The following is a 72,089-nucleotide window of genomic DNA, read 5'->3' on the forward strand; positions in this document are numbered from 1 at the left end:
TAATAAATAATACCTGTATGATTCAACAATAACTGAATACTGTTTATCATCAGGAATAGTTTACGCATTTAGAAACAAACTAGAATTATTAAACATACATGTAATAGTTTAAAAAAAACATTTGCATGTTGTTTTTCAGCTTTGAAGACGATGGACTATAATTTGATATATTTTTCAACCGGCGAAGCATTAACTCTTTCGTGCAATTACAAAGTTTCGTTCTGGAATGGACCTGTATTGACACATATGGGAAATGGGATATCGCCAGTTACGATAACTGACATGTCTGGCAACCTTAAAGTATTGAATGTATCAATTTACATGCAAGGGGGTAGACTAGCAAATACGCTGCCCGAGAAACTTTTCAGCAGACTAAAAATAGTTGGTGACAACTTTGATCTTCGCATAAAAAACTTGTCTACCTCTGACGAAGGTCTATACATATGTGAACCTAAGGAAAAGAGGGGCATGCAACCTAGTCGATTCCTTCTTCAAAATATATGTGAGTAGATTTTCTCTATCATGTATACAACATGTACAAATGAATCAAGTATTTAGTGAGTGTCCATGAGTTTGTCTTATCTAAATTGCGATAAAAATATGGTCTTCAACTGTACATGAATACATAAAATCCGAGTCACATACCGGATATAACATAATTCAAAATTCGTAAAATAAACGCATCCAACGACCTATTACTTGTATAATACAGTAGAGTATGCATCTATTTAGAAAACACTCAATAAGTAATTACTAATTATTCTATTTTGGGGTTGCTTATACATAGATTTGAAACATATAACGGAATAAGGCTATTCGGTAAACTGTCAATTAAAAGTACGTTAAAATGGCTTGAAAAACCTTCTTCGTGATATTATATTTCAAATTTCAGTGCTTCCGTCAAAATTGGACATTGTAAACGTAACTCACGTTGATACTGTTAACGGAAAAGAACATTGTCCAATGAATCTTGTCTGTTCAGTGGAAAGTGGAAAACCCCCTGCAGTACTCAGATGGAAAAAGAATGGAAACATTATTGCCCAAGGAGAACTCGGTATACTTGCCTATTCATTTGTTCCCGTAAAAACTGATCATAAATCTGTTTATACATGCGAAGCACAGAATCAACATATGGACATACCGCTTACCAAGTCAATTCATCTGAATATTAAATGTGAGAATATTACTTTTATATCAAATGTTACTAAAATTGCTCCAATCAAAATTAAATATATGTAAACATTATCACCAGAAATGCTGTAAATTTTATGAACAATTGATCATAATAATTCCATTTACTCAATCGTTACTTACTAGTAGTTTGTACTTCAAAATACTTACACTTAACTTAAACTTCTTTAAAAAAATGTCCTCAATTGCTAGTATCGAAAGATCATAGACCGTGAACACATATCGCTAGCGATTTGAGACACCGACACATCGTATCTGTTAACCAGTTCATTATGGTGTTCGTTAAACTTATGCAGCCTGGACTTCTGTCGTTCTTCATTGTTACTCTTTTGAAACAGTTTTGTATAAGGATGTACAAAATGTCTGTATAGTGTGAACATACACGAGAGTTACTTATTAACTGAGATATGTAAACGCCATACGATGAAGCAAAGGTTATGTCAATGCTGAGAAATGGGGAGTTGACAATTGAAAAGGTGAAATCATCATATATTCTAGTTTGAAATCATTCATCAGTTTTGATATCGAGGAAACCGGATATTTAAGCAAAGCGTAAAAGTTCGGAGTGATCAGCTTTCATTACAGTGTACTACCAATTATTGAATGTATGATTTTTATTTGGTAAATGCAAAAAAACAAATATCTGACATCTGCATTTGGGCTCAAATTCAACGAAGCAAAACGTATATGTCAATATGTACCTCTTTTATCGGAGGCTACTATACGACAAAAGGCGGATCTTTATATTATATGATATAGTTGCATTTGTCATTTTTCATTTGAGATATGAACTTGCACATAAACTTAATTGAACATATTGAAACCGACCAAGCGTATTTATAAGACACGTGGTCCATCTGAAAAAGATGCATCTGCACATTAAATTATATTATGCACTCTATCAAAGAGCTGTTGGCAAGAGCATGTACAAAGACGCTGACACTGGAGGTACTCCTTTAGCCTCCCTTACACTAAAAGCGAATTAATAACTGGATCGGAAGAGTCACAGTTAAATGTAGTTATGTAGTAATATTTGTATGTCCTTCCAATCATGGTAACACACATATATATATATATCCAAAATTACTTTTCAGACAAGCCGTCCGTTCAAATAAATGTAAGCAGCTCTTTAACAGTGGTAGAAGGTGAATTCTCACACATCTGTTGCATATCAATGAGTAATCCGAAACCGACATCAATATCCTGGCATAAAGCGGATAAAGAATTAGTTTCAGCATTTATCAAATATTCACTGTGCTATACGATGAGTAATGTGAGTCGGTATGAAACTGGCAACTACACATGCAGTTCCAAGAACGAGATTGGTAATGAATCTAGTGACCTATCGCTCATTGTTTTATGTAAGAATTTCATTTAACAATTATCTCATTGTTTTATGTAAGAATTTCATTTAACAATTATCTCATTGTTTTATGTAAGAATTTCATTTAAGAAATTCTTATACTTCTTTAAAATCTTTGGAAATCAATGATAGCTGACGAGAGAGTTTCAAAACAAGATTTCATTGAGATTTTTTTTCTTTTCCAAATTTAGTGTTTTTGCTGAGTAACAATTCTTCTATCGACATATTTTACGCATTGATAATTACAAGTTTCATATTAAATCCAAGAGAACATTTGAATTATTTGTTATTTTATTCATAGATCCTCCAGTTATTAAGATACTGTACAGAAATTTGACTGAATTTAGCAGCAATAGAGAAATTCGATGTCTTGCCCAAGGGGAACCAAACACTTATAATTACTTTATGTGGGAACACCAATCCTTGTTTAACGAACATATAAGATATTAAGACGAGACAGATGATGGGATTCTTCGACTGCCAGAAATCAACGCATCAAACATTTACCAAGATACAGGGTTTTACATATGCAATGTTTCAAACGGGATTCCTGATTATAGTGGAAATATGTTTCAACTAGGTAGAGCGTACTACGTTGTATCGATAGGTATGATTCGAAACATTTAATTTTTGTACTTAAAACCGATTTCTTTTTTTATAAATATAGTGTCTTTCGAATATTAGTAATTGGATAATTCATCTTCGTCAATGAATATACGTGAGACAGAGATATTAAAAAATAAGTATCATCAAAAAAACGAGTAATGTGAGTATTCAGACCTCCATATTAATTAAACTGTATCTAAGTGAGAGGAAAAACAAATGTCACAAACAATCAGTAATCATGAATAAACAGTCATACGATGTATGCGTAAATGAGGGTCATTTCAACAGTAGACGAGTGCAAAAAAACACATCATAGATACAAGAATTAAAACTTTATACGCCAGCCGCGCATTTCCTTTTACAAAAGATTCAACAGTGACGCTCGATTCAAAAAATTAAAAATGCAAAATAAAGTTCGAAGATTAATTGGTATTATACTTGAATAATAAGGTTATCTTACGAAATATAATTCGTGTCGTTGTATGAAACTGGTTTTGATCAACGTCGTCCGATACCAAATTGCACACACATTCCAAGAACTAACAATCATAAGTAAACCTTTATTGATTTACATAATACAATTACTGTCCTTATGTTTGCAGATATAAAATGTAAGTTGCATCACCTTATATCGCTTTTGTTTAATTTTCAAAATTATACCTTGTTTTTACCATAGCTGTCTACCGGTATCGACTCCAGTAGGGTTTTCTGAGTTTCAGGAATGAACATCATCTTTAATTATGTCAGCCATAATGTTGAAATAGCGATGCAAAAATATTGATTTTTTTTATATTATATATACATATATATTAGTACATGTAGTAATGGTTCATATAAATGCATTTTTGCTATTGTTTATTCATTTTTTGAATTGTGATGTTTTGATTTCACCTTTTATAATGTTTGCAGGATACAATGTATGACTAAGCTCTGGAGAGAATAAAAAACAATCAAGATTTTTTAAATCGTATTACATAAAACTTCTAGTGATTTAGAAATTACAATTGTATATATCAGCATACAAAGTAGTAGGATTCATATCCAATAGTGTATGAAAATAAATAGTTTCCTTTTATTGGATATTAAATACTATAAAAATACTCTAGCTAACGGAGGCTGTTTTGCATGAACATGATTGCTATTTATACAACCACGACAAAACATAAGGAAAGTAAAATTTAACACAAAGCTACAAGGGCCACGTTGTTCAAAAACTTTAAACATGCTGTTTAACCTAGTGTAATTCTATTAAAACTACTACAGAAGTAGTTATTCAAACGAGAGGGTGTTTCTCGGCTACAATCTCATCGAAGAACGACAGCCGACAGCCCTGAGATGAGATGTATCCGAGAAACATCCTAGAGTTTGAAAGACCATTGCAAATCTCATTGCTATTTTGTCTATGGCGTCGTTGATGTTTATATTGACAGTGGCACGTGCACCCGTAGTTTCTGACAATAATTGGCTGTCTCAAGCCGGAAGAATGACATGCAAAATTATCACAATAAATGATTAAAGGAAAAATACATAAACTACATAAAAAAGTGATAATTAAGTAAAGTATATATTTTGTCCCGAGTAGGGACGGGATTTTCCGGTAGATATCTGTCTAGCTGTTCATATTATTTGTTCCATTTGTTTCCTTAATTGTCTTTTTCATGATAGGCCCACCTATAATTGCTGCCGACAACAAACAAATTCAAGATAGTTACATAGAATCATCAATTAAAATTAAAGTAAAGGTGTATAGCCCGTTGGAGATAATATGCCACAATATAACAGAAGTCGGTGGTATGTCAGTTCGACAGCAATATATTGAAGTTAGAATGGAGCATATTCTAATCAAGGAAAGTTTTCATGATGCAATTGTGACAGTTAATGGTAAAGAAATAATTTTTGTTTTAAATGGAATGAATCCTAGTGAATCTCATGAATTCAATGTCACTGTGTGCAACATATATGGACAAAGCAGCTTTATAGTAAATTCAGAACCATTTGGTAAGTTGTTAAGACAAAATTTTCATGAAATAAAAAAAAAATGGAGCAACCTGTAGTGTATCACCACTGTCCCAGGTTAGGGAATGATACCTTGTTCATACGCATCTTTCACCCCGCAACATTATGTGTGTGTCTCTCCAAATTCACAATACAAGCAAAGAAAATATGTGTGGATCTTTTAATGCAAAACTTTGTTTAAGAAAATGATGGTAAAAGGTGTACACATGATATGCATAAAAAATGTCGGGTTTACGCTAATGAGAAGCAAAAAGTAAAATAAGAAAAATACCGAACTCCAAGGAAAATTAAAAACGGAAAGTCCCTTATCAAATAGCAAAATCAAAAGTTCAAACACATCTAACGAATGGAAAACAACTGTCATATTTCTGACTTGGTACAGGCATTTCCTTATGTAGAAAATGGTGGATTAAACCTGGTTTTATAGCTAGCAGCAAACAAACGACAAGAATAATGAAAAGGCAAATATAAGGCAAAACAGATTTTACCAAAAGACATGTGTCTGTACAAAAAGTAAATCTCAAAATTACCGGTAGTCTTAAAAATGTGTAGGAACATATATGAAAGAATAAGGCTAAAAACTGAAACTTATACACTTAATGAACTAAAAACAACATTATCAAACTAACTGACTTATTGGTCTCGAAAAGTGTGAAGAAGTTATGTTTATGTTACTGCCACAATGATTCATAAGTAAAATAATTATCTAAATAATATCATGTATACTATATTTTACGGGGATGTTGTTACCCGTGCCCGGAAATTTAGATACTTAAATGTGATCCGTGTAAACTTATCGATCCTTCAAATAAACTTATTCGAAAAGTTTACCAATTGAATGCTGTAATTAGATATTTGAATATTGTTTTATAGATATAAGTATTGATTTTGGTATCAGTAAATTAAAATCAAACTAAATATTATTTTTATATACATATGCACATTCATGTCTCTACAATCTGTCGATACCTGTATCTTGTCATTGCACAAGGTCATGTTTTTCTCTGACTGTTGATGAAGTCTTTACACTTAATCCATTGGATGTGTACTGATTGATATTTTAGTCTTAGATGCATGATTTTATCATTAGTTGTTATTGGCTATGAACTAGCTGTCAGTAACTTCGAGTACTCTCAGATCTGTACTTAGTGTCATTTTTGTTGTGGGGATGTATAAATACCCTTCCATGTCCGGTCTGTGTTTTTTGTTAGATGCTTTTCTGCTTTCTATTTATCTGATGAGTTAAGGTCTTTTAACTGATTTGTATAGTTTGTTCTTATGTTGTACTGTTTTACCATTGTCCAAGGTTGGTGGGAAGAGTTTGGCACCAACAAACTAAGTAAACCCTCCACATTCTGTATTTGCCTGTCCCAAGACAGCAGCCTGTAATTCAGGAATTTGTGTTTGTTGATGTATATCATATTTATTTTTTGTTCATTATTTTGTTCATAAATCAGACCGTTAATAGTTTTCTCGTTTGAATTGATTCACATTTGTCATTTTGGGGCTATTTATAGCTGACTATGCGGTATGGGTTTTGCTCATTGTTGAATGCCGTACGGTGACCTAAAGTTGTAAACTTCTATGTCATTTCTTCTCTGGTGGAGAGTTGTCTCATTGGCAATCATACCACATCTTCTTATTTTCATATATGGCTGGTACTATTATCTTTATTAACTAAATACAGTCACAAAGTGATATCTGTTAAAAACGTGACACTCACTCTGCTTCACAACCATATGCTTCTCATTTCGGGACAAAATAAGTTTTAAAGTGTTAACCACTACGGTATTATAAGAAACATAAAATTGAGAATGGAAATGGGGAATGTGTCAAGGAGACAACAACCCGACCAAAGAGCAGAAAACAGCCGAAGGCCACCATTGGGTCTAGTTTGCTACTGACCCCGACGGATCCATAGAAGGTTAGTAGCGAACCGTATAAAGAATGTATCGAACACGGGACTATTTCTGACAAGTTTTGTATGAAAATAAACAATGAAATACAATAATAATAGTAGTACACGTGATGTGTTGATAAGTTGCAATAATGTCTAATTTTGTAGACTTTTGTAGATTTGCTGAATAAAACAGTATTTAGTTCTAGATCATTGGCTGTATATATCAACTCTTTTTTATTCTGTGTGAAACTTGTAGATTTGGGTAAACCTTGCCATTCCCCATTGTATAGCCTTATACATATAAATCGATACTTTACATACATTAACCAAATCGCATAGTAAATGAAGAAACATAATAAATGGAGGCCTACGAATATTATATAATGCATATAATTTTTTCAGTAATTTTTGTACATTGTGATTCTATTCATGTTTAACGCCGCCATAGTCTTTATGTGTCTATCCCAAGTCAGGAGCCTGTAGTTCATTGGTTTTCGTTGGTTCATATCTGTCGTATATGTTTTTCGTAAATTGTTTTGTTATAAACAAGGCCGTTAGTTTTCTCGAATGAATTGTTTCATATTTTTCGTGTCGGGGTCTTTTATAGACGGTATGTACTTGTCTCATTGCTGAACCCGTACGGTTGCCTATGATTTCTTACATGCTCTTAATACGAACTTTGGTGGATAGTTGTCTCATTAGCAATCATATCACATATCCAATTTTTTTTTTTTTTTTCATAATGTACCTCGAAAGACAGTTCGAATGCAGTATTCGATCTTCCATATATATTATAAGTTTAGAACATGTTGTTTTTTAGAACATGTATTTTTCAAATTATAGTTTAGAACATGTTTGATATATATATTAAGTTTAGAACATGTTGTTTTTTAGAACATGTATTTTTCTAATTATAGTCGATTGTATCTAAGTAAACTTGCAGAGCCTTGTAACTATCTTTTTGTTGGATTTATAGGATACTTAATTTGGTTTCAAATAAAAAAAATATTGGGTTTCGATTACAGATTTCAAAATTGGTTCTTTTGAGGTTTTCATATGATTTTAAGTTTTGTGTGCACAAAACGTAAACATATACATACGCCCTTTATTATGTATTCTGTTAATATATGCGACATTAGTATATGGATATGTTTTACAAAATTCGAGTAATTTAAATAGACATCATTTAAAATACTAAAAAGAAAAATAAAAGTTTGGTTTTTTCCAGGGTCAAGAGAGAATTCAAAACGAACAGCTCCACAGACAGCAATCATTGTATTGTCAGTAACTTTGACATTGCTACTCGTACCACTTTTTATTAAATGTGTTTGTAAGTATAAACAAAACTATATATCTAGTACATGTAGCTCTATTGTTGAAGCGAGTTGTTTCCTTGAGATTTTTGGATTTTGCAATTTTGACATGAAATCAAAGCGACAGAGCATACATCATTTGTATATCAAAGAAAGAAACAAAATGCATGTTAGCTATTAATCACCTCTCCTTTCTATATAACATAATGCATATGTGTATTTTCTTATATGTTCTATACATTTATCAGAATTAATTATATAACAGAATATGTCTTTTGTAGTTTTCATGAAAGACAGAAACAATGACGTGTAAGTAGTAATATATGTTAATTTATAAAAAATATGTTTGTACATTCGGTCGTATATACTGCTTGGATCAGTGCTCGCCTCTATTCAAATCTGTCATGAAATGTAAGGAGAACTGTTTTGGAACAATCTCTAGAACAGTTCTCATAACACCTTTAGAACAGTTTCTGACAGATGATGTTTTACCCTGTGTTTATCTTATTATTATTCCGCATTCAAAAAACTATAAGATTTCTTATATAACAGTACTATCTAAGCTTATAATACGGAATATAATGACAATGACAGTTTTAACAACGCCTGAAAATACGTTTGCATATAATCGATTATATCTGATAACCAAGTTTTTAAGATTAATGCTTTATTTTAAAACATATCCGAACTTAAACATTTTATATATACGACTTGCAGAATATGATATGTATTGAAATATATATTAAATGCACATTACCAGTGTAACAAATATCGTTTTCTATTTATAAAAAGGTCTTAATGATAATATCATGGGAATTGGTAATATATCAAGAACAAATTATGTTAACATTTTGGATATAGTTTCTAAAACTGTTCGTAAAAACCGTTCTCATGGGCGTAGACAAAATCGCAATCAAAGAAAATTTCGGACCAACCATACAAATATCTCGGACCTAATTTCTATTTCAAAAAACAACGGCAGACATTATCTATTAACCAGGCTCTGTTCTTTACCTATAAATAAATTAAATAAAATTTTAGAGGATTGCAACACAATTTCATATTGCAGTCCTAAGTATGAATTCGTTAAAATTATAATGGAATATTGTTATTCTAAACTGTTTCCCAAAATTGATCGCCTTGAAGATCATAAAAAACATTTTATTAAAATAAAGTAATGTCAATAAAGGTTTTGATTTTGTAAATACTGCCGGTATTTTTAACGACCATTCTGTTAAAGAACAAATTCCTGGATATTTTGATAATACTGAACTCCCTCTTATTTGTTAAATTTACAAGAAATCTACCCGGAAATTTGTGTTTAATTATAGCCAAGCCTGTAAAGATGTAAATATCAGTGAAAATACACCTACGTCATGTAATTGTAGTAATTCCGAATACACTTATTGCCCCATTTCCCATGTTATAACAGGAGACCTTAACATCGTTCGCGACCGAGAGTTAAAATCATTCCTCAGTAAAGGACCTAAATATCGTCCCCCGTCAATTATTAATTGGAATGAGTGTCGTAATATCATCCCCGACTCACTTCGTGCTCACTGTTTGAAATGGATAAAACGGGAAAAAGCTGACAAAAAAGACTCTTTTTTTATTTCAGTAATGAAGATAGTTGATATACGTATACAACATTTTAAAGAACATTTTACTCTTAACAAAAACCATAAAAATCCTATTTCTCGTATCAAACATAAACTAAAAGAACTGGCCAAGGAATTTGTTTTTGTCCCGGCTGATAAAGCTGCTAATATTATCATTATAGTTTGACGTATATTTTACATTGAGGTTCTGCAAAAGGAAATCACGAATTCACCAACATTCCAACTGACTTCATTTTCAGAAAAGGATATCTGTAACAAACATAAACTATTAGCTACTTCTTTACAAGCAGAACCAAATACAATGACAGTCCCAACATATATACTGGATTCCGAAGCTACACAAATCACTTTACAAATATAGATTTATTTCGTCTTCAAGTCATTGTTCCACTACTAAATTGTCTATTCTACTTACTAGTACACTTGGTACAATCAAAAACCTGATAATAAATTGTTCAAATAAGGCCTTTGAAAATAGTGGAATTAATTACTTTTGAGTGTCAAAAACTCGTTGGAAGTACTTGATAAATTGCATGCATATATTGGTGATTTTGAATCTGTTCAAAGTTTTGATTTTTCTACCCTATATACCACTTTGTCTCATATTCTTATTAAGAAAAAATTCACATACCTAACTAAATGGGCATTTAAAAAGTCGGAATGCGAATACATATGTTCAAACTCTTTTAGGTCATTTTTTAGTAGCAACAAACAAAAGAACTATGTCAATTGGACATGCTTTGATACTATATCTGCTCTTGAATCTTTACTTGATAACATTTTTGTTCGCTTTGGAGATTCCGTATATCGTCAAGTTATCGGAATTTCAATGGGGACTAACTGTGCACCACTTATTGCGGACCTGTTTTTGTATTGTTATGAGTTACAATTTATGACTAAAATCAGCAAAGATCCATCAAAACAACATCTGATACAAAAATTAAACAATACTTTTAGATATTTGGATGATATAGTGGCTCTCAATAATGACGACTTCAGTATGTATACTAAAGAAATTTATCCTGTTGAACTTACTTTAAATAAAGCTAATACTAACAATGCCCACTGTACTTTCCTCGATCTTGATATCTATATCATTAACGGGAAGCTTAATACAAAAATTGATGATAACAGAGATGATTTTTCATTTCCTATCGTTAATTATCCATTTTTAGATGGTGACTTTCCCTTGTCACAAAGCACAAAAATGTCAGTATTTACCTCAAAAGCTAACAAAACCTTTAAACAGACTTATTAAAAAGGGATATAGTTACGATACTGTTGTCAGGTCATTAAAGATTGCATATTTTGGCTTTAATATTGATTCACTTATAGGGTCTTTACATCGGAATTAAACACATCTATTCTAAAACCAGTTGTTGGCATGACACGGGTTATGTTCTTCTCATATATTTTAAGACGGTATAATAATAAACCCCTAACAGGAGTGATTGTGACTGATATTCATATGATGAAGACATAATCTTTCAATCAGTTTAATTGAGGTTTGGAGCTGGCATGTCAGTAACTGCTAGTAGTCTGTTCTTATTTGTGTATTATTGTCATTTTGTTTATTTTCTTTTGTTTCCTATTCTGACATCGGACTCGGACTTCTCTTATACTGAGTTTACTGTGCGTACTGTTGTGCGTTTGTTTTTTCTACACTGGCTAGAGGTATTGGGGAGGGTAGAGATCTCAAAAAACATGTTTAACCCCGCCGCATTTTTGCGCCTGTCCCAAGTCAGGAGCCTCTGGCCTTTGTCAGTCTGGTATCATTTTTAATTTTAGTTTCCTGTGTATAATTTGGAGTTTAGTATGACGTCCATTATCACTGAACTAGTATACATATTTCTTTAGGGGCCAGCTGAAGGGCCAGCCGGGTGCGGGAGTTTCTCGCTGCATTGAAGACCTATTGGTGGTTTCAGCTGTTGTCTGCTCTATGGTCGTGTTGTTGTCTCTTTGACACATTCCCCATTTCCATACTCAATTTTATAGATCACGTCGAAATTTGTATTACAAGCCAAGTTTTATGCGTACTTAATTACAAAAGTATGTCATCTGTATTGTTTATATCAAGAAAGAAAGACATTTAAAAATATTTTATAAATCGATGTAGAGCGGTCCTGGTTACAAGTTAACTTAGTGTTGAGCAGACCAACCAAAATTAAATGGAGTTCAGGTATGGTTCGATCGGAGTTGTCAACATCAAAGTTAACTTATTACAGGACTGGTTTCGAAGTTAACTTTTAATAGTAGCGGACATGTATAAAGTTTTTGGCAATTATTAAAACAGTCTTACGACCAAGTCCGCTTTTCAAGGTTAGGACTTCACCCATCTGTATATGCAAACTGAAACTCATCAAATGAAGGGATTAATTACATTCTTATTAAGAAAACAGATTAGCAGTTGTTAGACGATAGAATTTTTAATAAAAGTACATATTGTTTTTTGTAACTTTGTTATAATACACGAAGATAAACAGATGTTCAAATGTTAAGGCAAATTTAACTTTTTCGATTTGATCGGCTGAATAAAACGAATCTTACGCTCGAATTCTTCCAAATAAAATTGACCAAATTTACACAACATATTTTGTCGTTTAATTTTAAAGCTTCATATGTAACTCATGAAAAAAAAATAACTATACACGTTAAATGTATGTGACGTTGAGGAACATACAATCAATCTTTAAACGTATGCGTTATTGTATTTTAGAACTGTTGAAGAGGAGAGCGAAGTTGTAGAAGGTGTGTTATTATAGAGAAGTAATTTCAAAATAATACAAAATTCAATGAATAGACAGAAAAAGAAAAAAGCAATTTCAACCAAATCAAAAATCCGTAAAAAAACACAATAAAATCAAATCAAACACAAACAGCAAAAATATTAAAAAATAAACGAGAGTAACAAATCCTTTATTTATCACGATCTTTAGTAACGGAGCTTTTAAAAATGTAACTTATAGTTGCAAGTCGGAAAACTATTTTAACAGGTAAAAAAGGTAATCAATATGTCTTTGATTTATATTGTTTAATCTTTTCATGGTGTTTATATTTGAATGTTTTGCCATCGTATTATCGCTTGCCATCCGAACAAGTTTACTTCCGATATATTTAAAATCTGAATAGTTCAAAGCCATGCGTACAGTTCGTTGATTCGTCATGTTTTACCGCTGATATTTTCCGGGGTAAATTTTAATGGTATGTGATACATATGCCCGTGTTAAATCAACACGACAGTGTTTGTTTCTTTTACAAGTGGATATCATTTATTGTACTTTTGATGTAATTTATTACTTTTAAAATAATGTGAGAATAAATCTCAAGATCGACTTGTAAAGTAATCAACATTTTTATCCTACTTTGAAACATTTAAGGGCAGTCAGAATCAGTTGAAAATGTTTTATACCAATCAAGATATGTTCAGAATAATGAATCCAGCGTTTCACAGACACCACAACAGCAATTGATGGATGACATCACATTAACAGGTACAAACAATGTGGCTATGACAACACAATGACACAATCTGTGTTATTATAATTTAGTAGATGAGTTACAGTTATCAGTGAAATAAAATGTTATTTTTGTGTTTAGAAGTTTTGAATTGCAATTTCTGAAATTTGAAAAAATAGCCATTCATTTGCAGAAATGTAACTGTCTATCACAATTTGTTCCCTTATTTTAAGTTTATTATATTAGGGTTGTTTTCATAGAATATATTTTACGTTTTCTATGAACCTTAAAACTCTTTTTGACACAGTGGGTATACATATTTTCTACATATATAATTGTTATAATGAACCATGTTCTGCATTCTTACATAAAGGATGGTAGACCTAAATTAAGAGACGTAACTAATACAAATTAGTAGTACGTTTTATCTAACTTGTTCACAAACATTGCTTTAGCTTTTTAATGACAAATATTATCACTTCTGGTTCACATGTGTGTTAAAAAGCTGTTCACCGACTACGTGTTGCGAATTTAAAGACTTTTCTCCCTATAAACCAAGTATGTCCCAGTGAGCTATTGTGATGTTGATGTGTGGTTTATTGGAATCGAGATTTTTTATCATGTTAAGTCAACACAATTAATGCAAAGAACAAACCATAGTCGTGAAATAATAAGATAATGTTATTATTACAAGTGCGACATTTTTTTTTTATTTAATTAACAAAAATTTTCTACATTATCACCATTATTTATGAAACACAGCTAACAAACCGCAATAACTATGATCGGTTGTCAGTATTTGTGGGTAATAATATCAACACTACAACGGCGAATTCGTGTCTTTAAAAATGTAGATTTCTTTAAATCGTTTGAACAAATATTCAAATCGATTTGTTAAGTTTAAACAAATGTGTAAACGATCTTTAAAATCGTTTGTATATCTTTTAAAATCGTTTATACATATATTTTTATATCATTTCAACAACTTGATAAACTGTTCGTACGAACAGTTTAATCTTTTGAATATTTTAAATAAAAATTGCATGATCACCCATCGCTCATCTCGCTCAAGTGGCTTACATCGTAACTGTGATGTTTAGTTTAAGAAAAACGGCAAGTTAAGAAGTCAAACATTTACAAATTGCAATTTGTGGCTACGAATAAGTTAATCAATATTGCTGTTTGAAATCAAAAAAGAAAAGAATCGTATCTCGAAATAATTGCCTTCCCAATTTTCTGTTGCCAAAATCTAGCAAATGGTAAAAGTTCCATAACACCTTTTAAAATGTTCAAATCAAAATGGTGGTACATTGTGGTTAACTACACATAATGGCAAACAATAGTACCAAGTATTAGAGCTTTCTGTCATCTGGTCTTTAAAGAGTTTCGTTCACAATGTGTTGTTGTCAACGTACTTGAGAAAAATAGGCTAAGTCCCATAACTCTCATAAAAAATGATGGATCAAACTGCCAGTATAATTTGATCATTACAAATGGTGGTAAACAATAGTACCAAATATGAGAGTTTTCTGTAAATTGGTCTCAGAGGAGCTGCCTTCACAAGGTTCTGTTACCAAACTCAAGCAAATGGTTCAAGTCCCATAACACTATTTGAAATGTTCAAATCAAAATGACGGTACATTGTGGTAAACTACACATAATGGCAAATAATAGTACCAAGTATTAGAGATTTCTGTCATCTGGTCTCAGAAGAGTTGCGTTCACAATGTGTTGTTTTCATCGTACTTGAAAAAAAAGGCTTAATCCCATAACTCTCATAAACAAGAGGCTCTCAAGAGCCTGAATCGCTCACCTGCATTTCAGAGGAGAAGATTTCTATATGTTAGCAAACTTGATGAACAAATTGTGTAAAATTGTCTTTAAAGGGCAATAACTCCTTAAGGGGTCAATTGACAATTTTGGTCATTTAACTTTTTTGTGGATCTTAATTTGCTGAACATTATTGCTACTTACAGTTAATATATATCTATAATAATATTCAAAATAATAACAAAAAACTGCAAAATTTTGTTAAAACTACCAATTTGGTGGCAGCACACCAACAATGGGTTGTTCGATTTGTCTGAAAATTTCAGAGCTGATAGATCTTGACCAACTGAACAATTTTACTCATGTCAGATTTGCTCTAAAAGCTTTAGTTTTTGAGATATAAGCCAAAAACTGCATTTGACCCTTATGTTCTATTTTTAGCCATGGCGGCAATGTTTGTCGATGGATACAAACTTCGGATACACTTTATAAACAAGATACCCTAAGGAACATTTAGTTAAAGTTTGAAGGTAATTGGCCTAGTAGTTTCAGAGGAGAAGATTTTTAAATGTTAGCAAACTTGATGAACAAATTGTGTAAAATTGTCTTTAAAGGGCAATAACTCCTTAAGGGGTCAATTGACAATTATGGTCATATCAACTTTTTTGTAGATCTTACTTTGCTGAACATTATTGCTGCTTACAGTTTATATATATCTATAATAATATTCAAAATAATAACAAAATAATAACAAAAAACTGCAAAATTTTGTTAAAACCACCAATTCAGTGGCAGCAACCCAAAAATGGGTTGTTTGATTCGTCTGAAAATTTTAGAGCTGATAGATCTTGACCAACTGAACAATTTTACCTCATGTCAGATTTGCTCTAAAAGCTTTAGTTTTTGAGATATAAGCCAAAAACTGCATTTGACCCCTATGTTCTATGTTTAGCCATGGCGACCATGTTTGTCAATGGATCAAAACTTCGGATACAATTTATAAACTAGATACCCTAAGGAACATTTACTTAAAGTTTGAAGGTATTTGGCCCAGTTGTTTCAGAGAAGAAGATTTTTGAAATAGTTTACGACGACAGACGACGGTAGACGACGACGACAGACGACGACAGACGACAGACGACGACGACAGACGACGGACGACGACGGACGCAAAGTGATGGCATAAGCTCAAATGGGGCCCTTCGGGCCCCGGTGAGCTATAAATGATGGATCAAACTGCCAGTATAATATGATCAATTACACATTGTGGCACATAATAGTACCAAATATTAGAGCTTTCTGTTAATCTGACTCAGAGAAGTTGCGTTCACAAGGTGTCGAGGTTACAATACTAAACTAAAAGTAAATGGTCAAAGTCCCTTACAACCGTAAAAAATGTTGGAGGGAAGGACAGACGGACGGAATTGAATGGAATCATTACCTTATCCACCGCGATCCGACGCGCGGAGGCCAATAATATCAGATTTTATCAGAAATGATTTTCAAACGTTCCTTCGATAAATCACATTTTGATTATGACGCGCGGAATACAAAATATGCTTCGTTTAACGCATTTATCATTTTTACATCCAAATAAAATTTCAAAAAGACCTTTTTTAATTTTTAATACTAATTGTTACATTTAACATTTTATCGACTTAATGGGAGAATTTATCCGTCAAATTGACAAAATCCTCATTTCTGTTGGCTTTTAATGATAAATTATATTCGAGACTTAAATGTATCTGAATGACAAGAAAACAGCCACGATATTAATCTTAGTTATTTTTACAGGGCCTGACACAAGAATGTACAACCAACAACAAAACCAAGAGTTAACGGTAATATTTACTTCATAATTGTAGAATTTATATCTATGTAATGTTCATGGTCAACGGTAACATTTCTTTCATTGTTTTTAAAATTTTATCTACATTATTTTTCTTATTTATGTTGTGTGCTATTTTATGAGAAAGTGCAGTATACAAATGTGTTAGGAACCCTCCTAAGTGCCGAATATGTTATAGCAATATAATCAATATGTATTTTATGTATATTCAGGACGAGATCAAATTAAAAATAATAAGTAAAGAAACGACACAGTAGATCGATTGGACGAAAGGAGGGAATTCTGCATAAAAATATGTCAAACAAAATGCCACTTACGAACCCATAAAAATTGTTTTACAAGGGTTTTAAAATGAAACTTTCTTAACAAGAAATATCGAATTCAACGTCCTCAATCCAAACATATGTGTCTGCATGTTTATCATTCAGCATTCATACCTGTCTGCATGCATAATGCATAATGCAGCAATACACAAGTGCAATTTTAAACTTTTGTTCAATAACCCTGACATTCAGGAGCACCGGATTATTGTATTGGTGATATGTTTTGAAGTAATTTCACAGATGTATTTGCTCATTCTCTGGAATTAAGTACATATTAAATAGTATGGAGGGATATAATATCGAATTATTTTGATATTTCTATAATACAACGGCAGTCATTTAAAAAAAAATTATTATTTATGTTTGTGTTCATTTTTGTTTATGAAAAATGAAGCTAATAAAACAGCGAATGCGTACAGTATACCCACACAGTTGACTTGGGTTTAAACATATGGTCGTCTGGATTTTTTTCGTCTGCCGGTACCAAAACATGCTAAAAAGGGGCGTCCATTTGGCGGTTTGATCTGTATAGATACGTAGTCACGTCTGATCTGATTTTGGACGTTGAAACGGATTTCTCACATATGGCGACAGTCATGCTCTCTTTGTATGAAAGAGAAGGAACCCTTTCTGATACTTTTTATGGGTCCGTAGGTGGTCTGTTTCAAGGCAACATTATTTAATCCCTATACAGCATAAAAGCATACTTTACTACATGTATCTGAATATTTGTGGTTTGAGAATAAGAAAAAAATATTTTTCATTGCAGGATGGCCAGCTTAACTATGCAGATGTAGTGTTTCAACCTTCCTCATCTACAAATGAAGTGCGCATACTCGGTTTAGAAGACAGAATACACTACGCAGATGTGGACGTTTCAGCACTTACTGCATTCCTTCCTAATATCAGCAGCCTAAGAAATAGTACCGATAATGGCAGCGAAAGAAGCAGCAGTGAAGACGACTTTGTATATGTTGACCAAATTCAAAACTACATGCCAAATCGAACTACAAATATCTAGGAATTTCGCTTATAACTGGTTGTGAATTGGATGATTTAAACTGATTTCTTCTTCAGTCGTCTTGTCTCTGTGATGTTCTCTCCAATTTGATAAAGCTGGAAATCAATGGAAATTGATATGACAAAAACCTTTTAAAATTACATTTGTACAATGTGTGAAGTGATGAAAATATAAACAACTTATGTCTAACATGTATGTTTAATATGCTTCTATTCTGTTTTAACATTTAAATAATAAGTGAAATCATGAAATGTGTACAGTGATGCACAAATATATTTCAGTCATGTACAGTTTATGAATACTGAAAAAGTAAATTACTTTTCTACTTAACATTTGGTTTTTTTTTGTCAATTCTACGTTCTACATACGAATTTTAAGTTTATTTTTTAACATGTTTAATAAACACAAACCGCACGGGCTATTCAAATAATTATTTAGAAACCAATAAATTCTTTAAAGAATGCATGCTGATAATCAGATAACATTGCAAATGCGTCATCCAAATTTACTTTTAATAGATTCTATACAATATGAAAATATTTTTCTTTATGGAATAGACCGTAAACTTGTTGGGTAGACATATCTGTTTTAAAACATAACGAACAGTAGTATTACCAACTATCCGATGGTCAATTAGTGAAACCACTACTCGTCCATTATCATTTCTACTCAAATATTACGGAAATAGGGAACATCATTTTTAGATCAATTATTAAAGGCAACAGAAGTAAACCGCTGTTCAATAGTCATAAATCGATCAAGCGAAAACAAATCCGGGTTATAAACTAAAACCGAGGGAAACACATCAACTATCAGAGGAAAATAACGGAACAACAGAAACACTGAACTGCAACAAAAACAAACGCCAACATACATAGAAACGGAATACTTAATTAACGACATACCTTTTCGCACACATACGATGCCTGTGGTTAATATGAGTATAACAGCAACAATAGTAATCACTATAATGAATAGCAGAAATGACTCTTTACCTGAAATTGAAAAAAAAATAGTGAATGTCAATCTAAGTAGTTTGTGAAATTAACGTTGGTTCTTCGGGGTTTCAAATCGATCACAGATTTTCATTTCAAATACAGGGCCTCGGTGGCCAATTGATCTTAGTAGTTTAACTACTGTATCACTAGCCTGTCAACACCGAGGGTGTGAGTTCAAGTCCCGAACGGGGCAGTTGCGCTCGACTCTAAACTTAAATGACAATGATTGTCAGTTTTCCTGCCGAAGGTCGGTGGTTTTCTTCGGGCACTCCAGCTTCCCCAACCAATACAACCTGACCGACACATGATATTCAACAGTAATGAAAAACACCAAATAAATAATCAATCAATAAATTTCGAACACATAGGAAAATATGCTAAGTACTGGACACTAACAAAGAACCCAGATTAAAGGCAAATTAGACTTCAACAAGTCATAAATTGGATGCTTTATAGTTTTAAAAATACAAATTGAAAAAAAAAGAATACAACAAATACTACAGTAACATTGAGTTATATTGTGCAGATATAAAACACTGGTTACCAAGCTAGTAAGCACTTTCAGCATAGAAGTGCTCGATGTTTTGTGTAACTGTTGATTTTTGAGATAAAATAAAATATGGACATGATAGAGTACGCTTTTGAGACCAACAGTACAATTCAAACAAACAAAAAAGACTTATAGGGTTGAATATGAGGTCTGAATTTAAATACGGTAAATATAGAAATAATTGCTTGCATTTAGTATAATTGTGATTTTTTAAGAATGGACTAAAATGCAAGATTTATTATTTCGACATAAAAAAAAGCTTCATACATATATATGCGTTAGATATTATAATGCGAGTTCTTAGAGGACATTTGCGGAAACTATCATACACCTACGATTACACTTACAGGTAGCATTTAAATCTTTGGTCATTTCAAAGTGTAAAGTTAAACCGTCGTTCCAAAACAAATATAAATAAGAAGATGTGGTATGAGTGTCAATGAGACAACTATCCATCCATGTCACAATGTGTAAAAAAGTAAACAAGTATAGGTTAAAGTACGGCCTTCAACACGCAGTCTTGATTCACACCGAAAAGCAAGCTATAAAGAGCCCCAAAATGACTAGTGTAAAACAATTCAAACAGGAAAACCAACGGTCTAATCTATATAAAAAAAAACGAGAAACGAGAAACACTTATGAATCACACCAACAAAAGACAACCACTGAACAACAGGCTCCTGACTTAGGACAGGTGCATAAAACTACAGCAGGTTTAAACGTTTTAACAGGCGCCAACGTTCACCCTAACCTGAAATAGTGGTGTAACATTACAACATAAAACGACACACAATGAAATATCAATTGAAATGGCTTAAGTCGATCAAAAAGACAAACACAAAAAGAAGTAAATATACACCGAACGAATAAGTTTGATCTATGACACAATATAAATAAAAAAGATGTATCAATGTAAAAAAAAAACCTTTAACCTAGGACAAAACGGCGCAAACATCGAACGAATGGAAAACAACTGTCATATTCTGACTTGGTAAAGGCATTATCTTATGTAGAAAATGGTGGATTAAACCTGGTTTTAAAGCTAGCTAAACCCATCACGTGTATGACAGTCGCATACAATTCTATTATATTGACAACAATGTGTGAACAAAACAAACAGACATAATAGGTAAAATGTCAAAAATAAGGGTACAGTAGTCAACATTGTGTTATACTAGTCTAGTAATCTCAAACACTATATAAACAAACAAATATTTCAACAAAGAAAAAAAATGGCATTTAGACAAAGCACATACGCAAAAATGAAACACAAGAATACTAAAAATGACCACAGCACAATAACACAACGGCGGGATGTACAAGTACCGAGCCACGCATAAAGGACATTACCAAAAATGGACCAAACAGTATACGTTTATAATTTACAAAGACACATAAAATAACACTATAACACGTAATTAAGATGATAAACAACGTCAACACCTAGAATCTTTTCATCAAAACCATCATGTATTATTTGTGAAGTTGATACGGAATATTTTTTTTAAAAAGGTCTTGGTATCTTCCGATGAACGTTTTTAGAAAAAGGACGAGACGTTCTTTGACATAACCCTGGTTCATCAACTTTCTGCTCAGACACTGGTGACGTTTTACGAAGTCTGAGAAGAAACTGCAAGCTCCTGAATACCGAATGAGTTAGAAAATGTATATCCAATATTCAGGTGAAGTTGGTATATTGCTACTAAATAATTATCAAAGGTGGTAAAATAGTAAGACGAGATATAACACAAAATAAGTAATTATTGAATAACAGAAATGCATTTCAAATTGTGTCAACAGGTCAAATTTATACGAGTCCAATTCCTATGATATTTTTTTCTTGTTGATCAACGGGTTTTTTAAGAATATATATGTATACACTAACTTGTGTACATGGTGTTATCCAGGTGAAACATTCTGTAAATGTACGATGTATGATACAACATTTAATGAATTGTATATGAGACATGCAAAAACAATTCGCAAATGTTGTTGCAGTGGCTAAGGTGGGACACAGTAATTATTTTCAGCCAGTCTTAGTGTTAAGAAAGCGATGATCATTTAAGGAGCATGTTGACAATATTCAATATGTATGCTTAGTAAAAAAAATGACAATGGGTTCAAAGTTGTTTGTTTTTGTGCAATTTTCATAGAGATCTCGGGATTTAATTCAGAATGGACGTTTTCTTCCACGGTGTCGATAATTTTCTTCCATGAACATGGGTGGGTCTGGTATGCTGATCTATCACAAATAGTTCCTATCAAACTGACTCAGCAGAACACTTAACAATTGGTGGCGCATCCTGCGCCGTTGCCGCCAGAAAAGCAACACTATATCTCGCTTTCTGCGACTTTCGTCGCCGTTGAGACAAATATCACACACTATTTAAGTCGGTTCGGGAACAGTTGCGATACAAAACAATTATCGGGTAAAAGAGGGACGACACCCGACATTGATAGTTCAAAAGCAATACGCTGCGGCTGGTTTAATAATTACATTGTGTAACTTGCTTATCGCATTTTCTCGTCATTACCAATTGTTCCGTTTGTAGAGTATTCATTGAACGAGATTTCCTGATTTTGCTACTTAAATAAGGTAAATAAGGTAAATAAAGGCAACAGTAGCATACCTGTTTTTAAAAGTCATAAATCGATTGAGAGAAAAACAAATGCGGGTTACAAACCAAAACCGAGGGAAACACATCAACTATAAAAGGAAAACAAAGGAACATCAGGAACACCGAAGTGCAACAAACACAAACGCCAACACACATAGAAACGAACTATTTGATAACAACTGCCATATTCCTGACCTGGTACAGGATATTTTAAGAAAAAATGGAAGGTTGAACCTGGTTTCATGGCATGCCAAACAATGTTAAAAAAATATCGCTAAAAACACTACGTGACAGAAATACAATATATATCGTTAATGATGGGTGTACAAAACACCGAGACACGCCGCACAGCAATGCAAATTCACATTCAGTATGACAGTCATATTCGGGAATATGACAATGATGGTATTAAAAGGCAATTTTATAATTACAACAAACGATACGACATAACACATTATTCAACCGAAACCATAACAAAAACATGAAAAATAAATACATGAATGTTGGATGTACAAAATACCGAAGAACGTCGTATAGCAAAGTAAATTCAATCTCGTATAAGTCATAATCAGGAAACGTTTGGTACTTAGCAGACAGACGACATAGATGTTAAACCACAATCTAAGACATGCTAAAAATGTTATTAGTTAGTTTACATCTTATAGATCAACCAATTCGTGATGGTGTCCATAAAATTTACGGAGTGTCATTTTTAATCTTTCCTCCTCATAACTCTGTTGGAGCAGTTTCTGCGTAAGAAGCACACTCCTGTATATGAAGTCAGTATAGTGTGAACATGCACGAGCATAACGTATCAATTGAGATATGTACGCATCATACCACAGAGCAGAGGGTATGTTACTGCAGAGAAATGGGAAATTGATAATTGGGAAGTTGAAATCATCCCGTTTGTCATAGATTTTAGTGTGAAATCGTCCATCTGTGTCATTATTGAGGAAACGATTAAGGTATGAAGCAGTCCTTCTTGTATGAGTAATATCCTTAATTTCATGTTCACTGGGATATAAGAGAAGCAAGTACTGACTGAAATATGGGTTATTCAGTGATAGACATCATCAATATATCTGAAAGTAAAATTAAAGACCTTTGCAAGGTGCTTTTTCTTTTTGTCTTTTAGAAGGTTTTTAATGAATTCTGATTCATACGAGTACAAAAAGGGGTGCACAATTAGTACTCATTGGAATACCGACTGTCTGTTGAGATATAAATCCTCCAAACTCAACAAATATATTGTCGATTAAAAAGTCCAGCATTTTGATAATATCATCTTCACTGTATTTTCTGATAGAATATGTGTGGTTCTTCATAAAATAAGAATTATTATAACCCAAAACAAGAAATTCATATCTACGATTCCCATTTTTATAGAAAAAGCTCTGTTTAATGAGATGTTGAAGTAGATTTTTCAATTGAGCATGGGGAATAGTAGTGTAAAGCGTAGAAAAATCAAAGGTCTTAATGTTGCTGCAATATTGCAGTGATTGTGATCTGCGATTTAGCAGTAGATCTTTAGAATTTTTTAGAATCCACATCTATTTGACACTTCTGGTTGAATATATTTCATCACAATATTTTTGAAGGCCATCTTTTACTGTAGAAAGAATAGTAGTCAACACTTTAGAAAGATGTTTAGTTGAACATCTTGATGATTCAGCTATGTATCGTTCTTTATACGGAGTTTTATGAAGTTTTGGTATCCAGTATAATAACGGTAGATTTTCTTCGTTTTTTTTTTATGTTAATACCAAATGAAAGAAGGACAAATTTGTGATTTTGTAAAATTTCATCCTTTGTAAATGATGTTAAAGAATATGTAGGATTACCAGTTGTGCTGTTTATTCAAAGCTCTTCTGTGAGGCATTGCAAATAATGGTTTTTACATACGAAGACAATATTATTGGAGGCTTTATCTGCTGGAACAACGACATATTTGTCATGCAAAGAGGATAAAGCATCCACAACCTCCGGGTTCTTGAATAGATTAGAAACCCTTGTGCACATAGTACATCGTAGTTTCTGAAAGCGCTTCTAAATGCATGGTCGAATAGCTTTGATCCACTCAGACAAAGTGTCCAGTTCTGGTTCGTCTGGTTCGCGCTTTACCCATTTTCTAGCATAGTCCTCAACTGCATCTAGTTCTTTTTCCAGTTGATTGGCAGGGGAATTTCTGTATTTTGGTCCCTTGGCTAACAACCTTCTTAGTTGTTCATTGGTAACGATGCCAAGGTCGCCAGTAATAATATGACCAGCTGGACTATAATTGTATTTTGACGATGCACATGAGCAATCTGGAGGTTTGGATTTTACATCTTTGAGGTTAAAGGCCTCTAAAACCCTCTTATGCATGATATTATGGTTGAAAATCTTGGATGCAATTGTATTGGTGTAAGTATTTTTGTACAGATTTCTGGGGGGAAATATTGCTAATATTGATAGCATCTTAACTTTTATTGGCGAATTCTACTTTAAAAAAATTACGTTTTTCCTCATTTTTGGAAGTAGTTGTTACGGGTTCGAATAGTCTATGGTTAGCAATGTCCATGATTATTGAAACTAATTTATACAAAACGGAATTAGAATCAATGACGGAAGTATTTTGGGCCTCTTGAAATAGTAAATAAAGTTTAGATAATGGAATGGAGTATAATTTAGTTCTGATATGGTGAATGCCTAAAGGTTTTTAAACAGACGATAACAGGCTATCAATTGTCACGGTGTGAACAGCAGTTGGTGTATAATTTTTGTGACCATGACTTCTATTTCGTCGAGCGGAAGTGTTAAATAATTGTAATTTATTGACAGTACTACACCTTGGACTAGACAAAATACCTCCAACATCAATTTTGTTATTGCATCCATAGGGAATGGCTGTTCCCAACTCTCTTATCTAAAAGTCTTCTCTTTGTAGACGATATGGTGTACTCAATATGGGGTAATTTGTTGAATGATATATTTTCTCTATAATCCGGACTCTCATTGAAACAATAGAATGGTCAGGCTGATTAAAATGTTTATAGAGAAATTTGTTGTTATTAGGATCATTAACATTAGACCGATTGTCATTCGTTCTAAAATTGAGTCTTTGTCGAGTTTCCCCGACGTAGATCAGTCCACAAAGAGCACATTCAAAGCCATACACAATATTGGAAGCAGTACAATTTAAATCATCATGACTATGCGTATTGTAACTTTTGGTAGTCAAGTTACTTTGAAAGTGGGTATCAGATATAAGTATATCACAGGTTTTACAATTTTTACGGTTACATTTTGAAATAGAGCAATGTTGTAAGCTATCATTGAAATCTAAAATATCTGAAGGTTGAACAGTACATGGCCGAATATAAACAAACTTGTCTGAATTTTTATAGTACAATCAGGAATCAGGAGACAAACATTAGGAACCATAACATAAAAAGAAGTACCCTGTTTATCGGAGAAGCATATGAATCGCTGCTTTTTTTGGTGAGCGACAACCTATATCCGAACAGACAGTATTGACACCTTATACAAAACAACATATTGTTCAAAATTCCCAGAATATTTATCTATGAAGTTTAAAAAAACCCAAAAAGAATTATTAAACACTACACAGAAGGGGTTAAGAGGTTGAATGCGCCATCGGAGAATTAAAGTTGATACAAGGTTATGGGGACTTTGTGGCAACATTAAGGACAGCCATTCAAAACTGATGTGACCATATGCACTCTATCAGTGTGTCTCCGAAAAGACTTATTTACATCATAAATATATATATATATGTTTCACTTTGTATCTCTAATGTACTTTTTCTATTTTGAGATGACCCTTTATTTTTCGCCAACCATAATCGTAAGTCTAAGTGTAATCCTAGGTATAGACCTAGTTTCCGCAAATGTCTATTATTGCAATACTCACCGAGTCGCATTATTCGCATTAATAAAGACCGCGCAATATTTTCTGTATTTACAGTACGAGAAATTATGGGCTCATCGGATATGAAATATGCTATGCAGCTTTAAAGCTCAGAGTAATTTGTTGCGTTTCGTTTACAATCAATTGCGATTGTAATACTTTCACTGTGTACATACATATTTTGAAAATCTTATTGATACACGCATAACTGCGGAAAAACAATTTTAATTTGTGTTTTATATTGACGATGAGGGTGAGGTAAAGAACGGGGACGATCTGGTTTTGCCATTTTTGTAAGAACATTGTTTTTAGTCAAATGGAATTGTTAACTCACCCTTTTTTCTTTCTTTTTTTCTTTGAAAACCTCAGACATGTCAGACGTTTCTATTTCAAATGTGGTTGGATTTAATCGTTACATAGACAATATTCTTTGTTTATATCTTATATATTCAAACTAACTTTGAATAATAGGAACAAATCCCCCTGCTTATTTTCCCAAGATAACTGATAATACGATCTTTCCTCATTTAATTTGAATAAAAAGGTACATTGTAAAAGTTAAACAAGCTTTCTACTAGGGATTTTCAATTTTTGGTTCAAGAGCAGCACTTACAAAAGACATCTGATTGAAATGCACATACGGTGTGATGTATTAGATCATTTTGCTCAGGTTTCGTATTAAGTAAATGTCAGATTAACATTTATTAAACATCGAAACATATAGTAAGTGTGTTATTTCCTTAAGAGCATGCAATTGAAAAACCCTTAGACTAAATGAAACGTAAAAAGATGTGGCTGTGATGGTTTTGCTTCTTTAGCTTTAATGTTTGAGGCTATTCTTTATTTACCCCGACTTGAACTTAAGAACGATTTTTATCGATTGAACATATGTTTATTTACATTTACCTTCAGCAGAAGAACACATTTTGTGATCAACAACTGTCAGAACTGTTTTTCCTACTGTGCATAAGACTTTAAGTGAATCTGTACATGCCTTCTCTGATCTTGAGTAGATAAATGCTAAGGATGACTGATAAAACAAATCATTTTTTCCCACAGTAACAGACAAAAATGATGATAAGTTTTGTATCTGAAAGGAGAACACATCTCAAATATAATGTATGTTGCATTTTTGGACATTTGTTTCACTTAAAACTTGTTTTGAAAATGATGCTTACATTAACGTTATTCAAGACTCTGTAAGGTAGTTGTCACATAATAACATCTCACCTATATTGATATTCATTAAAACAGTTTATCGATCTATGTATATACTACGCAGGTCCGTTGGGACCTTTACAAATACACTAAATATATAGTGTGCACAAATCCCAAATAATGCAATGTAGTTTGCCAAATTATTAACCGCCTTTTGATTTTAGTACTTTTTGTACATCAGGATTGGTTGTTTTTCATAAAATATGATGAATTTCAGGGAAAAGATACTAAAATATTGTTCGCATTGCTTAAAAATGCAAATATTTCTTCTTTTATATGAGAAATAATGCAACGTCAGTTGCAATCAGTCATTATCAATGGCTTTAGATAAGTAATTTTGTATAAAATGTGAATAATATAAGGACAAAGATACTTAAACGTTTGTTTTAGTTGAATAAGAATGTATTTATTTCTTTATTTTAATGGAAATCATGAACCGCCATTGGAATTTAGAACTTTTTGTACATCAGGATGGGTCGGGTTTTTTTTCAAATAGTGATATATATCAGAGAAAAGATAATAAAATTGTATTTGTATTGTTTAAATATGCCAATATTTCTTTAGACCACTTAAGTTTTTTCAACTTGGCAATGATAGTAACGATACAAGTGAAATAAAGCCGAATGTAACGTTTAAAAACTACAGCTTAAAAACTACAGCTTATAGGATGTGTGTAGTAAATAGATGGAAACCTCGTGTTTTAGTTATCATATATGTAACAAAAACCAAAAAATATTAATTGAAGTGATACACTGAATATAAAAACATATGAATTTTTTTGTAATTTTAATGTTATCGATATTATTGAACCAATGCATGTATCTATACTACAGTACTTGCAACATTAGGCGTTACTGTTTAACGGGAACTTGACTGATCAGTGAATGATCGGTGATGGATGTTTGACTAATCGATGAATAATCGATGATCGATGACCCAAAGAATCCGTCAGATACGTTAAATAACCTATGTGAGAGTAACCGTGACAACGGTCAGCGATCGATCAGTGAATTAAATATATGCACGGGGGACGATGCATGCATTATATGTATTACTCAATTATTGGTTTCTTATTTTGTTTGCCAAATAAATTACATAAGTGCAGAACATTGTCATGTTACGAATGTTTCTGTATAGCTAAAAAGAGATAATATGTTATCATTTGAAATAAGTACCCTATTTAGCAATTGTGCATTTTAATGTTACGAGATGATGAAAATGAAAATTATATTACAGTAAAGATATGTAAAGCTTTGTTTGGGTTGATTGAGAGTGCAATTATTTCTTTATTTTAATGGAAATCATGATCCGCTATTCGAATTTATAAATTTTGTACATCAGGATAGGTTGGGTTTTTTTTACAAATAATGATAGCTTTTTATCCCAAATAATGCAATGCAATTTACCAAATTATTAACCGCCTTTTGATTTGAGTACTTTTTGTACATCACGATTGGTTGTTTTTCATAAAATATGCTGAATTTCAGGGAAAAGATACTAAAATATTGTTCGCATTGCTTAAAAATGCAAATATTTCTTCTTTTATATCAGAAATAATGCAACGTCAGTTGCAATCAGTCATTATCAATGTCTTTAGATAAGTAATTTTGTATAAAATGTGAATAATATAAGGACAAAGATACTTAAACTTTTGTTTGAGTTGAATAAGAATGTATTTATTTCTTTATTTTAATGGAAATCAAGAACCGCCATTGGAATTTAGAACTTTGTGTACATCAGGATGGGTCGGTTTTTTTTCAAATAGTGATATATATCAGAGAAAAGATAATAAAATTGTATTTGCATTGTTTAAATATGCCAATATTTCTTTAGACCACTTAAGTATTCTCAACTTGGCAATGATTGTAACGATACAAGTGAAATAAAGCCGGATGTAACGTTTACAAACTACAGCTTATAGGATGTGTGTAGTAAATAGATGGAAACCTCGTGTTTTAGTTATCATATATGTAACAAAAACCAAAAAATATTAATTGAAGTGATACACTGAATATAAAAACATGTATGTTTTTGTAGTTTCAATGTTATCGATATTATTGAACCAATGCATGTATCTATACTACAGTACTTGCAACATTAGGCGTTACTGTTTAACGGGAACTTGACTGATCGGTGAATGATCGGTAATGGATGTTTGACTAATCGATGAATAATCGATGATCGATGACCCAAAGAATCCGTCAGATACGTTAAATAACCTATGTGAGAGTAACCGTGACAACGGTCAGCGATCGATCAGTGAATTAATTATATGCACGGATCGGTCGGATGCATGCATTATATGTATTACTTAATCATTGGTTTCTTATTTTGTCTGCCAAATAAATTACATAAGTGCAGAACAATGTCATGTTCCGAATGTTTCTGTATAGCTAAAAAGAGATAATATGTTATCATTTGAAATAAGTACCCTATTTAGCAATTATGCATTTTAATGTCACGAGATGACGAAAATATAAATAATATAACAGTAAAGATATGTAAAGCATTGTTTGGGTTGATTAATAGTGCAATTATTTCTTTATTTTAATGGAAATCATGAACCGCTATTGGAATTTATAAATTTTTGTACATCAGGATAGGTTGTTTCTTTTTTACAAGTAATGATAGCTTTTTATCCCAAATAATGCAATGTAATTTGCCAAATTATTAACCGCCTTTTGATTTTAGTACTTTTTGTACATCAGGATTGGTTGTTTTTCATAAAATATGCTGAATTTCAGGGGAAAGATACTAAAATATTGTTTGCATTGCTTAAAAACGCAAATATTTCTTCTTTTATATGAGAAATAATGCAACGTCAGTTGCAATCAGTCATTATCAATGTCTTTAGATAAGTAATTTTGTATAAAATGTGAATGATATAAGGACAACGTTACTTAAACTTTTGTTTGAGTTGAATAAGAATGTATTTATTTCTTTATTTTAATGGAAATCAAGAACCGCCATTGGAATTAAGAACTTTTTGTGCATCAGGATGGGTTGGGTTTTTTTTTTTTTCAAATAGTGATATATATCAGAGAAAAGATAATAAAATTGTATTTGTATTGTTTAAATATGCCAATATTTCTTCTTTTTATCAAAAATAATACACTGTTGTTGGCAATCAGTTATTTTGAATGCCATTGAATAAATACTTTTTATAAAATGTTAATAGTTTAAGGATAAATATGCATACACTTTTGTTTTTGTTGAATAAGAATGCAATTATGTCTTTATTTTAATGAAAATTATTGACCGCCATTTGATTTTTGATAATATTGTACATCAGGATGGGTTGTTTTTGATAAAATTCAATGAATATTAGAGGAAAGATACTAAACTGTTGTTCGCATTGTTTTTTATTACCAATATTTCTTCTGTCTATAAAAAATAATGCAATGTTATTTGTAATAAATTATTTAGAAGGCCTCAAAATAAGTTATTTTTAATCCCGTATGCTCATTTTTATATTTATTACGAGTCTATATCGTATTATCGATGTATAATGTGTCATTCAGCGATTGTTGATCGCAAGCAAATTATCCTTCGACTTTGTTTTCGAAGTTTACCGGATCGTGACATTGATAAACAATCAACACAGAGCACGTGACAAATAAGTAAATTGATAGATCGTTGATTTTTTTTTATATGTTTTCCATGCGTGCCAATTTGTTAATTAATTTTTTCCTTAACAGTTGTTCAATGATGGATTGTATAAAGTTTGTTCTATAAAAATCAGTTATTACTATTTATCTTACAGTGCACTTTTGTTTACATTCTTTCATCACGGTTTTCTTCTCGCACTTGCGCTGAGCGGTTACCGAGTTTTAACTAGAGTTCTCGTAGTTAAGGTCACTAAATACGGGAAAATATCGGTGAATTAGTGTAAGGGAGGACAAAAATTCAATGTCAGTACATTTATGAAGATTTTGATAAAACAAAAGATTTTCTTTACAAGTAAGTTCACGTACACTTGTTTTATAGTAAAACGTAAATATTTAACATGTTCAAGTATATTAAACATATTCAATTTTTTCGGGAAATTTAAAGTTTCATATGACTTTAATAATATAAAGTTGGTTGATTGTTTCCCATTTTTATCGTATTTGAAACCTTGTTAGCAGATTTAAATCAAATTCGTCAGAAACGGTGCTGATCCTTTCAATATGTAGGTGATTTTGATATGTGAAAGGGTTGAACAGCTGAGCAGAATCTCTATTACTGAAACCTTACGTATATGTATTATTACTTGTTTATAGTAGTGAAGATATGACGTGTTTATCTTTGACTGAGCATATCAGTTTTCAAAGCAAAAAAAAAAACGATTTTGTTCTGCATTTGACCAAATCATTTGCAAGAAAACCCATTTTAAAACCATATGTTATACTGACACACAAAAGATATAATTTTAAACCTGGTACCTTTTGTTAGCTATTATTCGTATGTTTCTCTGTCCTATATGTTCTCCCATTTATTTGTATTGTAGTCCTGTCATGTAATGTTGTCATTTTAATGTTATATTTAACATTGCCATAAAAGCGGGAGGTTTGGCTAGCCACAAAACCAGGTTCAACCCACCATTTTTTTCTTACAATGTCCTGTACCAATTCAGGCAAATGGCCATTGTTATATTATAGTTCGCTTCTGTGTGTGTTACATTTTAATGTTGTGTTTCTGTTGTGTCGTAGTTCTCCTCTTATATTTTAATGTGTTTCCCTCAATTTTAGTTTGTAACCCGGATTTGTTTTTTCTCAATCGATTTATGAATTTCGAACAGCGGTATACTACTGTTGCCTTTATTTAAACTGCAAGTTTCATAAAAGATTTTATTGAAAATTTTCTTTTTTATTATGATACAGACAACATTTTCAAGTTACATCTTAGATTGATAAAAGAATTAAACACATGTGAGCCATTGTCACACATTTGAAATTATTGTACCACTGAAAAAATGCCGTTTCAGAATGATAAAAGGAGGACTTATTGTATTTTCAGTTATGTTTAAAAGATATAATGCATAACGATCTAAATTCGTGCATGTACTCTTGCAGACATTCTTTCATTGTTCAATTTAGGATTACCTTGGATTGCCTTTGCTTTTCTTTCGTTCTTAACATTAGTCACTATAACATTATATAAACAACCATCTGAGGCTATTGCTTTTGGGCTTCTAAGTCTCACATTTTCAGCAAAATTCGTTCAACAAGAACAACATCAAAACCTTATTGGTAACCTCTGATGACAACACGGATATACCAAAGATTCAATCTATGGTTTGGGCATTTCAGAGAAAAAATGCGATAAAGTGACCGGGTATTTTTATGTAATTTTATGTTTCCAAGGGCCACAACGTAGACAAAAATTACTCAGCTAGAATGAAACATTTGTTTTATAGAACTCTTCAGGCACTTAAACAAAATGTTGAAAAAAAAACTGTTTTATTCGAGCATTTTCTTATAATTCCAAATGCTACAGCTTTAACATGTTTTAGACCGGTCACAGTCTCGTCTATGTTTTGTCATTAAAAACATGTTTCTATTTCAAAAGTTTCACAGATGGTAAAGATTCTGGGTTAGAACATTTACTTGGCCGATTTTTTTTATTTATTAATGTCTTAGGGTTAGATAAGAGTCAATATGAATCCGCTATTGTGTGATGCCTAATCACTTGATATAACTAATCAAAGTATTTATTAGGATTAACACGACGGGTGTCGCATGTGGAGCAGGATCTGCTTACCTTCCAGAGAACTTGAGATCATCCCCGTTTTTTATGTGGGAATCGTTTTGCTCATTCTTAAGTTTTTTATTGTGTATACTGTTGTTTGTCTTTTCGTTCTTTTACGTTTTTTACCATGACGTTGTCCGTTTGTTTTCGATTGACAAGTTAAAATGTTCCTTTTGTATGTTTCGCCTCGCTTTAATAGAATAAATGACTGCTGTAATAATACAATTTTTAGCTCAGCCGGCCAAAATTTTTCATTTTGTCTATAATCTTGAAAACTATAATAAATAGATAGAAACTTTTAAAGACAAAAAAGATCAACAAGACAAGTTTAACAAAATAGCTATCATGATCGAAATCTTCAGCTGACTCTTTATTGGAGTTATTGCCCTTTAATGATACTTCTCGCCATTTTTGGGGCGTTTTTTGCTTATTATCTTTAAAACAATAAGAGATAAATATAGACTTTAGAAAAGAAAAATAATCAGCAGGATAAGATCTACAATTACGTCTACATGGCTGAATTGTCAGTTAACTCTTAATAGTGCTATTCCCCTTTAATGATGATTTTTACAAGAAAGTGGCAATGGTTGAAGATGCAGGTGAGCAACAAAAGCTTTTTAGAGCACAGAGTTATATTATTTATATGCTGATGCCTTCGATTGACAAAATATTTAGTATTGCCTATGTTTCGGCATTTCTTATAAGAATAAATTATATGTTGTCACAAATATTGAAAGTTTCATTATTTTTTCATTCGTAATTCTCTCTGTCGTATAAATCCCCCTTCCGATTTAAGATTAAATATTGTCTTGGGATTTTCTTTAATATTGGTTGAAATGTGTTCCTTCACCATAATCGATGACAAAACTTGGAGAAAGATTTATTCATATTTGTAACAGAATCCACACAACAAAAAGATTTTTTTACTGAACACAGGTTACACTTCTTTTTTTTTTTTAAATTATAGCTGTTTCGTTTTGTCTCATAGGCATACAAGGCCAAAATCCTTTTAATGCATGGTAAAGCAGTATCTCAAAATATGAAAACAACAATCTATGTCAGGATTGATTTTCTGGTTATCCTTCATGAGGAACACTCAAAGCCGATTTTTTAAAAACTTTGAAAGTCAAGGATGTATAAGAACCAAAATATTGAAGAGCTGTATGATCAAACAGGAACTTCATAAAAAGCCAAGTCCATTTAAGCTCAACTTTACGCGAGGGAGGTAAAACATAAGCTTCTTAGTAATTGCTAGCTTTATAAACGGACAAATTGGAAAAAGTTTGTTATAAATCATGTCGCATATCAATGGTGTAATCTATCAAAGATCTTTAGATTCGTAGTTTCTTAACAAACCACTTCATTCCACTAGTAATTGAGTTTTATCTCAAACGGTCATTTCGATCTAAACAGCTCTTAAAAGGAAAATATAGGCCAAAGATAACAAAGGGACATTCAAACTCACAAGTCGAAAATAAACTGGCAACGCCATAGCTAAAAGATAAAAGAACAAAAAAGACAAGCAACAGTATATAGAACAAACAAAATAGAAAATAAATGACTGAGCACCACGAACCCCACCAAAACCGGCGCTGACTAAACAATCAGTTATTATGAAATTTTCAGTCTTTCAGTCAGTTTTCATAATGATCAACTGCGGTAAATTTAGTACTGTTCCAATAATTCGCTAGCTTATGATTATGTTATTGTTCAGTCTATGTTCAGAATGTCCAGTAGTCGTTCATTACCTGTGCAGATCAAAACCATAATGAATGGTCTGAAAAGCTATTGAACAATATCCATTTGGATATCATCTTTGTTTTTTGTGTTCTGATTTTGCGTCTCTTTTCTTTAATGACTAAATTCTTTCCGGGAAACATCTTCATCAGTTTGGCTGCATTGTTCTGTTTTAAAAATCTGGTCCTTTTCATAGTAATACATTGTTTATTGAAAATCGTGGTTACTTTCTTAAACAGCAATCTGTCGTTTCCTGTTCATCAATATCTTCTCCTGTTTTGCTTTCAGCAATCAGTGTTCGTGTTACCAATTCAGATATTTTCTAATCTTCAGTTCACAAGTCAGCAACTTATCTTAATCATGTTAATTATAAACAGAAGTTGTAACTAAGCGGTCAATGATTCTAAATCATGGTTATTTACCTATGCTGACACGATGCGCTTTACCTTTTATTTTTCGAGCACGAATTATTGTTTATTCCTTTTTCGAAGCCTTATTTTTCCCTTCGTACTTGTTTGGCCTGATTTGTTTGACTTTGTCGCATAGTAATTACCAGGTATCATCTTTCTTTGAGATAATTGTTTTCTTCTGTTATCTGTTCCTGTTTGTAGTATGACCTCTTGTTGTCTAAGTTGTCATTGTCTTCTGCAACTGCAACTTCTGACTGAACTAGTAAGTGGAGCTTTTATGAGTTATTACCAATGATGATTATGTTTGTTTTGTGACTTAAGCTTTCCTCTTTTTAATCTTCAGTCCACAATTATTGTTTTATTTATTGAAGTAGTGGGAAACTGTACGTAATATTTGCTTTTTGTCATCTGCTTCCCATATATAATCTGGTTTGTACTTATTGATTTCCTTTGTTTGCAAAGTATAATGTGCATCTTCCGTCAGATCTTTTGATGTGGTCTAATATTCACGGGCCTTCTTTTGTAATGTTCATTTTGCTTTAACTCAATGGACCGTTTCTTCTGTTCCTTGTGTTTTTATAATGGGATCGTGGTCTTCAGTCTCCTCACTCATCAAGTTGGTTTCATTTTTTTTTTTTTATCTTTGTAGGTTCCGATCAACTTGGGTGTTTTATATATTCCTTTATTTTACTTAATACACAAAGATAACGTCTTGTCTCATAAACAGAACCTTCGGCGACTGCCTTCGCCAAACCTTTTCCTTCCTCCCCACAACAAGCATGTGTGAGGTATTCCATAACAAGATGTGTTATTGTTGTTTATTCATTCAATTCGAAATGCCTCCTCAATCCTGTCTGTTAACTCGTCTATGAACTTATTCGCATATGGGAAAATAGTCTCTAGATTTTTCTAAATGGCAACGTGGATAGCCTTTTGAATAAAATTGGTCGTTGAAAAGTTTGCACACTGTTTCGTAGTCTGTTTTTATCGTGTATTGCCTTTTTCTGCTTTTCCAGAAATTCTCACTACCAACATTTGTAATTTTTGTTCATTATTTCTATCCGTTCATGAAAGCTAAAGACTCAATATTTGCTTTCAGCAGTGACCATACGAACGATGGTGTTCTGTCAAAATTACTTGAGTTAATAGAGTTGTGATTTAAAAGAGAAATTAAATTATGATCAAAACTGACGTTTATGATGTCTAAACTTAAGTATATGCAAAGTAGACGTGATAATAATGATACAAGTAACTAAAATAATAATTTGCAAAATATATAAACTACAATATAAAACTCAACTTTTATAAAGAGGAGAGAAAAATACCCTTATAACTAAAAAGATTTTGTTTTCTGTACAAAACTGCAACACCAACTTTACTGACTACACCCTCACATAATACAAGCAGTATTACAAACAGGTATATAAAATAACTTACAATCAACCAATATTGACATTTACAAAAAAGGTCGCAATCAATCATAAAGTACAGAGCAAATCATCCATACGTTCACAATTAATGTAGAGATCAATAAGTGAAGGCACGTGTATATTATCAACACATTTCTGTATCATAAGTGTGTGAACAATATTCAATTGATCAAAACAAATAAAACACAATATAATCACGAAACAGTAATCTGTTTAAAAATATGACATTATAAGATCTGTCGGACACAGTGGTACCAGTAATTAAAAAAAAAAAAAAATGGAGAAAACAAAAAAGACGTAATAATATTTTACATTAAAAGATCTGACGACAACGGATTATCAATGATTCCAAATGTGTTGATTTTTTTCAAAAATGTTAAACATGTTAAAAGTTTCTCCTAAAATAAACTAAATAAAAAATTGTTCTTAATTTACTTGTTTGTAAAGTTATGTAACCATATATGCATATTTTATAAGGCTGAAGTTTGTTGTAGGAATCCAATTGCCAGCTGAAGTTTGGCAGTTTTGAGATAGACTCTCTCCTTTGTAATCTACATTTTTTGCATATTTCAACTCATGTTTGGTCAATAAAATTCTTGCATATTCTATGTGTATAGTCATAACTGTTTGTTTATATTTTAAAACCATCCATGAAGCCGTTCGGATCCCTTCATTTCTTCTAGGAAGAAAGCAACGACATCTTCAATAGCTTTCGACGATAAAAAAAAAAGCCTCCTTTGTATTCTTTCCAGGTATGATATAAAACTATGTAGTAAGTGTTGATTTTTTCATATGTAAGTGCGTGTATTTTGTTGTAATAATCTCCAATGTCTATTTGAGCTTTATAAAAATTCGTCTTTTGACTTACGTTTCACATTTGAAAGGAAACATTAAAGCGTACTACCACGTGTAAGTGGATGAATCTTAACGCACAATATATTTGAGTATGAGCACACTACGTTAAACAACGCGCAAAATAAAGTTAATTATGTGCATACTTTATTTATATTATAAAATTGATTGCTCAATACATTAATATTGAGCTCAAGTAATATTTAACAAGGCTACGTTTATTTCAATGAGGATAATTATGAATTTAGAAATAAACTAAAGACTCAAAACAGTTTTAAAAATAAGAAAATGAGGTACAATGTATGAGTGATATGAGACAACTCTCCATCCAAGCCACAATGTGTTAATCCAGATAGTATACTGGCTATGTGTTTTAAACATCATTAACTATGCAGTTAGTATTCGAAATCATTCGTTAGTATTCCAAAAGATGAACGACAAATGAAATAATTTTGTTTTACATGTTTGTTTGACTTGCATCGATCTAGAACTCTTTATACATCTGACTAGTTCATTCATATAACTACTCAGTACTTCAGATCATAGTAATGGTAAGATTAATATTCATGTTATACGAACATGATCTTTATAAAAGAAGGTTAAGTTAGCATTTACATTGTTTACATCTGTTTATATGGACAATAAAAGTTAAATGCAGCTGTACATGTATAATGTAAGATTTAACGTTCATATAAATAAGAAGATGCGGTATGAGTGCCAATGAGACAACTATCCATCCAAGTCACAATGTGTAAAAAGTAAACAATTATAGGTCAAAGAACGGCCTTCAACACGGAGCCTTGCCTCACACCGAACAGCAAGCTATAAAGGGCCCCAAAAAGACTAGTGTAAAACAATTCAAACAGGAAAACCAACGGTCTAATCTATATATAAAAAAACGAGAAACACTTATGAACCACACCAACAAACGACAACTACTGAACAACAGGCTCTTGACTTAGGATAGGTGCATAAGAATGCAGCGGGTCTAAACGTTTAAACTGGTGCCAACCTTCACACTAACCATAAACAGTGGTATAACATTACAACACAATAAAATATCAATTGAAATGGCTTAAGTCGATCAAAAAGACAATACACAAAAACAAGTAAATATACACTGAACGAATAAGTTTGATCTATGACACAATATAAATAAAAAAGATGTATCAATGTCAAAAAGACAACTTTAACCTAGGACAAAATGATGTTGAATAAAGTAACGTACACAGGTAAAGTAGTAGGGCCACGAAGGGATAAAAACGGCCCTGTCTCAGAAATTGAAGAAATTACGGCAGAAGGATCACTAACTAGTGTAGTTCATAAAACGATAACCATTAGACTTGTAACGGTGTTTGTATAATTTTCCAGGGCGTCAGAAAAGACAAGACCAAGGTACAATGGTATTTTAGCCATTTGCGCGTAACGTTAAAATTGTTTTCATTAACGTTCTAGTAACTTTATATTAATCATTTTACCACAAGAATTTTTTTACAAAATATTTCTTGAATCTCGTCCATATATCTTGTTTTTTTTTTAACTCTATTAACAGAAACTTACTAATATTAAGGTTTAAGCTGCACATAAGCGCTTCAATTAAATTTTGTGTAATTGGCCCGAATACTGATATTCACGAAATAGAAATTGCAGAGACTATGTAAACAAACATAATTCTATAGCATAAATTAGATTAAAATTCATAAAGGATTTTAAAACATAAACAATGCGCCGGCAAAATAGTCATTGCTATCGAAATATCCTATTTTGCTTGTTTTTATTAAGATATTTTAATCGAAGACGACAAAATAGCATATTTTCTATTTTGCCGGCTGCGGCAAAATAGCCACTGCCTAGTTTAAAAAACTCAAAAATTTGACAGAATACTCATTCTCAGTTGTCCATTGTGGACGATTTCATTCAGCGATTTAGCTATATTCAATTAAATCTATCCGACTTTTGCATGTTTCTATCAATTACGTTTAAAAGAACAAATAGTTTTATTATTTTATGATTCGTGTTCTCGTTAAAGGGGCATTAGCTACGAGATATAGAAAAAAAAGATTTGTTTTTGTTCAATCATTAATGACAGTGAAATAGTGAAATAATAATTGGCTTTTAGCAGCCAGTTTGGTTCAGTTTTGTCAAAATAAGCAAAGAAACATCGCTAATGAATTATTCACTTGCAAATGGATAATTCAACCTCATTAAATCCTGTTCATGTGAAGTTCAAATGAACCCCTTAGCTAGAGATGGGTTACGCATGAACTAAGCGTGTTCAGGTATTAAAAGAAAAAGAATGTCAACATTGGCAGTGAAACAAGGGTAAACCATTTGGTTGACTGATTCGATCTTCAAAAACTCATTCTTATACAGGTAAAGACGATTATTAACATATTGATTTAACCTATAATATCAAATCAAACAGACCTACAAAAATCCAATTGCACGAATTTGCTATCTATTTATATCTTTGTTTATGTTTATATCGGGTAAGATGACCGTCGGCAGTCTTCAGAAGGTCGCCTCGATAGCTAATAAGATGACGTCTAGACTAAAATACACACGAAATGCTGATACATACTATCGAGTCTATGCATCGTAAATTGTTTATTTTATATTTTTTTAATTTGGATATACGTTTTAGTATGTTGTAAGTTGAATATGAGAATTTGATTCAAATCGGTTAACATGAATTTGACAGCTAACGCCCCTTTAAGTTTTAAACTGAAATTCTTTTTGAAGTTTTTCACAATTGTCAATTTATTTTTAATTAGCTTTTATCTTGTAATCTTAACTGTCTTGCTCGTGGTTAAAGTGTTCCGGTATTCCACATACAACTATCATTCTTATCTCGAAAAAAGTTCGAGTGTACTTTGTTATTATTTTTATTATCATTCAACCAGATACCGAATGACGTGTATGGATCCATTTTAGAACTAATAGAAATCCATGAATATCTGTTTTTTATTTGGTGTGACTGTAACGATATAAGTGTATGTAAGCTGCGTCTATCCAAGTGATGTATTATCTATAACTATAATTAGTATACAAGATCAATTATTTTCGTCTATATATAAAAAGGAGATGTGGTTATGATAGCCAATGAGACAACTCTCCACACTGTTTGTTTTCTTCAAAGTGAAATGAAATGTGAATTTTTCATGGATATGTTATATTAACCTATAAAAATGTGTTTAAGAGTTTTCAATGTGACAGCTACCTAACAATGATAAAATTAATATTCTAATCAACTACAAACTGCTCACTGTCACTTTCGTCCATGGCATGTGGGATAAAAGCTGCATCTTCAAGAGAAGCGCCTCAATTCTGGACTCCATGTGTGATGTCCAGATTATGTCTTGTATACCCTAGATACCAGAGACTAGAGCCAACGTGCGCAAATTAACATGTTCTCGTCCGGAATATGCATCTAACTTGCCGCTGCACGTTAAACAGTAATCCATCATCATGAGACAAACAACTCATGTAGTAAAATGGTGTGTTTCTTTGATATTCAATATTCTTTTTTTTGTTCTTTTTTCACAAAAAGTGAAATAATAGACGGGTAAATATCTTCTCAAGAGATTTTAAAATCTTTAATCATTTATTTAATCATGTTTAAAGTCATTCTTGTACTGTAACTTTAGAGGAGATATGATTGATAGTTGTTTGACGAACGTCCAGTGGCAAATACTTCATGCATATTTATGACGGAGATTAATTTAGGGAATCTATTTCAAACAGGAAACAAGAAATTGCTTTTGTTGTCATTGAACATAAGAGAAAATTCTCCAAAAGGGGAGAGTCAATAAAGAATCATAAGACCAATAAAATCATACAACATTATGAACATATAGAGGCGACAAAAAAAAAACAGCAATAAAAAAATATAAACTGTTAACACAGAGATATGTCTTGCCTATTTTGTAATTTTGATAATGCAAATGTTGAAATTAAAGTAGCAATACCTTAACATGTAAGTTATGCAAATATTCAAAGTCAATGAACCATGAATGAAGGTACATGGCTAAACAATCTCCATGGAAATGAGATGTGCCAATGCTAATACAACTGCATACCAAACACCATTGACTTATCATAAGGTGTTCCCTTTAAACAAACCTAAACACAAACATTAACTTGTAAACTATGTAAAAGTGTCAAAGTCAATGAACTATGATGAGGGGTTGGGGCTATATAATCATGGAAATGAGACTGGCAATTGCCAATAAACTTGCATACCAAATATCATTGACTTATTATTACATTAGCTGGTTCATCTTAAACTGATCTAATCACAAACTAAATACATGTAAACTAAGCAAAAGTTTCAAAGTCAATAGACCATGACTGAGGGGGCAGGGCCAAATATTCTCCATGGAAATGAGATGTGCTCATGCTTTATATACAACTGCAAACCAATTAATATTGGCCTACCACTAATGGTTCCCCTTGAACTGACCTAATCACAAACTAATGCATATAAACTAAGCAAAAGTTTCAAAGTCAATAGACCATGACTAAGAAGACAGGGCCAAATAATCTCCATAAGAATGAAATGTGCCAATGGTAATACAACTGCATACCAAATATAATTGACCTACCACTAGTGGTTCACCATAAACTAGACCTAATTACAAACTAATACATTGTTGACGCCGCCGACGCCAGAAACAGCATCATACCTCTGTCTCGCTTTTTTGACTCCGTCAAGGCGAGACAATAAAACAGGTTACTACAGATTGAACACGAAACTCGGACCACCACAAGAAACGAAAAAATCAGAAATATAAAGATATCTAATAGATAATTTATTCATAGTGAGTAGCCATTTTTGTTGGTCGCTTGTTACATAACCTCACTCAAATTTAAAAGAGACCACCAAAAAGGGACCAAATAAACAATTGCTCCTTGTATGCATTCTGACCAATTATGCACGCTATCCCGCGTGAATATTAGATATTTATTTGAAGTTACCCAAGTTATATGATTGTGTCGGATAGTTTTGTTTCATCTATATTTCAGTTTTCATTGAAAACAAATATTTGTTCTGGTTGAATGTCACGGACAGTATACACCATGCCCTCTCATAACGACGTAATTTGTATTTTAATTCAAGAAATACTGAAAAGCTTATTTATTCACTGTGCAATATGATATTAACTTGGCATGCCATGATTCATGATAGAAAATGCGGACGTGAAAGAAAGCACTTCATCAAAGCGTCAACATGAGATTACATTCCGCGGAGGTTACATTTCGACGATTTCGTCTTTAAAAAACAAAATATACGTGTATCTAAAAATAAATTTGTATTGAATTTTTATGTTGACACCCTGGACCCATGTCGATCTGCTGGATGTAGAATTTTACGGAAAAAAACTACGGCTCTAATTTAAAACTGTCATATTTTTGTTTGCATAGCACAGACGGGGCTAATTATTACAAAATAACGTGTAAATGAACTTTAAAATAATTTGCAAATTCAAAATTTTTGATTTCCACCAATTTGTCTTGTTTTCTAATAAAAACAGTTAAGAGAACGTATCTATCATTGTTTTAAAACAACGCCGGATCGGAGGTTACCGAAGCTTCGCTAAAAACAAAGACTTGTTATTCCATTTTCTTCTTTTTTGTTTGTTATAAATAAGAAAATAATGAATTATAGAATTTATTCTACTTATAGCAATTTACAAGTTCTTGGTACAGTTATTTCGTCACAGAATCTATCGTACCTCGGAAATGCTGGCGTTGAATCAGGATTTGCTTGTTAGCAAAAGTTAAATTTTCGATGTGGCCACAGTCCTCGACCACGCTAAATATTGTTGCAAACTGAGTCAAAGTGTCAAACAATCAAAATGAGAGTAAAATTACTTTGGTCAGAGGAAGTGTGAAATTCTTTAAGAATTTGGACATTTTGAGCGTTCTGGTTTGAATCCGGTTATTACGTCACATTAATGACGTCACAAAAATATGATTTTATACTATAATAACAAATAACGATATACGTAGATATGTTTTAGCTATAAAGGATCCACCTTATATTTCTTTTATTTTTTGTCACCTCACATGGCCAATATCGGCACTTCGTGGCCATACTCTTTAAAATATAATGATTTTGTTGTTAGGAGTACAGAAACATGTTTACAACATTATTTTGTTATTCAGAGTATAAAAGGGAAATTTTTTTTCTTCATACTAAATACTAATCAAAGGTGGTACATATTAAAAATAGTAAGACGAGATATAACACAAAATAAGTAAACATCATGAACATTGAATAACAGAAATGCATTACAAATTGTGTCAACAGGTCAAATTAACACGAAAGTACGATTTGAGAGTATTCGCATTACTGAAAGCTAGTTAAAAGCCAAAAACAATTAATAATAACGAATCATGCATTAAAGACTAAAATCAATTAAAACACATCCCAGGCAGGGATTTGGTGTTTTAACGCCATGGACAGTCAAAGAAGACATGCTTTGTGCATTGCCAAAATAAAAGTAACGACAGGCAGTAGGATAGTTAGGATTTAACCTTATAATAATATGTATGATGTTATGTATAGATAAAACAATTTCTAAATAGAAAATAGACGTGGATGTGTATATATATATATACATCCCAAAAAAAAACCTTCGAAAAGAATACAAATCTAGTTATGTTTTAATTTGTTGATGACATGTATGTTAAATAGTTGAATATACATAACTTACAGCATGGAGCCAAAAGAAATATTACCCATTTTTGATAAGAAGCAAATTTCAATAAAGTAACTGATTTTGGTAGAGGCAAATCATTTATAATAATTTTATTCAAAAGTTATTTCACATATTCCTTTCTTTTTAGAATACGATTGAACACAATGTATATAAAACGATAATAATATTTTAAGACAACAACACCCATCAATTACCGCATGGTAAGAGTTTATTCTGGTCGACATGTTTCGCCATCAAGCGTGGCGTCTTCAAGACGCTTGATTGCGAAACATGTCGTCTAGAATAAACTCTTACCATGCGGTAATTGATGGGTGTTGTTGTCTTTATTATCGTTTTATTTACTTATCTAGTGAGAGACAACTGTGAATACCTTTCGGCATCCCCCCACTATTACCCAACCACACGATTACCACTTCAGGTGTTGGTTTATCATATATAAATACAATGTATACAAGTGTCACATAAAAATACTTACTCCTAATGCAGCTCTGCACAGTGGCTCTGGAAACACCTTTTCAAATTGTATGTTGAAGCGTACATTAAATCCTCTTATTTCTGGCACTACTGGTAGTTTTTCGGTTGGAAGAACTGAAAATTTATCAAAGATCAGCAAACAGTAAAGTCATCTAATTTTTAAACATATGATAAAAGCTATTGTGCATCTCAATTTACAAGAAATGAAAAATACAGTTTATATTGTAATGATTGCCACTTGGTCCTCTGGACATCCACTAATCGGTTTATTGACTGAGTCATAATTCATAAACACCTCTGCTAATTTAGGTTTACAATGCTCGTTGGTCATGTTGGTTCTGAAACAAATTTAATTGATATGAGGTCGCGAGGTCAAGGATCAAATTCATAGCAGTAATTAAAAGATAGATTTGTGAATCTTTTTGTGTGACAAGACTATATCTGGTTAAAAATATGGCAAACCTTTGCCGAACAAAGCTCGAAAATGCTACTTGAATAAAACAAAACGCCTTTGGTTTAATCACTTGGTCAACCATTAAGGACACTATGCCAATTTTGATAAAAAATGAATCTAGACATTATATTTGTTTATATTCCAGATGAATTTCTGTAAAAGTAACAAGTCACACTAATCAAAGTCCTCTTCATTAGACCATATCCTTGTTAAAGATAAGGTTGTAAAATGATAAAAGGGAGGGCAAGTTTGCGATAGCAAAGATGCAATTATCTATTTTCTGTTATGCCATTATGTGCCAATACATTTATGCTTACCATTGATAATATTAAAGATATAAAACCAAAGAGTAATTTAAAGTACCCAGCAACTTAAAAGAGACTTTATTATTCTTGAATTCATGTTGTATCAAAATCAGTGTAATTCTTACAAGCACTATGCCAAACATAAAAGACAAAATTAAAATAAAATTTTCAAAACTGGAATAACGTCTTGTAACCAAGTAAAGAATTCAAAAGGATGTGCATTTCAAAATCGATACTATGTGTGTGTATATATAAAATTTGATATGCATATCATTATAAGTAAAAATCTGGTATGTTTTGGTTTATTTAGGTTAAACTCTAAATAAAAGTATGCGTACCTCCTACTAAGGATACGGATACTTAATCAGAAGTTCACCTCTGTGTTAATTAAAACAGTTTTTTTTCAAGGTCAATGGTGCGTTAATAATTAGTAACCTTTTAAATCTGTACCCGCTAATGTCTGAAAATTCAAAGGTTATAGTAGCTTTAATTCCACAATCAGTGTGTTTGTTGTATGTGACAACCAAACGTATACAAGCTATCACAAGTCATCATTGATATTTGTTAAGGTTGAATTGAGGTCCATACAGATTGCACATTTATCTATGCTTAACAAATTCGTATGCAACTTTGACGTAAAAGGTACATATTATATAGATATACATGTATAATGCGCAAATATACATAGTGATATGTATGCCATACTATATATTTCCCTTAATATACATGTGCACTAAATGATAGCACCAAACAGAAAGAATACACTATTAATGAACAGATATATCATGTTATGGAGGGGTATTTGCAAAAAATACCAGTCAAGGGACTGTGAAATTTCCCAAGACTGGTATTTTTCGCAAATACCCCTCCATAACATGATATATCTGTTTAATTACACCGAATAGATTTTAATTGAAAATCTCTGTACAGGTGAAGGGAATTTTTTTTATACTAGTAACTGTATTCCATAAACATGTTTATGCAAAATTTTGAGGATAAGTAGAGTAGAGACTATCATAGTACAGCGGGAATTATACATGTACTTATACGCGTTAGCACTGTCTTTATGTAACTTCATGGTATCTATGTGTAAACGTCATTGTCATTCCATCTCATTAACCCTCTTGCTCAGTTGGAAAGCAAGTAATTTTTGACCCCAAGTCTATCAGCAACAATAGAGTCACGTGACCGTGAAAATTTAGTAAACTACGGATGAGACAAACCTCATTTTTACTCACTAAAATACCACTGTCATGATAAAAACTTATTGATCAAAATAATCTTGAATATAAATAGTTTTAACGCGTCAAAACTTTCACATCAACTCAAAGTCCTTCATTCTTTTTTTTATCTTCAAACTTGAAGTTTGTGTGCAAATTGTCTGGTCTCCTGATCGAAAAATCAAAATATTTCGAGGAAACTAAAAATGATGGGCTGAATTTAAATTTGATAAAGCATCTCATTAAAACAAACACTCGATATGAATATCTAGGCAATAGATCTTTGGATACGCAAACGTCAAGTTATTTTCAACACGAAGCGGTGGTATTTTTGCCGATTTGTGCAAGTGGTTATCTCCCCTTGATATCACCAGTCAAAAATAAAAACCCAGCAAAATGAATAAAAATGAGTTTATTTTACAAAAAGCAAGAAGAAAATAAATGAAATTCGATTTACAACTATGTTATTATAATATTAAGAAGAGATACTGCTCTATTTTTCAGAGAAGGATTAGAAGTAAAAATTAAAAGACAAAAAATTGGAAAAAAATAAGAAATGTCACCTAGAAACCTAGCTGAATTGATATAAATTAGCTCTGGCTGATGAAAATTACTTTGTATTTCTGTAAAATTCTGTAAAAAATGATACTTATAATTATAAGTGACATACTTTTGAATTTTAAAATCATCTTTACTGTAAAATTCAATTATTAAATTAGCTAGCACAGCTAGTAGACCTTGCCAAATTTCTCAGGGTATTTCATAGTATAGATTATGAAAATAAACTTTTTTTGAAAAAAAAAAAAAAAAATGGGGCTTCTATTCTTCAGGTTGCTGTATCAGCTGATATACATATTTATAAACAAAGTATTGTATATTTTACCTTAATGATTGGATATTTATATCAGAAATGAAAGTTGGTGGGACAAATCTTGTGCTTTTTACTCAATGATTAATGGATTATTAAATTTATCAAGAATTTGCCATTTGAATAAATTCAATTTTGTGAGAAAACATCTCTATGAATTTTTCTTCTTTGACTTGATAAGCTAGTTTTTGCACTTATTACTGTAGCGTATTTAGTAAAGAGATAATCAAATAAGCAAGGTTTTTAAGTTATAGATATAATTAACTGACCTTCATTTCCTTTTTCATAAGTTTTTTCCTCCAGAAATTTTCTTTACGTGGCATTTTCCATTGCTATTTTTTGTGCTTTTGTCCATCCATAGGCCATCATTAATTTGTCAGATTTGTATCCAGTATGAATGAATGAAATTTTCTAAGACGTACAGTTTTAAACGCAATAAAAATGATCTTTGTTTCACTTTTCCAATGTGTAAATTTTCACTATGCACATGACCCTGACACATATTTTGTTAACGTTATGTAGTATTCGTAGGGTTAGTTTTAGGTCATCAGACAGACCATCTAGAGATGTCCGAAGAACTACCCAGAAATCTCTCTCTTCCGGTTGAAATAATGGCTATTACAGACGACTATTCACACTAGAAGAGCAATCGGCCGTTCCTGACTGCAGGAACGACCATCCAAGGTATATATCGGTCTTTAGATATACTCGGGATCACAACAATGGCGCTGCGAGCAATTAGCGGGCAGTGTCAGAGCTTTTAGGTTTTTTTTTAAGGTTTTTGCCGTGCCGGTTGTGGACGGCAAAAATAGTAAGGCAGGAGGGGAAAAGGTGATTTGGTTTATTCCAGCGAGGGAATAAATCATTTCAGGCACTCGTGGAGTATTTTGGAGGAATACTTCACGGTAGTTTAGGAGAACGGATTGTTCAAGTAGACGACAGGTTGCCTTGCTGACCCTGAAGGGACAGCTGGGTACCAGTCACCGGTAACCGCAGACCAGAAGGACGGGTTACCAGTCGTCTTGTTATTGTTTTGTTTTTCAGGTAACTGCAGACCAGAAGGACGGGTTACCAGTCGACTTGTTATTGTTTTGTTTACTTCTGTTAACCGCAGACCAGAAGGACGGGTTACCAGTCGTTGTGTTATTGTTTTGTTTACTTCTGTTAACCGCAGACCAGAAGGACGGGTTACCAGTCGTTGTGTTATTGTTTTGTTTACTTCTGTTAACCGCAGACCAGAAGAACGGGTTACCCGAACCAGAAGTTTTTGTGTATTTAAATAAATAACTTGTGGTATTCTAAGTGTGTTGTTTGTTGTTGTTTATTCTTTAAATTAATAAACTTTGTTATAAATTATTGTTCAGTGATTTACAGTTACAAATGTCGGTTGTGAACCTAAACACTTGTAGCTTCCAAGAGTTACTCCAGCTCCCAAGTATAGGCATAAAAACTGGGGAGCAAATAATGGACATTAGGGAGAGCAGGGGCTTTGTGACCGAGTAAGACTTGGCCACAATCTCCCACCTACGAGTAACAAGGGGCCTCTTATCCAGGCTGGACTTCAGCCCAAATGGAGGTGGCCAAAATATTGGGCCACCACCTCAGCCCCAAGACAGGCATGGTGAGATGTTAGACAGGGAAAACACTCTCATAGACTGGGGACACATTGCCCCACAGGGAACACCATCCCAAGTACAAGGCAAATCTGCATTTAGGCAAGAAGCATGGCACCAGGGGCAAAGTCCCGGGCCCTCGGAAGGGCCCAGCCAGATGGACTCTGCCTTCCTTGAATATAGTCCATATCCCGGGGATGCTAAAGCTAGACCCGAACCCACAGGGAATTTGGACGGGGGCTTCACGGAACAGTTGCAGAAAAAAGAGTGGAGTCACCATATTGGTGACCCAAAAAAGGGTTATCCCCTCACCACAGAGGTATTATTAGGAACAAGCCGTATTGGCCAGGTAAAGACAGTGAGTGGGACAATAATAAACCGACCTTTGGGGAAATACCTTCATACCCCATGGGTCACATAAGCAACTATGCAGGTCAGGGGTCAGCACCCTGTAACCAACCAGCTCACACTGGTGGGGTACAGTATGAGACACCCTGCAGTAGGTATGGCAAGTGGCAAGACTATAGGGGCGAAGACACAAGGCAGGCCCCATCATATATCTATGGAGAGAGGCAAGACAATGGGGGTGAGGACACAAGGCAGACCCCATCCCGTGCCTATGGGGATAGGCAACCCCAGAACCAGTATAATCAAGGGTATACGCCGGTGCCCCCACAAGGGGTCACCGCAGGCGGGAGTTATGGGCAACAGGCCTACCAAGTACCATATATTGAGGATAAGCCTAGGGAAAACACAAGGGGACCCGACAGCAGAGGTGGGGCACAAGGAACTTCAGGTGGCATCTCTAAAGTTACCAATGCCCCAAAAAATATTAAGTATGACGAGAAGGGCAACTGGCAGGCCTTTTTCACAAAATTTGCAAGGTATGCGGAGGTTTGTGAATGGGGTCCACAAGAATGCAAGGACCAACTTTGCTGGTGTCTTGAGGGAAAAGCCAGTGAGTATTATGCCCTCATAACAGAAAGAGACCAGAAGGTCAGTTATAGGGAGCTTGTGGAGAAGCTACACAAGCGTTTTGGTTTCAAGGCGCTCCCCGAGACTGCCCGGGTCCAGTTTAACAATGCCCGGCAAGCCCCTGAGGAGTCTGTTGAGGACTGGGCTGATCGGGTGTTGTCCTTAGCGACCAGGGCATTTAGAAACCTTCCTGACGATTACATGTACGAGCAAGCCAAAACACGGCTGTGCCAGGGTATTGAAAACAAACAGTTGGGGGTGCAAGTCTCTAACCTTCAGCCCCAAAGTATTGAGGAGGCCATAGATAAAATACGGCTATTCCAACATAACACCCAGGCAATATATGGCAAGCCAAATCGGCGTGAGGTTAGGCAGGTAACTGATGGGCAGTATGAAGACCACCCTGAGGCCTTCCATGAGTATCAGGGGCCCCATGTAAGGGCTACCATGGCCCTTGAGAGGGCCCCAGTCAGTACATGGAAAGTGGCGTTAGAAAAGTCTGATAAGAAGTTTGAAAACAAACTTGGTCAAGTCCATGAAAAATTAGACGACATGATGGACCAATTCAAGCAACTCCTCACAAGCCCCATTGCAGGAAGCTGCTCACCTGGCAGACAGACAGGGACAGAAAGTTGCCACCACTGTGGGGAGAGGGGTCATTTCAAAATGGAATGCCCAAACTTTGAAGGTAAGTCCGTCTCAGGGAGTCCCTCCACTGATAGAGGGCCTCTATTGGAGGGAGTGTGCTACCACTGTTTAAAGCCTGGACATGTTAGGAGAGACTGTCTGGATTTACAGGGGAGGGATAAAACTGTTACCTTCATAAATCAGTTAAGCAGAACTTAAACAGGACCATTAAACTTAAACGGGACTACTCAGGAGGCTGGAGTGTGTCCCCGCAAATGAAGTTAGGCCTCTCAGTAGTTGAGTCTGTACCCCAAGGCAGAGTAGCGGAGGTAGCTATAGTGGGCCCAGGGGAAGGTGCCAGGGACAGAGAGGGGAACAGAGAACCCAGTGTGTCGGTGAAGGTTAGAGCAGAGATTGAGTCAGAGCAGTGCTCCAATTCTGACAGGGAGGCAGCTCCTTCAGGCAGATTGGACTGCTACTTATTAAAATGTCTTGCAAACACATGTGCTGCCACAACAGAGACAACTTTCGCAAATGATGAGGAGACCCAAGAAAGTTGGGACTCCACCTCAGATGGTGAGGCAGATACCACTTTGATAGAAAGAGCCAGTGATGAGAAGATAGTCACAGTTTGCCCGCAATACCAGGGTTCGACATGTCCTACTCCTTTAGTTGACGGCGGAATGACTGACAATACTGAAAAAGGTCGCACATCCATCACTTTTGTGGACCCTTCCTCAACTGGAGAAATTGACAGAAAATCTACAGGGTCCTCCACGCAATTAACAAAAAGGCCACAACTGAAAACAACAGTCCAATCAACAAAGGAACAGTCATTAGTATAGAATCTTTATGTGACAAGGACTTATTATCGGCATCCGTTAATCCAGAAAACCCAAGGTTGAGTTTGTGGTCACTTTTTAAAGCAGATAATGTGGGCACTAGTTATTTTAATCTGCAGCCGCCACAGGTAGACAGTGGGACACCAGTCTTTTGTGTGAGCAATGTCACAGTTAGATCAGGTCCCAACAGAAGACAGTGGGACCCTGGAATTCCCTACCTTAACAAAGGTATAAATACAGTGCAAGTGAGGAAAAATGAGATCAAACTCTTCACGATGGAGAATGGATTAGCACAACCTACTGGGTCCAACTTTACAGAGGACATGCAGCCACTAAGTGGCCCGGACTTAGTTTGTATAAAGACAGCGAAGAGGTGGGATACGATCCAGAGAAGAACAATTTACAGTTGTCTGGGTTCCCGATTTGATGGGAACCCATTGTACTAAATTTTAGTGTATCAGTAGACCCATGGATACAAAGGGTCTGGTTGGGGGATAGGTTGAATACTTTTTAAAAATTGTTAGGGGGATAGGGTGTATACTGTTTGTTATAAATTGATGCATATTTTCTCTAAATTTGGTATGATTTCCGTATTTTGTTAATTTTTGGCGAAATTCACAGGGCCCACCTCAGTAGAGGGGGCCTTATTAATAAAACTGGGGGGAGTGTAGTATTCGTAGGGTTAGTTTGTGGTCATCAGACAGACCATCTAGAGATGTCCGAAGAACTACCCAGAAATCCCTCTCTTCCGGTTGAAACAATGGCTATTACAGACGACTATTCACACTAGAAGAGCAATCGGCCGTTCCTGACTGCAGGAACGACCATCCAAGGTATATATATCGGTCTTTAGATATACTCAGGATCAAACAGTTATATGACGTGTGTTGAAAAAGAAAACAATGTCACCGTCAATTTGTGTAGGGGATCAAGAAGGGTTTTAGTTACTTTGAAATGGAAGTATCGTATGGAATTGTGAAAAACAACAATTTTTAATCACAATTTCATTTATATATCTAATAAAATCAGTATCTTAGAGTACTTTGGAAACAGGTACAATGAAAAGAAGTTGAACATTCACTGTTTAAAACAAGAAACGCAGCCAAAACCAGCTACAAATTGACATGACTGGTGGTCACTAAAATTGATGTATTACAGTAAAAAATGATGGCTTCATAATTGTGTAGAAATTCGAAATAGGTTACCCGGTTTTATTTAAGATTTTTATCGTTCTTTTCCGTGTTTGGATACGCAAACGTCAAGTTATTTACATTCGATGTTTTAGGCGAACAAAAAAGATGGCTGATAGTTTTTAGAACGGACAGGATAAAGAAATAGCAAATAAAAGTTATTTGGGACAATGTTTCTATGTCGTATTGAAACTATATTGCTCACAAAACCTACAAACTTTAAAAATCAATTATGATAAAAGCATGACAAGTTGAAAAAATAGTTTAAACGTCGATTTTTTAGCTGATTGATTTGGCGGACTTTTTGACGTCACCGACGACTGTAGCGCCACCTAATTAATTCCCCCTGCTATTGTTGCTGATAGAGCTTGACGACAACGGACGTTTCTAAAGACTTGCTTTCCAACTGTGCTGCCAGTTGTTTTACAAGGTTGCATTTTGTGTGCCAGAAAATACGACAGCTCGACGTCTGTGACGTCAGATGTCCAACAATGACGTAATTCGATATATGACGTCACGCCAACATGACCGTTACATTTGGGACCTATTGAAAAAAAATAAAACACTGTTTAATCGTTGGTCTTTTATTTGAAAAAGATACAGCAATGAGGAGAAGTTTGCATAAATTAAAACCTAGACATATGTGTCCCTCCGGCACAATCGATGTGGACACATGTGTCCCTCCGGCAGCAAGAGGGTTAAATCGTTCATTTGTATAGACGTCTTTTCCAATTTGAGGCATATTTACCGGCAGTGGTGAAAAACAAGCAAATTCGTCTGAAATGAGGAAAAAAGGTTAGAATATGCGAAAAATACACTGGCTACCAACCAATTAAAATCCGGCATTCTTATATAAGGTGTAATTATGTCTTGTAGTCACATGCGAAATTTATATATGATCGATGGAAAAATTTATAGATTTATAAAAATTTTACTTCTCCCAAAAGCTATTATAATATCGATTTAATTTTTTTTTATTGTCGCCCTTCTGTGGTTATGGTAGAAATAAAGTACAGTGAAAGCATCGAAATAACTTAATTACATACATTCAAATACATCTTCCGTGAGTTCCAGTGTAGATCTGTACTTTTGGAATCCGTACACACATTCATATGGTATATTTACGTCCTTTTCACTTAGGGAAAATACTGTCAAAACCGAAACTCTTTCTTTCACGTTTAAGTCTTCTTCATATTTGGTTTCATTGTATGAGAAACCATTTATGATTACAAGATTGTACTGGTAACCAACATTCCATTTTCTATCATCGTCACAGCATAATGTCTTATTCGGCAGATGGCAAACTAAATGAATATTGGCCCCAAATAATGCTGGCTTTTCCTTTAAAGTCCATTTGATATTTCCTACTAAAGGAAAGATCTAAACTAGATAAACCAATGACAAAAAAAAAAAAAAACACATGACATCTTAATCTTCGTTACAGAAAAATGTCCCCAAAAAATGTCATAAACAATAACCTATTTTTTTTTAGTATTTAAGCTATTTAAAGGGTGTCTGAATTATGGCACAATAACTTGGATACAACCTTTTCATTTGTGATATAATTAATCTGTATTGTTCCATATCGATAGATTTCTAGTAAGGTTTTCTATATAAATTGGATTTTGAATAAAAGTATATTGACCGCGCAAAACGCCGCTTGTTTTTCACATGTATAATTATGTCAAAAATAAGTAAAACCACATATTTACCTCGAAATGGCTGAAGACAAATGATAGGGAAATGTGTCAACGAGACGTAAATGCTTTTTTTAAAGGGACAATTATTGTAAAAAGGTTAATACGCTAAACAAATTTAAGCTTTTGTACGAGATGAAAGTAATTAGATGTTTTGATTTTTTATATTCTCATCTGATTCATACAATTGCTAACCTTAATCTTAATATTTTTATTTTCATACCGTCTTTCAAATTGAAAAAAGACAATATAAAAGGCAGAAGATACTGTAAATGGGGTATTATGTCGATTTGATGAGCCAAGGCATTCATATCCAGTAATCAACGCCACTTTGCTTATTTGAATATTATACTAAAGAAATCGGATACGGGTCACGGAAATTATATTGAAATGATAGGGAATTTTGAAAACAAATGTCTGTTTTAACTTTAATTTAAGTGATAGACAGGTTGCGGGGACAGAAAATAAATATACACAACAATAAACACCATTTAAACGAAACATAATGACTGTCGTTGCAAAAATCAAGGTTCCTAACTATTTTAAAAATCGAAGCGAGAGGCTTTTAACATTGCAGTATAAAATACAGGCTAAAATGGCTGAAACGTCAAATTTGCAAACTTCGTGTTGAAAATTGGCTAACAAGGTCATTACAAAAACAGGTTGCGGGGATGAAACTTGAAACTTGAATGTCCAAAGAATAAGCAAGTCCAAACCTTGTATGTGTAGTCGTTGAACTCTAGGTTCCCACGTAAAGTTAAAATGCCCCTATTTCAAGAAGAATAAACTCACGAAAACACGAAAAATTCACTAAATTCGCGTTCATTGTTTTGATTTTGACCGCCTGACAACTTTACGGAAATATCAGAGTGATTATAAACAAGGACTCTGTGACGGGCAACTTATAATATCCGTGTTTTAAAGATTTTAATGATATCAAGCCAGTCCAGTTCAAACTATTATCACGTGGTACAATTCTCATTTACATATTATGAATATTAATTAGCAAAAGTACTACTAATTTCTGGCTATGTTTAAACTGATTTTTATGGTTGCCGTATGCTGAGCTGTTATGCCACTGTACCCACTTAAAGAGAGGGTTGGCGCCCACAAACATGTTTACGTAGCCCTACCCCATTGTTCTACAGAAATGATTTTAGTTTAAACAACAAATTACTAGTAAGAATGATGTAAGCGTTCGTGTGTTGATTTGCAGTTTACTGTTCCTGATATCAATAAACTTACCTGCTACCGAAGAAGGTGAAATGCTAATCATGAAAATATATAACATGGTCACGTGAATAAAATGCATTCTATGAAAAAGCAACAGCTGAAAAAGACAATCCTTAATAAACATTTGTCTTTAAATTGGCACATGCATGCAACGTTAATATTGAATATTCTGGTACAACATTTATATTTTGAATTTAAGCACATATTGATTGACCATTTTAATGCAAATTCGTAGTCCCTACCAATCGCATGCCTTTTTCTCTGGTGACAGCCAAATATCTAGCCTTTCATCCTGGTCGATCAAGTTTGCAAATCCTACCCAATTGATTAGATTTTATATGTTTTGTGTTAAACATTGTTAAAAATGCACTCGATGTTTATCAATCAATCAATCAATCATCAATCATTTACACGCATATGTTTGCATTGAGCTAGCATCTGTCGATCAACGTAATATTTCATTGTTAAAAACGTATAGCGGTGATGAAGATATCTAAATATCATAGAAACGTTTTTAAAATTAAATTCACAAAAATGTATTGTTGTAATAGGATTCGACCTTTTGGAATTTTAATAGAAAAGGGTATTAAAAAGCAAGATAACTTAAAATGTATAAAGAATAGATGAGTCGCCCAAAAAATTCTGCAAAGCAGACCTAATCAACTTTAAGCCACAAAACACCTTTGAAAAAAGCAGAAATGCTTAATAAGATAAACGAGAGAGAAAAAATTTTGTACAACCCTATTTTGTATGAGCACAAGATGTGGTAGGATTGAACCCGTGTTACGTGCTCACCAAATTATACACAATGCAGCTACCAATATACAGACCACTAATTTTACAAAAAAAATTAAAAAAAACGTCACATACATGCAACTTCAACAGCAAGTCGACAAAATGTCGTTTTCCCCCACTTTCTTATGTAATTCGATAATTAATACATTTTAAAATTATATGCCGTTTTTCAATCATTACGTTTGTTTTAATTTTTTTCGGGACTTACACCAGTTTGCCTATTTATTTATTAAAGCAAAACTTAAAATTCTGTTTGTTATATGTGGTGATATTCTATTTATTATGTGCAGTATGTACATTGCAAAAGACCGTGTCTCCCTGCACTGATCATAGCTATGAGCTATGCCATTTCAATACAGATGCCAAATTTGGAGTGTAGAAGTTCGTGCTCGTAATTAACACGACACGCTCTTGCGTGTTCACAAAATAAGGACTTTAGCAACAGGAATGTGCTTCTCAAACAAAAAAAATACTGCAACAGAGGTATGAGGAATAGCGACTGAAATCGACACTACATAAGTTTGACGGTTACAAACAAACCTGTTTAGGAATCTGCATTGCAAATTTATTTAATAATTAATTTCTACAAATAAAAAAAAACAATCTTTAAAAACAATACAAATTCATTGACATTCAATCTATAAATTTGGTATTTCAACCATCAACTATAAGTACCCGCTGTCATGCCAGCTGTCTGTTGAAATTATTCGTAGAAACTCAACAAATCGGTTGTCAATCAAAATGTCCAGCATTTTGATGATACCATCTTCGGTTTACTTATTGTTGGAAATACATTGTTTATTTTTACAAATTAGAAGTTTTCTACGATTTTTTACTTTTACCTGGAGACGATGTAGTCAATTTTTCAATTGAGCATGGAGAACAGTGTGAGGCCTAGAAAAATCTAAAGTTTTGATATTACTGTTCAATTCTCAAGATTGTGATTGATGATTTGGAGATTCTGAAGATCTTTTGATTTTTTAAGTATCCACATCAGACTGGAACCGCTGGATGTATATCCCTCATCAAATGTTTCCAAAGCTATACTTTTACTCAATGTAGAATGAATGGGTTAAACACTTTGGAAACATTTTTAGTGGAACGTCATGACGTCCAGGTTATACACTGTTCTTAATACAGATTTTGTAAAGATCAGGTAAGTGTAACATGAATAAAGACGGATATTTTTATTGTACGTTTTAATGAATACCAAAATAAGAAGGACGGATTTGTGATTTTCTAGAATCCTCTTTTTAATGAACTATTTAAGGGTAACTGTTAATTCCAAATTCTTTAGTAAAACATCGGAAACATTTCTATTTTTTTCAAATAAAATAGGATTGTTTTAGGCTTAGTCTGCCGGAACAACAACATATTTGTCGCGAAGAGAGAAGAAAAGCATCTACAACTTTTGGCTTCCTGAAAGGATTAAGAATGCAAGTGCTCGTAGTTCATCGTAGTTTTGAATTAATTTAGAAAAGTGTCAAGTTCTGTTTCTTCTAGCTCGCGCTTTTCTCATTTTTTGGGCATAGTCCTTAACTTCACCAATCAATAACCTGCCGTTCTTCCTTCATTTGATAGGCTAGGAATATTTCGAGCCGTTGAGTCTCTAAAATGTCCATAGTTTAAGATGCAAAAATCTCCAGTTATAAAATGACACGCAGAATATATGAATTGTTATGGGAACGATGCACAAGAGTAAAGAGCAATCGGGAAGTTAGATTTTACATCCATGGCGGTAGGTCTTTAAATCCTTCTTGTGGTTGAAAACGATTCACACGGTTTGAACTTGATTTTGGATAACGGTCACTATCTTGCGTCGGACAAGGTCTTAAATAATTCAAAGTTGTTGATATCACCACACCTTGGACCAGACAAAACACCTACACAATCAATTTTGTCTTTGCAATGTAAAAAACTCATATATGGTCATTTGTTGAATTATAGATTTTCTCTATTATTCTGGCTTTCATAGAAACAATGGAAGGTGAGGTTGGTTAAATAAACTCACAATTGATACCAGGATAAAAAAAAATGTGTACGCCAGACGCGCGTTTCGTCCACAAAATAAAAAAAAAAGGTAAAAAGTCCGAATAAAGTACGGACCTGCAGAGCATTGAATATCCCAAATACAGCTAATGTAATCTATTCCTGTGCTAGAATGTTTATGAGTAAGGTATTGTGACCAGGATCATTTAGGTAAGACCGGTTATTGTTCATTTTTTGTTGAGTATTTGTATTGTTTCGCTGACATATAGTAGTCCACAAAGAACACATTCAATACCGTTCACAATAGTAGAAACAGTTTTTATGATAAGATTAAGATATAACGATGTTACAAGCTGTCATTGAAATCTGATATATTTGAAAGTTGTACAGTACAGGACCGTATATAAACAAATTGACCAAAGATTGATATACAACAAGGAATCGGAAGACTGAACATGCTGAACAAAGGTTGTTAAGATGAAATCTTTTACAAGGGTGATACATACGACTATTTCTTCGGAGTTGTTGTCTTTGACATCATCCGAATGACACATCTTGGGCGATATGTCATCCAGTATATATGTTCTTTGTCTACTATTTTATATGGAATTATTTGCATGATGCATGTTAGCCCGTATTTGTTTGAATTTTAAAGTTATTTTTAGTTTATGATGGTCTTAAATGACCCTCATATCTAGATACTATATTTGGATCAATTTCATCTTTGATGTGTGGTCGGAAAGGCTACCTCGACCTACTTACCTTCAAACATTCCATTTACCAAGGTTGTAACTCCCTCTGGAAAAATTCATTGATGCAGATTTTCCTATTCTTTTCAGATACTTTTTGAATTGGAGTTCATTACATATCCAAGTATTTATACGTGCTGAGCTTGGGTTCGAGTATTGCCAGCTAAGGTAATTAAGCTTCATGCTCACAAAATTTACAAGTGTTATAATCCTTTAAAAACAAAGAAAAAAATATAGTTTGCCAAAATATATTACATAAACAAACCATAGTTACTACAATACAATCAAGTTTCGACAAGTCTACGAACTGTTGCATGTCCAATCTAAATGTGGAGGTATCATAAGATCCATTATTTGGCCTCTGAAATAAAACAAATACTAAAATTATTTATTAATGAAACGCGATTCAAAGGTATATTAATCTTATTTATCTATGAAAAGGTTGATATAATCTGGACACTTAAGTACAAAAAAAGCATACGTTGGACTCGGGGAGACTTAAATTGTTACTTTTGGCAAAGTCACTGAATCGTTTCCGATTCAGTATATTTTGTCGTTCGTGGTCAGACATGGTCCAAGACTTACGTAATTACGAAATTCCCCCTAAAGCAAACAATCCAACATTTTAAGTAAAATATAATATACTATAATACTATAAGAAACAATAGATACTGCAATACGAGGTACTGTTTTAAATTATTTTTCTAAATAAATGTGAAATCAAACCCTATCATATCAAAACTTGATAATTGTGTAACGTTTTTCAAAATATATGTGAAACATCAAGTTAACAAAACTGGATACATACCCATATGCATATGTGAATCAAGGTTCTTCAAACAAAACAAGGTATGAGAGAGAACCTGCAACGATAAATAATCCCCCGATGGATTAACAAACTTTAAACCGTTATATTTGTATTCTTGATTGAACAAGATTTATCAAATGCCTGAATTGTTGAGATTTCATCATACGTATCTTTTGTTGATGACTCTTTGTGAAGTTAAAACAAATAAAATCAGGCTTTGTTATCAAAGATTATAGATTTTTAAATACCAACGGTAGCACAAGGAAATAATTAATCAATAAAGAAGGTGTGGATGGGATATACAGAATAGAGAATAATGGGCAAAATGTGAAAACTAAGGACAAACATCATGAAATATAGAAAATATAGGGAAAAAAATAGAGCATAATAATGGGGTGCTCACATATGTAAGAATAAAAAATAACAGGCAAAATTCATAAAGAATAGAGAAACATGGTCTAAAAAATTAAGGAATACAGAAAAGAAGAACTACCCATCCATACCCTCATTAAAGGTCCCAACAAAAGCAGTTTTATCAAAGAGATTGCATTTTTGAAAATAAAGGAATATCATCATGATCATAACACCTTAAAGATAAATTTACATTTGAATAAAGACAATATGCATTTATAAATAAATTTATTAAATGTTTGTGTCATCCTTATTCAGAGCTTAAATAGAGTCTCAGTGTGGTGTGAAATTTAAATCGTATTTTATGTGACAAAAATCCAACACATTTTGAGGTTTGACACCTAAACTATGGAGCAAGCTACTTATTGCTGCAAACATCATTTAAAAATATAGTTTACGTAAATATTTAAAAGGATACAAGAATGGAAAAAATGTGTAATTCAAAATCGTACTTTGCATAGTAACATGACAAGGATTTAAAGTAAAATTATAAATGAACGAAAGAACGAAAACAGTTATCCGAGACAGTTTGGTTCGTAAAAGACATTAGGACAAGTTACGGATATGCACTGTAACAGTTTGTCAACATCTACATTCAGAAACCATGAATAAGTGCACTATTGTGAAACTTCAAATGTAGCGTCACTGGTTATGAATGGGTCGGACAAATGGTATATTTTTGCATAAGAAATCAATGAATGGATCTAGTTGAGTTTATTCACTTTTATTTGTTCTATGTTTTATGATCCATTGTCTGTTTTATATTTGAGTACAAGTACAAGTACAAGTTCTATTTGAGTACAAGTACAAGTATTGATATTATTGTTTATATGAATTTCTGTTGCCATTCTTTATTTATATCGTTATCTGCATGGACGAATCCTTCATTTTAGAATACCAAGAGTATCAGTAGAGCAATTATAAAAAAAAGAATACTTCAATTTAAAAAGTTGAAGTAATTGGAATCAGTTATGGAGATTTTCACGCACAAAATGGGTATAACTTTACTTGAAATATAATGTTGTCAATATAATAAGTATTTACGTTTTATATATAACATGTCTAAGGCGTTACCGTCAAGCAAAGGAATCGCAGAGCGTGATAGATCAATATATTAGAGTCAGCAAATATATTGACGATACCATGACCAGTAAATAATATTTCATTAAAGTTTAACCTTTTTGACATTTGTTAAGTTATAAATGTTAACTGATCAAATTTTCTAGATCTGTATGATATTGTGTCTGCGTATCATACATGTATGAACAATTATGCGAAGTTTTATATTTTAGTGTATTTATGATTTTATATATGATAAACAAACAATCATTAATTAAAACCCAAATAACATCTTTATTAGGCAGATACAAATATCCGATGGAAACGCAAGATATCAAGTAATGACATGGTGCAAATGTGAAGCGGAAGATATCAAACGGATAGTAAAATTGACAATGCCATGACAAAAAAACTACTACAAACGACCAAAAAAACAAACACCAATCTACGAAACACAACAGAGAAAACTAAACACTTGGTAACACAAACCAGACCAAAAATCGGTAGTGACTTCAGGTGCTCCGGAATGTTAGGCAGATCTTACTCATTATGTTACCCGTCGTGTTGATATAAGTCTAATTCGGTAGGTCACACTCGATAAAAAAGGACGGCATTATGGTTCCAACAATTGGAACATATCTATCGTTATTTGCGAAACAGGTATTCCATAATGGTCAACAAATTCGTGATGAAGACCGTACATTGTTCAATGAGATAACTTCACCACTTGGAACTCTTGGTTTAATAGCTTCCTTGTAAGCAGCAACCCTCTATCAATGAAATCTTTATAGAAATGCAAGCTCTGGAATGTTATATCAACAGGAAGAAAGTTTATACTCCATACGCAGGCGCTGTTGTATGCGTACGTACGATTTATCCCTCTCTAAAAAGCAAGATTGGTGTGTCTACATACTAAGCAATTCTATCTAGCTCACCAGGCCTAAAACGCCACTTAAGCTGTTGTCATTACTTTTCGTCCATCGAAAACATTTTTTAAATCTTTTTCTCTGAAATTATAAGCCCAAATGTTACCAAATTTTAACCTGAATGTTTTTATGGTATCTAATTCCGGGGATTTGATCCATCAACACACATGGCCGCTGTTGCTAAAAAAAGAACCTAGGGGTGAAATACAAATGATGGCTTATAACTTAGATACTAAAGCAGCTAGAGCAAATCGGAAATTATAAAAATGATCAACGGGTCATGGTCTATCTCCTGCAATATTATCAGAAAAATCAAACAACCAGTATTGGAGTTGTTGCCTCTGAATTGTCAATTTTGTAAAAACAAAATTAAAGTTTTTGGCTTATATCTCAAAAACGAAAGCAGTTAGAGTAATCTGTCATATAACTGATATGATCAGCAGGTCAAGGTTTATCTTTTTGTCAGGATTTCTCAGAAAAATTTGACAACCAAATTTTCCATTTTTGCAGTTTCTGCTCAAATTAAAATATTAGATCGAAAGAAAGTTGTTTCCCCGAATGAGGATTTTTATCAATTTTTTGTATTTTTATGAAAAACTATGGTAGATAGAGAGACATTTTAAAAAGAGTAAAAGATCTGCAAAATAAGATCTACAAGAAAGTCAAAAATTGCATTGATGTTCTGTACCTTAGTTGGGCTTTTTTATAATATCCATCAACTTTTGTTTGAGTTATTAGCAATGTTTCTATTATGATACTACTGCTAGATTGTTTGTATTCCACAGTATAACATTATAATAATTATCGATTAATAGTAGCGTAAAGTCCGACTTCCTCTTCTCAAGATAAAGATCTTTATTTCTTTGACAACTATATCGACTATTTCCCATATCATATTTTCATTCATTAAAAAGCAATACAACAAATAAGGTTTTCAAAATGTTATGCCTCGAATTTCTATTTTCTTTAATTTTGAATCGGATATTTTCCTTTAAAGATTTGGCTTACTTTTATGAACAACTTAAGTACATTGTATAGCAAGTTTATTAGTGTTTATGTCATCGTGGTCATATTGCAGTCCATTACTTAATATCGTTATTATATATTATTATTTATTATTTGTATGAAGTCAAAATTTGAAGAACATAGAAATTTAAGCAATAAGCTCTGTTCGAAAGGAGCAGCTAAGTTTTTCATCTCAATCAGGTGATTTAATTCGAATATTGGTCGGATTCATCATGTTCATGTAAGTGCTTTAAAAGATTTTTCTCCTTTCAGATTTTGCAACAACAGAGTTGTTACTATAAAATAGATAAATTTGCTTTAAGATTGATGAATTGATTTATTGGTGTTAAACGCCACTTTCATCACTATTGGCCTTTAAGGCGGTCAATTGTATTGCTGGAGGGATCCGCCGTGTCTGGAGAGGACCTCCAACTCACAACATCAGTGTTGACAGGCTAGTGATACAGAACTTAAAAATTTGCTTAAAGTATAAATGGTAGGAATACCACAAAACCAAGCGTCCTTTAATTTAGCAGACAACTATGAATGTGTATAAGAAATCTGTATGGATACCAATAGCATACCGCTTTGATCGGTCAGTGGTTGACCCGTTCCAATGCACAATTTCTGCTCATATCCAACCATCCTTCATTTTCCAGTGATGGTTCAAATTCCCCGTTACTCATGACAGGTGAGCTACCTTACGGAACTTAATAATTGTATTAATGAGATCTTTCTACTTTTATCCGTAGAAAGACCTTTAGATTTTGTTATGATTATCGTTAATTTTTGTCTCTTCTTCAACCATGTTTTTTCTTGCACAGTATTGTGGTTTCGCAAGATGTCGATAAGATATTAGACATATGGGATCGAACAGTTATTCCACATTCGAAACTTACCCTGCTTAATCGAATACTTTGTGGTCGGAGTTGTCGTCCCAGATACTGTTAGTCTTGAGAGTGGAACTCCTTCGTAACAAACAAAAAAAAAGATATCGACAAAATTATTTTTTTAAATTGATGGTTACTCTCTCACCAGGCTCCATTGTATTTTGATCGAACCAATCCAGTAACATTTTATACGAGTTATCTACCTTTTACAACTATATTAAGTGGTATGTTGTTGTAACTCATAGACAGTAAACCGTAAGACCTATGGTCTTATAACTTGAGATCCTTGGGTCCTAACTTGAAACCTGAATTCAAGGTCAAGGGTAAAAGTCAAGGTCATGTTCTTAATTTTTGACCTGTGCATGTGAGTGCGTCTCCTTTGAAATAATACAAGACATATACAAAAGAACCGGTGTAAAATGTTTGGGTTGTTGGGAACTGATGTAAACCGGAAGTTGAAAATTATTCGTCTTTCTTCATTTTGTATTTTTGGAATCAGGAAAAAAGATAACCTGTCTTTTTGGTAATTGAAGTAACTATTGTTACCTTTTCTTTTCTTTTTTTTCCTCACCAACAAACCAAAATTTAAAGGTGGAAAGACCTTTATTTGTTCACTTCAAACAATAGGTTTTTAATTGTTCATATGTTTTCGTTTTGAGTATTCAAGAAATATTTGCAAATGGACGTTATCCAAACAACAATAAATTACTAAGATATTTGTCACATACAAATGTATATAATATTCTATATGCTTTAAGTGTGGGATCGTTTTCCCTGTTAAGCAAGATTTTTTTCATGTCTTACAGTAGTACATTATAGCAATTGAAATCCATATTAACATGTTCATAATTATGTCAGATGTTAAATATCTATAAAACATGACTCAGCAGCGAACTGCGTATAGTGGTCGTTAGCATGTTTAGCTAGTCGAAGATTGTCTCATTTACAATTTATATCAAATTAAAGTCTGGCTACACTTATAAACAAAACAATTCACAATTACTATTAATCTACCAAACTGTCACAAACAAATTTCGTATGGATCGTCGAAGTTAAGCGAATGTCACTCAAGACTCTTTTTGCGACGCCTGCGATAGTAGAGGTGCGTTCAGTTTTCTGGTCCGTTTGTTTCAGTCCATCTGTTCTCTCGTTAGTTCAGCCAGTATCATGTCAAAGTTTTAAATTAAGGTTATAACAAGAAAGTTGTGATAATATCTCCTGAATATTTGCATGGGTGTCACATGTGCACAGAACATCTGATATCACCCCTAGATTTGTTAACAAGCATTTCGTGTTGCTCTTGCTTTAGTTTTTACTGTTGTTCTTTACGCTTTTTTTAAGTCTGTGATGTTTATACCGGTGACAGTCTTATCTATACTTTGTCTTGATTTTTTTTTTCAATTTCAAATTTCATATTCGGTCAACTGGTCAGGTTTAAGGGTAAGATAATTCACAAGACCGATGATTTCTGAATTTATAATTTATAGAAAACAACTTTACGAAAAACAAATATTACAGACATGAACCAACGACAACCAGTGAACTACATGCTCCTGACTTGAGAGAATCAAAATCATCGTAATAAGAGTTCTAGCAATTACTGAAAGCTAATTACAACCAATTAATAAATAAATTAATCATGTTCTTCCAGACTAAAATATCACTCAAAACACATCCAACTGATTTAGTATAGAAACGTCTTATGTAAAGTTTTGTGAAGTTGTTTTTCTTTTCTTTGTCTTTGTTAGGTGTTTTGTCAATGGCGTGGTTATTTTATCTCGACTAATTAGTTGTGAATGACCCTTGGTATCGTCATTTTTTTTTATTAATAAAACAAATCGATTTTGTTACAAATAAAGATAATATCGGTCATCGATTCACAGTGTTCAGTTATATACCTTAATTTATTATTAATAATATGTTTATTCCAAGGATCAATACGTCAACCTGTATCGTATTAAAACGAACGAGCTCTTTAAACAACATCACTGTAAAAAAAATAGGTCAGATATAAGGTACAGTACATTTGAACTTCCAAGAATTTTGTTATATACTTTCCACATTCTACTCTCCATTCTTAAAAGGGACATCATTCCTGTGTCAATCAAATCAGAAAGGTTACCCACATTCTCGGTAACAAAAAATATATAACCAACTCACCATGCATTATAAAACATAAAAATTAGATTAAGAATTAAATAAAAGATTTCAGTCATGATCTTTCTATATCGAAGGATTGGTATTGTGTTTCAGTGAACATGTGCAGTATACTGACAATATAGGAAAGATTATGCCATATATTCATTGATATTCTAGTAGTTTTAATATCTATTGGTAAATATACTGGACAGGTAGATTTAAGAGACTGTCGTAACATAATAATTTTTTTTTTACATACAGTAACACTTTTTTTTTGTTGGTACCAAATGTTCAGTGGTAATAATGAACTAGTCGTCACGATGTAAATGGAATATGTCCCCACACTGTACGGTAGCGTATATTTTGGGTTATCGTATTATTTGTTCTCAAATAGATAAGTCTTCTATGATTGTACCAAAGAGAAAGGTTTCTGCATAAGTCAACATTTCGTTGCACAGGCCTTCCCTTTGAATTTAATAATCTGCAACTGTTAACTTAAAAGTTGATGGGAGTGTGGATATTTTCTACATATCGGGGTTCATTTTCATATGATCTCATTAGTTTACAAAGAATTTAAAAATAATTGTAGCTGTAGGGAAGTTCCAAAGATGTGTTTGTGTCTGGGTGTGTGGGTATTTGTGTGTGTAAGGGTGGGTGTGTGTGTGTGTTTGTGTGTGTGTGTCCACGTTATTGGCATGAAAATACGGTAAATTGTTGAACCCTTACAGTGTCCAAAAGATTCAAGATCCAAAAACGATATTTAAGATGACAATGCGCCCTAACAAATACTTTTCATTTGAACAGGTCCAGTGCAGAACTTGGACGTAGGGAAATGCCGATGAGTACCGAAAGTGTATGCGGTTGACTTGACAAAATACCAAAAGTTTCATCTTTGAAATCCTGAATTACTTAAAAGGTACAAGATCATAATAGTTATCAAAGGTACCAGGCTTATAATTTGGTACACCAGACGCGCATTTCGTCTACATAAGACTCATCAGTGACGCTCAGATCAAAATAGTTAGAAAGCCAAACAAGTATAAATTTGAAGAGCATTGAGAACTCAAAATTTCAAAAACTTGTGCCAAATACGGCTAAGGTAATCTATGCCTGGGATAAGAAAATCCTTAGTATTTCGAGTAATTCATACTTTTGCAAACAGTTAATTTATAAAAATGACCATATAATTGATATTCATGTCAACACAGAAGTGCTGACTACTGGGCAGCTGGTGATACCCTCGGGGACGAAACGTATTGTAATAAAACAATTTTAAAGTGGGAAATGCACCATGTCAATTCCTTTCATTTGATCCAGGTCCAATCCAGAACTTGGTCGTAGGGATATGCAAAGGAGTACCGAAAGTGTTTGTGGTTGATTTAAGGATCTCCGAACTATATTCCAAATGGGCAATACGCCGGCCAGTACCATCGTTTGAGCCAGGTATGATCCAATCACCTTTCCATATTGAAATGACTAGGATAACCTGCAATTGTGAGGTTGATATTAAAAATATTGGAACCCCTGCATTACCAAAAGTTATGACTGATAATACATGTTCTTTTAAAAGTTGTAACAGTCGCTGCATTTTATTTTAAATGTTATTTTCTAACTGTTTCAATTCTAAAAGTATGTGTGTCTTACATGAATTGACTACAACGACACTACAAAATGTAGTCACTGTAAACACAGGACTTGTAACAACTGTTTTATTAATATATAACTGTCCAACATATGTAGACTGTTGCTTCCCGAAAACCAAAATCGAAAAACGTAATAACAGTCTACCAGAAACTGTTGCTACCCCAAAATGGTTGTCACAGTTATAATATGTTATTTACAACTTTCCAATAGCTGTAACAGTTAAACTATTATAATTGTCTCAACTTCCAAAATGTTGAAACAGTCATCTTATAAAAGACTGTTCAAAATCACCGGTACCAAATAACTGATAGTCCTCGATAGTTTGGATCAGTTATAAAACAATGACACATTGTTCAACATTAAAAGGTAAAGAAAAAAGACCAAACTGTCACAACCATTTGTTATCTTGATTTGAATGTATACTGCTTGAAAACAATATAACTGACTGAAATATTTGCCACTGGACGTTTTGCAATTCGTATAGTTGTATAAGCGTGACATATATTTGATTCAGGGGTGGATCCAGGATTTTAGGTTAGGGGGTGCAAACTTAAATATAGGCCGAGCGGAACGAGGCGAACAAAATTTTGAGGTAAAATTATCAAAATTATCGAAGTATTCTTCTAGAGTGGGTGCAATAAAGATATCTCGCCAAGAGAGGCGAGAAATATTTTGTGGTAAGCGAGAAGTTTCAAGCTAAAACTCCCTAAATCTACCCCTGACAACAATCTACAATCACCATAATTGGTTAAGACGATGGAAATGTGAAGAGTTGACAGATAGATGGGCTGACCGACGGACGCAAAGTGAGACGAGACAGTTAACAATAGCTAACCTGACCAATATTAGATTTTGCAAACGGAAATTTCTACTTTTACCAGCGATTTTTAATTGTCTTTTCATAATATCTGTTTTTATTTATTTTTTTTTTTATTTTCGGAGGTAATTTTTGCCGCAAACCACTAAAATCAGAATGAGAAGCTTTTATGAAGTTATGTTTATTTTCTTGGGATTCCATGTAATACGGTAGAAAGGGTTGGGGTCTTGACCATTTATGCATAATTCGCCAAAATTTATAGTTTGCAAGTGAGAAACACATATTGACACAAGAGATATTAAATAATGTTACAAATTAATAAACTAACCTTTCGCTTGAACCAGTATTTCTATCTTTCATTAAGACAGAATCTAACCTGGACTGTTTTCTTGGCCGTGCCATGATGAAATAACCAACCCGACAGCGGGTAGGGCAATTTCACCTACTTCGGGGGAAAGTGAGTTAGGTGTGCTTTGGAACTTCGGATTATCAAAGAAATTGTTTATAAAAACCGCAACTACAATGTAACAATTGTTTTTACTTTAACTGCTAAAAGCCTGTGATATTTGTCATCAAACGCAGTATCACGTTTGACACCTTCATTTGAATTATATAATATTTATAGAACTTAAATAAACCGTACGGCAAGTGATTAGTAATCACGTTGATTCTGTTAAACTTACAAATAACTGTTTTATATACTTTGAATGTTAAAACGGATGGAATGCGACGACATTAATTTCGTCGTCTCCTCAGATACTTTTTTGAGCTGAGGACAACCCATGCTTTGCAAATTTAAGGGGGGAGGGGGCAGACGCCCCCGCCTGAATCCGCCCCTGCGATTACTTTATAGTTCCCTTACCATTCTTCTCTTAGAAAATATTTTTAAGCCACCACTATATGCACTATTTAGATATCATTTCACATGTGTCTCTGTTTTTATACACATTCAATACTGCATGTGAAAAAAGTTTCACTTACAAGATAAATCGAAAACACTTTCATCTATCGGATAAATCGAACAAAATTTTCCAATATATTTGTAACCAATTTTATCATTAACTATTATAACAGTTAACACTTTTCAAAATTCTTAAAATGACAACTTTTTAAGTAAGCCAACGGTGTGAAGTAATTCATTCCATGTGTTACTAATATAACCAATTAACGAATGTTTACAATCGCATAACTTTATAATAACGGTCAATATACATAAACTATTTTGATGTTAGAAATTTTTTTGAAAATGTTTTATAATTCGCAAAGTAATGATAAACATTTAAAACATGCTTTTCAGCTATGTATGGTAAAGTTTATTATAATTCGTTTTATTTTATTCTACTTTAGTTTGAATAGTTTAGCTAAGGTCAGCATTGAATTGATTTTATACTGTATATTATCCGGAGTGTTTTCCGTCAAGTTAATTAGTTCTTATAATTATTATTTTTTTATTTCTCTGGCGATAGATTGCAGTCGAATACGAATACTGTATTTCTCATAAAACTACTATAATAATTACATTACATAGTTATAGAGAACAACTATAAACATGTCTATAAGGTACAATTAGTACATGCATGTGTGAACAATACAATGAAATTAACTTGGGGGACTGACTTTCACATTTATAACTCTGATAAATTTACATATTTTTTCTAATATTGCAATATTTGACGAGTTAAACAGTTGATCAAATTTAGAGATATAAGGCTTTGACCAACAGTATTTTGGTAAAACAATCTTTCTCTCTAACTTAAGTGTTCCACAATTCATAATGTAATGATACTCGTCACCAATGTCATATGAGTCACAGAGACGACATATTCTGTCTTCTCTCGGTCAACCCTGCCACCTTCCAGACTCAATCGGCAAGTGGTGACTACTACATCTTTGAAAATTTCCTATTTACTTCATTCTGCAATAATTTGACTGCGCTGAAGTACGTTCATTATTCATTTTTCATTATTCAAAATTCAATAATGAATAATGAAATAGTTCATTATTCACAATTCAATGTTAAGTGATGAATAATGAATAATGAAATAGTTTATGTTTCATTATTCAAGTTGGAGCGGTGAATAGTGAAATAAAAATTAAAAAAATTGACTGTGACACTATAGCTATATCCCGTATATATACATAAGTCTTTTTGGTGTTATCTAACAAATATTCAAATTGATATCAGAAAAAATAAACAAAAACACTCTTTAAATTTTAATTTGATTTACTTATCTGTTTCCTAGTTTCGGAGGATAAACTAGTGGGTTTTCCTAACTATTTTTAACAGAAATTCCTTGGTTCAATGTATGGACGACCTGAATACCAAAATATATAATATATAAATTAAAATACTCTATGTGGTCTTTTTTTATTTTCACTGGACCTTTGCTATTCTTCATCCTCTAATTATAGATGTATTGTTCAGCAAAGACCATTAGAGAGGTAACGGAGGACCTAAATGCCATAATACGCGTGAAATTTAAAAAATAGCCAATTTTGAATAATGAAATGGATATTTTGAATAATCATTATGGAATGGACTGCTGCGACCCTTTAGCCCCTAATTATAGATATACTTTATACCTCATTCGAAAGCTTATTAAGAGAGAAACAAAAGGTATATAGTCAATTTGTTCCGCAACGCATATTAGAGGAGTAACGAAGGACCTAAATATCGAAATACGCGTGAACATTAAGAAATAGCTTATTTTGAATAATGGAATGGACTGCTGCAACCCGTCAGTCCCTAATC

The 72,089-nt window shown here is 33.0% G+C and overlaps 2 protein-coding genes across 3 annotated transcripts; one reads left to right on the plus strand and one right to left on the minus strand.

Annotated features, from left to right (window-relative positions):
• The first annotated feature begins 8,311 nt into the window (after nt 1–8,311).
• Nucleotides 8,312–18,427, plus strand: LOC127717862 (uncharacterized). The gene is made up of 6 exons (XM_052223724.1): nt 8,312–8,406; nt 8,671–8,698; nt 12,725–12,756; nt 13,386–13,499; nt 17,029–17,075; nt 18,176–18,427. Exons 2-6 carry the CDS (start codon nt 8,676–8,678, stop codon nt 18,425–18,427), a joined length of 468 nt encoding a protein of 155 aa, XP_052079684.1. The 5' UTR covers nt 8,312–8,406; nt 8,671–8,675.
• Nucleotides 18,099–56,632, minus strand: LOC127717861 (uncharacterized). 2 transcript variants are annotated; one of them, XM_052223723.1, is made up of 6 exons: nt 56,118–56,632; nt 54,222–54,539; nt 45,083–45,195; nt 27,412–27,595; nt 19,333–19,422; nt 18,099–18,522 (listed from the first exon to the last, which is right to left on the minus strand). In XM_052223723.1, exons 1-6 carry the CDS (start codon nt 56,227–56,229, stop codon nt 18,437–18,439), a joined length of 903 nt encoding a protein of 300 aa, XP_052079683.1. In that variant the 5' UTR covers nt 56,230–56,632; the 3' UTR covers nt 18,099–18,436. The 2 variants fall into 2 exon arrangements, with proteins under 2 accessions (XP_052079683.1, XP_052079682.1); XM_052223722.1 differs by having other exon boundaries at nt 54,222–54,542.
• Nucleotides 56,633–72,089: the final 15,457 nt, after the last annotated feature.

This window comes from Mytilus californianus, unplaced genomic scaffold (assembly GCF_021869535.1).
Source record: "Mytilus californianus isolate M0D057914Y unplaced genomic scaffold, xbMytCali1.0.p SCAF_10, whole genome shotgun sequence".
NCBI classification, from domain to species: Eukaryota; Metazoa; Mollusca; class Bivalvia; order Mytilida; family Mytilidae; genus Mytilus; species Mytilus californianus.

Coding starts and splice junctions, on each gene's coding strand:
- LOC127717862 (XM_052223724.1), top strand. CDS start 8,676: ATGAAAGACAGAAACAATGACGT. Junction 12,757..13,385: donor GGAGAGCGAAGTTGTAGAAG/GTGTGTTATTAT, acceptor GAAACATTTAAG/GGCAGTCAGAATCAGTTGAA. Junction 17,076..18,175: donor AACAAAACCAAGAGTTAACG/GTAATATTTACT, acceptor TTTTCATTGCAG/GATGGCCAGCTTAACTATGC.
- LOC127717861 (XM_052223722.1), bottom strand. CDS start 56,229: ATGTTTATTAAGGATTGTCTTTTTCAGCTGTTGCTTTTTCATAGAATG. Junction 45,196..54,221: donor CACGGAAGATGTATTTGAAT/GTATGTAATTAA, acceptor ATAAATTTTCAG/TTCTTCCAACCGAAAAACTA. Junction 19,423..27,411: donor AATGTGTTCTTCTGCTGAAG/GTAAATGTAAAT, acceptor TTTCAATTTCAG/GTAAAGAGTCATTTCTGCTA.